Source organism: Notolabrus celidotus, chromosome 24 (assembly GCF_009762535.1).
Source record: "Notolabrus celidotus isolate fNotCel1 chromosome 24, fNotCel1.pri, whole genome shotgun sequence".
In the NCBI taxonomy this organism is placed as follows: domain Eukaryota; kingdom Metazoa; phylum Chordata; class Actinopteri; order Labriformes; family Labridae; genus Notolabrus; species Notolabrus celidotus.
Window position 1 is genome coordinate 4,895,539 of NC_048295.1, and position 72,089 is coordinate 4,967,627.

Below are 72,089 nucleotides of genomic sequence, written 5' to 3' on the forward strand. Positions count from 1 at the left end.
GACAGGCTGTAATGCATACTGTGTGACTGAGTCTGGAGATGTTTGCACAGCTGTAACCACCTTCAGTAAAGGAGGAATCTATGGTGCCTGTATAATGCATAATAACTCAGTACAATCAGATAAAAACACCACAAAGTCACTAATGCATGAAGTTTAAATGAATTCTTCTAGTCATATGTTTAAGTCTTCTTATAGTCCCTGATAAAGCAGAAGTTTCTGTAGTGTTGCACAAGTATTGCAGTAAAAGTACAAAAGAGTCACCAGATACACTCAGAGTGTTTCCAGGAGTTTCATAAACACTCACACAGACTGTATAAGATCTTACAGTGGGATACAAACACTAACTTTATGTTTCTTTATGGATCAACTCAGATCATTTCTGGTGTTTAAAAACATTTCAACTTGTTGACTTACATTTTCTGAACCGGCTTCTTCCGTTCTTCGCCGCATACAGTGCCGTGTTGGCCAGCATGCTGAATTCAAGGCACACAAAGTTTACAAAGTGGCTTTATCCCGGGTTTTATATTCACTGATCGGGTCCAAGTGGATTAAAAAACTCACATCCCTTGAAAAAGGTTTAAAAAAGAACTAAGAAAGACAGTAAAATCCCCCTGTCGTCCTGACGCGTCGTGCGCCTCTGAGCTACAGAAAACGTACTTTGTGTCCTTTATCTACTCCAAACATCCAGCAGACCTCAGAGAACTATCACAACTTATCATAATCCCCTTGGTGAAGTGTTCCCACACCACACTGGAGCAAATAAAGTCACTTTTAGAAGTTTGAATTAATCCTTGGAGGAGTTTCGTTGGAGTTGGAGTCTTCTGCCCGTGCGTCACCCCCGGTGTGATCTGACAGAGCTGCTGCTGCTGCTGCTGCTGCGCGCTCCCGACGCACCTCCCCTCTGTGTGTGTGAGTGTGAGTGTGTGTGTGTGTGTGTGTGTGTGTGTGTGTGTGAGAGGAGAGAGAGGTAATGTGTGCCGGTCTGAATCTACAACAAAACAATTCAAAAGAATCTAATTTGGATCTTTGGGCTGCCGCGTTTTTTCATATCCAGCCCAAAGGGAGCGGCCTGCTTCTTTATTTCTGCGGCTGTAAAACCAAAAGCAGGGTGTTTTCAAATGTAACCTGACAGAGGAGGAAATAAAGACAGGAGAGAGGAATAAGGCAGAGGGTGAGGTAAACAAACAGAGAGCCCAGAGAGATAGTGACAGGGAGACAAGAAAGGGAGGCAGAAACCTCGAAATCGGGGAGACACAGAGAAGAGGAAGGCAAACAAAACTCTCTTCTTTCCTGTAATCAATCTCTCTTTGGAGGGTCAGTGACAGGGTCCTGGTCCAACGTGGCCAGAATACAGAGAGCAGGGGAGGGGAGCACGTAGCGAGGAAAGAGCTGCCACAGGGGTCTCGGTGTGTGTTTAAGTGTGTGTGTGGATGGGATTGGAAACAGATGAAAAATGGCCTTTTCAAACTTTTTTCATCTTGAAAAGCAATAATGTTTAGGACATCTTTAAAACCTGGGCTTCATTTTTTTAAAATAATGTTGCATTTCAAACAGTTTCCATCCATATTAACAACCTGAAGCAATACTTATGTTGGATTTGAACCATTTTCATTATTTGAAATATGATGTAGATGACTGGATCCGCTCTGTTGCATTCTAGCTGCGTCTCTGATCCGGCAAGTCGGAGCTGAATTGGAGGAAAATACATTGCAATGCATTGATGGATCGATCCTTTACTCAGCCATAGTTATTAGACAGGTGGAGACAGTTTGTGCGCGTCATTGGCAGAAAGAAAAGCACACTAAGTCGTCTATGTTGGCGCATTTACCCAAAAAGATTTTGTTTTAGCCTCTGCTGCGATTGTGAAGCTTTTGAAACCTGTCTGTCAACCCCGTGTTGTACTGAAACACCAGGTTTAAAAATACCAGACTCACCTTTGAGACGACAGTAATGACTCGGGGAATTAAACAGCACTGAAAGCACCAAAGTTTCAAAACGTTGTTTCGTTTAATTAGGACGCCAGACTTCTTCTGGTTCTTCTAACTTTCAGTTTTTGATATTTGTCTTTACGGGGACAATCAACAGTACGTGAGGTCTTATCTAATTTTAAAAAAGCAGCACTCAAGTCAAAGTGTGAGACAGAAACTACAGCGTGTGACTCGCGGTAATGACATGTGCTTTGATTTAACATAGGAACATCTTCGGGGGAAAAAAAGGAAGCTTCTGAGCGCTGGCATCAAAAGGCGTCAGATGAAAACATCACACGGCACTCACAGGTATCAATGGCTTCATCTGATTATCTATTTATCTCATCTGCATCTAAATAGGTCAACACTGCATATGCTTCAGAGCATCTCTGTTAAGGTGTGTTCAGACTGAGGGGAGTCAAAAAGTCGAGGGTGCAAGCGGTCGGGTCAGAGATTATTTTAAAGTTAAGCACGAGAAACAAATTCATGCTCATGCCGAGGACAAAAGTGAGTTTATGCTCATCTGTGAGATCGAAACACACACTCCGCCCACACAGGGTCAGCGTGTGAGCCGCTCTGGAGCTCGCAGCTACAGTCGATAGAGATGGTTTGCATCCTGTCTGGGGCGAAAAATCATGAGATGCTGCAGGATTTTTACAAGAACAAGACAAGGCTTTGCTACAATCAGCCTGAGGACAGTTTGAAATCTGCAATGATAATTCAGCACGATGTTTAGTCAAGAAACTTAAACATCTGCAGGGTATAAATCAATGGAGCATACTTATAGGATGTGTTTTTTGTAAAACACGACTAAAACTTTTAGAAAATTGCTGCGAGACTGTTTCACCTTCGAATAATCTTTAAAATATCCAACACCTACTCTGGATTAGGCCACACGACCCTGCAGAACTTAGTCCTCGTGTTGTGGCATGCATCTTTGGACTGAGATGTCACCACGTGGGACAAGAGTCTGGAGCTGGAGGGGAACTAAACGCCAAGTTATTGGCCGATGCCTCCTCTAGCTTAGTTTGCAAGGTGCATTAAGATGTCAGTCCCGAGTCCAGGATTTTAAGGACTCATGACTTGACTTGGACCCAAGCTTTGACTGCAGATGAACTCATAAGATGGAGAGAAGGACTCAGACTTCATATGGCCGGGATGCATGTGCGTTCACCTACAGCGTGTTCTCGTGCAGGATGCAGAACGAGGCGCCACAAAGTCTGTGTTCTGACTGTAGAGATTCAGAGACAAACTCAGGCTTCAAGAGACGTTAGACCAAGATGCACTCACAGTAGTGGGTGAAAGTTACTTGGACTTGGTTGCAGGCCTTCAGCGATCCCAACGCTCCAGAAACACAATCTGATCAAACTTAGAAATCAAAACATCTACTTCTTCTGACTTTAACACCTACACATGCAAATGTTTCAAAGTTTGCAGGTCCATGTACAGAAAGCAGTGTAACTCATAAATTGCTTTCCATTCTCACACATACAATATGTGGAGCGAATGCAGTTAGAAACACATGATGCACTTCTTGACCCTTGTTTTCTTATAAGCCAGGTCTGTGCAGGTATTACTAACAAAGTCCCAGCCACATGGGGGAATCTGACACGGTGATGAACTGCACAACATTAAATATAACTGCAAGGACAATAGCAGCATTAAGCAGCTGCACAAGCACAAGGCTACCTGGGCTGAAAAACACACCTGATCAGAGGCCTTCCAGCAGAGTTAGAGGATCGGTGATGAAGTGTGAGGACAACACATTTCCAGAATACATCAGCGGAAGTTATGACGCCACACACACTTCACCTCTGTGTCAATGATGCCACTTTGTAAAGTGACCAAGGCCGCTCCACGGCCACAGTCAGACTCCATTACCCGGCGGTCAGCCCCATAAATCCTCCTCCATGTATCCATCCGGTCAAATCCGCCTCCATCAATCCTCCCACCGCTCCCAGCCCCGACGGCGCAGCCCGGCCGTGTGAAGGAACCTCAGGGTCACTAGCTTTGGCCTTTGAACTAGGTTGACCTGTGAGGGGTCAAGAGGCGTCAGAGAGGGTCGGAGGTATTGATGAAATCGACAGTTTTGACTCTCTCAGGTCAGCCAATGTTTGGACGGTCATAAACAAGACTGTCTCAGAGCCATTACTAATCAAAGGTGACTGAGTGAGCGGACAAGGGCTTTAGCATGGATCAATATTTGTATAGAGGCATGCAGATAAAGGGGCAGTTCAGCTATTTTGCATAGTAATCCACAGAAGAGCTTCAAACTATATTTTGCAAAGATACAGTTTCTGTTTTTGCAGATGGAGTCCAGTAACTTCGAGGAAAGCGATGTCAACAACTGCTTCTGGTTCTAAATTAGGGTCTGCTAAGAGCAACAAAAAGGGATGGTGATCTTTTTGTTGTCTGAGAGCTTTTATATCTTGGTTCAGGACGAGAGAAGAACATCCTGCATCACCTCAGCAATCCGAGCCGTATTTTTATTCCCCTATTGTCTCTGATTTCTTAATGCGACCAAAAGGGCGGACAGAAAGGAGGAAGTACTTTAGGTTTAAGCCACAACCACAAGGTACCCTGCGACTTTAAATCACCCTCGCCCACCACACTCATCCCGACAACCGCTTTAAGGCCGGAGAAACAAAAAGGCACCGCGCTGAAACACACCCAAGTTCTGTTCCTCCCTTATCTTTCCTCTGAGATTTGTGTAATTGGAGAGACCTGAAGAGGCTTTGTGGACTCTGCCAGCTCTGTGTTTATCTGCCTCAGACTCTCCATCTGAGGCTCTCTGTGTCTAACTAGGCTGCTTATGCAATTCAGGTTTATTTTAAGAAGTTGCTCTTGTTTGCAGCCGTGTACGCTGTAGTGTAAGTTCAGCGGCAGGGCAGGATCAAAACACGGATGCGTCATGTTGCTGTCTGACTGCAAATGTATGTGTGTCAGGCTGCAGTGAGAGTGTTTGCTTTCAGTGTGTGTGTCTGTGTGTGTGTGTGTGTGTGTTCGTGTGTGTGTGTGTGTGTGTGTGTGTGTGTGTGGAGTGTACATATTTATCATGAGCAGTGACCGGGCGTCTGTTTGTGTTTATATTTCTGTGTTTTCCTGCCACAGGCCAGGGTGGTCTTGTTTCTCTCCAAATCGATAGCTCAGGCTGCTCATGGGATGATGCGATAAGGACTCTCTTCCTCGGAGTGTGTGTGGGTGCGTGTGCGTTATGTGTGTGTGTGTGTGTGTGTGCAGCAGCAGATCAATGCAGGTCTAATCATCCCACTGGGGCAGTGTGAAGTCCAATCACCCTGTTCAAACAAGCAGCCAAACCTGACACACAAACACTTTGACGCCTGACTGATTACTGAATCACTTCCTGTTCGTCCAGCAGCACTCACTGCGATTACACGCTCACCGTAACCAGATTATTGAGAATAACCAGGTTAAATTAAGAGATTAATCTGAGCATTTCATGTGGTTTTAAGTCAGATAATTCCTCCCTTAAAAAATAGGATTTTTCTAATGTTCTGAGGAGTAAATCTATGTCTGTACGGCCTTTAATTGTTGTTAATACGGCGTGATCTGAAGTTGCACGACACGTTCACAAAGTTTCAGTTGTGCTGCACTCAGACAAGTGTGTTTAAAATCTGTGTTTGTGCTTTGATGGCGTAGGAAAAGGGTTAATCCAGTTAGGAGGGTAAAATCATGAGCATGCGTGAATTTTAATCAGTTGAACATAAAGAGAATATTTATATTTGCACATATTTAAATCTGGTCTCGTCCGGCTGTCTCCCTCCCTTCGTCACACTCCCTTGAAATGATGTTATTACAATCAGCCTGATGTAACAGCTGATCTTGTTACACACACATACACACACACACACTCGCGCTGGTTAACTGTCTTCTTTTGTAGGATTCTGTGTGTGTGTGCATGTCCGACTGACAAAAGCGTCCTCTTTGCATCAGTCTGGCTCTATAAGAGGGGCGTCACAGGGTCACATCGTAACTGAGTTAGTCAGGGTTCAACAGGGCTGGGGTGCAGGATGTATGGGAGGAAGGGGGCAGGAGGAGGTCCCACTTGGGTAAAGACAAGGCGGGTGGGACGGGGACGGGGGGTTGGAATTAGTGCGTTCACGCTTGGTTGGAAACAGGGCATGCTAACAGGCTACTGTGCTAATCTAGTTAGAGCTGGAAGCCATGTGGAGACGAGAGAGGGAGGTGGTTTCTGGAGGGGTCAGGGTTCTAGAGGGCCGGGTGGGGAGCTGGACGGCAGGTGGTTGAAGCTGAATAGTAGAGTAGCATAGGGCAGAGTGGGCAAAGGGCAGGTGTGTGTATGTGTGTGTGAAGAGGAGGGGTGTGCCAGCAGATGGAGGGAGGGGTTGAGTGACCGGCGGAGGAAAGAACGACATGCACAGATGAAAAGGAAGTTGTAGATTATTTACAGAAAGTATTTATAGCTGGAACACAAACAGAGCAAGTAGCTCCCAGGACGAAACTCCCCTCAGGCTCAGGGCTGACTCGTCTCGTGATGTTTCTCAAAACTCATCTGAGCATGGAGTTTTGTGTCCCGACTATTTAACCTCACTTTAACAGCTGATTTAAATAATAACCTTGAGAGCAGCATCCAGAAATGACACTAAAGGAGTAAGTACAGCATCGTATTTTGAAGAGTTGGACCACAGGCAGAGCTGATCTTCGAGGGTAAGGGAGTATGAACGGTTTTGTCTCACATTAAAAATCATCCTCATGCATGTGACCTTAATCAAGCCCCCGAACCCCTTAAGCCTTTCTCAGCAGGTGTGAAGCAGAAAAAGAGGATAAAACACCATTTTTCACTGCAACACTCTGTAAAACAGGACCGTTTTTAGGACAGGGGCTCATTTATTAAATCTATTCAGCAGTAATGGTATGACTCCACACTCCTAACACTGCCTCACATTCCACTTCTTTTTTTTCTGCTGTTGCATTCATGGATAAAAAAGGAAGATAAGAGCAACAGCTAGATACCGAGGGGAGCGGAGGAATCAGAGAGGAGCGAAAAATAGACTGGTGGAGAAAAAACTATAAGAGCACAGACAAAAGAGAGAGAGAGAGGGAGGAGGGCTCTTCACTTGCTTTTCCTGCTATCTCATCACGTTTTAAGGTTGATAATTATTTGAGCTATCCAAAACGATCAATTAATCCACCGAGAGACAAAAAGTGACGTAACTCTGGTGATGTTTTGAACCTGAACTAAATCGAGGAAGCTGTCATCTATAATGAGATCAAACTTCTCTCCGTTTTCACACGCACATCTGTCCTCCCTCTCTTTCTGAACCTGTCTCACCTGAGCCGTCTCCGTCTCCTACACGCTGTGTTCGACTACAGTATAAGTTTAATTTTCATATATGTGATGCAAAATGCTCAATCAAAGGGACAAATTTAGCTTGAGTGTGAGCTAACGTGATGAAAAATGACGACACCGTGATTGAAGCGTCAGTTTATCAGAGTATATCCATCACCCTAATGAAGCAGAGGGAAGCTTTCGTCAGTGTGCGAAGAACAAAGACATGACGAAGACAGAATGAGGAAGCAGCACTACTCTTATTAATCTCATGTTCATCATGATGTTAAATCAAACTGCTTAATAGACCTCCTCTTGGTAATGTGTGAAAGAGGGACGAGTCTCTACTTGTCCCTGTGTTTCCTTCCTATCTTTAAAAGTTTGTGGGTCTAAATTTGGAGTTGGATTAAAAAGTTTTGGGACTGCAGTGAAGATTATGAGAGGCTGTAGCTTCTGAAACATACTCTTTAAGGGCAGTTGCACAAGGGATTTTCCTGGGGTTGAATTGCCTGGGAGTGAGTCATCTTGCATCCTTACTATCTTTGCGGAGAGTGATGCATATAGACTTTAACAAACAAGGACGTAGCCTCAGATGTGTCACCCGTTATTTTCTGAAGAAGAGCTGCAAGTTGAAGCTTTCAGTCGACCTTGCAATAGGCAAAGATAGTCTACTAGGGAAGGGCATTTAGAAGCCTTAATACTATTGGATGGTCACTAGAGTCTGGTCTTAAATTGCAAGGATTACGTTGCATTCACTGTCACCCATCTGGAGCCGTTCACTTGAGCAAATAGACGACAGAATCTGTAAAAGTTGAGCCCCAGAACACACTCATACATTAGAAATCCTGCGTCTTGCTTGTGTGTCTCAGTCAGAGCGACGTGTGAAAATTATCATAAACTAAGTGAAGAACATCCAGAACGCTGCGTCAACACTGCATCTGTTTTCACACGCCATCACGTTACAGGCAACAATCTCTCTCTTTACACAGCCAGTTCAGCTTACAGCTGTTCCACCAATGCACTTTGTGATTTTTCTCACACACCTCCACACGCACACACTTCCTGCTGTTGCACCACAAAGCATTTTCTCACATGCACCGAGATTGAGAAAGTGTTGATTGGGCGATGCTTTATGGTGTGTGAGATTTTTGCAGATAGATGATTTAAAACCTCCATCTTTCTTATCAACGAGAGGAGCTATACTCAAGACTAGTTGTGTAAGCTGGTTTAAAAGGGATGGGATTTTGTTGGATGAGGCTTTGGACTGCGTTTGGGAAGTGGATCTGAAACTTTCTTGATTTAGGAAGTGAAAACAACACACAAAAACTCACCTGTGTTCTTTCTAACGTCCAACCGAGGGTGAATCTACACACTTGGATAAACCAAACGTTTTATATCAGTTGTAAAAAGTCTGCAGACGATGTGACGTACTTGCTTTGAGACTGGCCTCGTTGACTTCGATCTCCCCTCTGTCCGGCTCCAGGTACTCCAGGTGTGGATAGTAGGTGATGGGCTCGGGGCTGGCGGTGGCGCTGGAGAAGCCGTTGGACATGCTCTCTCTGGGACTGTCCATCCTGCTGCGCTGGACTTCATCGAACATCGCCACCAACTAGAAGAAGAGACACACAGGATGTTAAACTTCACACTCCAAACATGGCCATGAAGTCAAGCTCGGCCTACAGAACATCAGCTGCTCGATCAGCTGACGGGTCAATCCTCCTCCACCCCAGCTCCTCCTTTATGCTCAGATGTATGTCAAGGAAAAATGTGCCTCATGTTCAGGTCAATACGGTAAATGATGTGCACCCGATCTGAAGCTTTTCTGAGGATTCATACGACAATCCAAACACGGTGATGTCTTAGAACAAGCAACCAGGTTAAATGGCGTCTCCACTGTGCCACCATCACAGAGAGGCTTTTATGTGATTTATCTTGCAGGCAGTGGGGGTTTAACCTGCTTCATTCTGCCAAGTGTGCACACGTGTGCGTAAGACATGAGCAAACAGAGCTGGATTCACACCTCATCTACTCTCAAACCTCTTACAGTGCAGAAAGAAAAAAACAGCAGATGCCACAAAAATTCGCCTTTTGTAACCAAAAGTCTAAACCGAAGCTTCTGCAGACGAGGGTTCAGAGGAGTTAGAGGGCAAGGCGAGGTGTGCATGTATGAAATTAGGAGTCAAATGAGATCTGACAGGAGAATGAGAAGCTGTCAAACACAATGACACGGCTGCCACAATGAGACAGGGGCGACCAAATGAAGAGGGGATGGAGGGCAGAGGGACGACAAACAATCCTAATTGAGACAGGGACATGATGGCAGATAGAGCGAAGGGGAATGTGTGTGTGTTGGCGAAGACGTCGCAGCTACGTGGTTTGATAAATGGGCGCGTGGCGGCGTGACGCTCTCATTAGACGAAGGAAATGACCACTTAATGAAAAGCAATAACCGCAGTGGAACAAGGGATGGGAATAAAACAACAGACGAGTGGAGAACGTCAATTAACAAAAGGAGTGCGGAGTCTTTGAGTGTGTGTGTGTAAACAATAAGCAAAGAGGAGGCGGTGAGATATGTATCATCCATCACGCCGCAACGCCGCCTCTCACCTCAACCTCCCATGATTCAATATCCTCGTGACACCTGGACGGCGCCATGCAAAGACGACTTGACTGTTTCTGTGCGAGCATTAGAGAGAGAGAGAGAAAGGAAAGATGAGGAATTGAGGGAGAGAAGAAGAAAAGAAATGACAGTACGCCAAGAAAACAATCAGATTGCGCCGCTTGATGGATGCTTCTCGAGCTCTTTCTCTCTTCTTTATCTGCCTTCCTCTTCCTCTCCTTATCTTCCTCCGACTTTCTTTCTCCAAACTCGCTGACAGCATCAATCAAAGCGGAAGTCTGGGAGCGTGGCGTGACGTGCGCGTGCGAAGGCACAGTCGTGAGCCGCCATCAAAAGCGATTTATTCGTTTTGAACAACAACAACTTCTTTAATGTGTTGGAGGGGGGTGGGTGATGATGATTTGCTTTTCTGCAGTTTATTTTTTTACGGCTGACACAGGCAGGGGAGTGATGCGGATGAAGGCCGCCCTGCTGCTTCCTCTCATCACTCAATCAAACACAAGTATCAACAGAATGAATCATGTGTCGCTTCATTTGGAGCACGCTGAAGGAAAGAGAGATGGCCCCTTTGAGTAAATGTATTTCAGTCCTGATGTTTTGACTCCTTTAAATTGCATATTTTATAACTCATAACCTTTACATGAACTTTATCCGATAATGTGATGACTAATCAGAGGACCCTGAACTGTAATCCAGTCCAAAATCTCCCGACTAACAACAACAAAAAGAAAAGCCTACAGGTGGTAAAACAGAAGTGCAGAAATATTTAGTCTTCCTAATGCATCTTATTGCAACGTAACGTCTTATTGTGTTGTATCCTATCCTACACATATTGTATTTTATCACATCTTATACTCTGAAATTGCGACACATCTTATCGTAAAGTAACATCTAATGTATCCTATCGTATTGTATCATGTCACATCTTATGGTAAAGTTATTGAATGTAACTTAGCGCAATGCAATGTAGCATAACTTAACGTAATGCAATGCAATGTGGCAAAACGTAACAGAGCAATGTAAAGTAGCACAAGATAATGTAGCACAACGTAATGTAGGGCACATAGCAAGTAGCCAAAATTTCAAGTAATGTAACTTAAAGTAATGTAACTTAATGTAATGTAACTTAACGTAGCAGAACTTAAAGTAGCATATCATATGGTATTTCATCTAATGGCATCCTATCCTATCATAATGTACTGTATCTGTCTCGCATTGTATCATATCATAATACAACTTATCGTAACGTATCCTATCCTATTGGAACATATTATATCATGTTATGTCGCAACTTACTGTTTTGTATCGTATTGTATTGCAACATATCGTATGGTGTCATTAAGCATCTTATTGTATTGTATTCTGAGGCTTCCTATTCTTTCATTTCATATTGTATCCTCTTCTAACTTATCATATCGTAATGTAAAGTAAAGTATCTTATTGGATCGCATTGTATCATAACGCGCTGCATCTGATGGTATTTTAATTCTGGACCCTACATCCAATATAAAATGAGAATAATACCAGTTTCACAGAGAAACTGTTACCACTTTGTTATTATTAAGAAATACAGATGAATTTTAAATTCCTACATTCATTTTCGGCTGTGGCCTTTAAGGGTTTCATTGAGTCCCTGTGAAAAAAAACTTTCTCCAAACTCTTCCGATCTGCATATCTCTTTGGGTGATCATTAAAAAGAATTTGTATTTCTGTTTTGTTTTTCCGTAATTTAACTCAGCCTTTAATATTCTAACTTTCGTCCCCTGTTGAAACAGAATAATTTTGCTTAATGCAGGACCAGAAATGTTGCTTATTTACTTCTCATTACAGATAATATTCCCTCCATCAATCAGCCAATCTTCACAGAATGGATCCCAATCATTAAAGCTGCAAATACCATAAGGAGACTTGGGGAAAGCTTATCTTTTTTTAAAACAAACAGAGGGTTTAAATTCAAACGCAGCTCCTCTGTGGTGTTATAGAGGACCCAGTAACCCCAGCACCTTGATGGTTCACAGTGTGTTTATTTAACACAAAGGTTTTTGTTTCCTCCCTGCTGACTGCGATTAGTATTCCAGGTAACAAATCGCCTTATTTTTCCTGCTGCGTCTGTGGGGGGATATTGATATGGACCTGGGGAGGCTGCATGTCAACTACTGTTGAATAATGTGACCCCTATGTCTCATTTCCATAACACACACACACACTCACAAACACACACTGATACCTGTGCCAAATACAAATGACTGAAGCCTTTTTATTGTCATGTTATGATCGTCGGTAAATCAGGACATGGCGCGGATATCCAACGTGACCAGACTGGCAGTGTGTGTCTGTGTGTGTGTGTTGCAGAGCTAAAGCGATAATCATGATATACATGAAAGGCGTATACAAAACCATGCGTGAAGCAGAGAGAGAGATAAACACTGTGTCTGTGAGGATTCCCATACACGCCGCCTCGGGCTCGGAGGTAGGAAATATTGCACTCTGTGCTGTGCAGCAAAATAAACACACTTATTTTTACAGAGAGGAGAAAATACAGCCACCCACACGTATCCTGTAAGACTATAACACATTAGTATTTTGCTTAATTTCGATTAACCAATGCTTATTATGAAGCCTTGTGATTCTGTTTTGGTTTAACCTACATTACATCAAATGGCTTTTCTCTCTGCCAGAGTACATTTAGACTTTGCTTACATTAAGTTAAAACACATTTCCTGTGATGCATGTCAACAAGCCCGAACAACTGAAAGAGACGTGTGCATGAAGACAGATTAAGAGAACAAAGAGGGGTAAGAGAGGAAGATAGAAGAAGCATGCTGCGTTATGTTCACAGCTATTAAAGCGAAGGTCAGTTTAATATCTGGAGGTCTTCCTCTTCAAGCATCAGCGCAAAAGGTGCAAAGAAAGTGTTGCAGTTAGCAGCGTGTCTCTGATTTTGCAGCCAGTTGCTCCTGCAGAATATTGTTTCGGCCGTTGCATGTCATGCCCTTACTTTCTTCTCTTCTCTTCAAGCTCAAAATGCAACTGATCAGAGGGTTACATGCCAATGCAAAGTCATGCAACACAACTAAGGGACCAATTCTACCAGATTGGTCTACAAACCGTCACAGCACCAGATCTGATTCTATTCTAGTCAATGTGTTAACTTCCACTGGATCCACTCCGTTAGCAGTTCGTTGGAAGTCCGATGTGAGTCATACTGTCACCAAAACTGCTTTTCAGGGCGCTACAGTGTTTCATGACTTCTCCATGATTACACTCCTGCAGCCATGCATGACTGACCTCTAAAAAACTGCAGCTTTTGCAAGTGTCATCATATTAAAAGCATGTATGGTGGTGAAAACTCATGCACATCACTTTAAACGTACGGTGCAGGATTCTGACCCCTTCAGAGGCTGCTGTGCTGTAGTCAAACCTCACCTTTGACCCCCCCTCTCTCCACAAAGACAGCACTTCAATACTGCGATCAATAAACAAACACATTATTATTATGCCTGCGTTCAGACAGCCAGATGCAGAGTTTGCATGCATTCTGGTTTTTAATTTCACACAGCCAGGATATGAAATTATCCCAGCTGCTGTAAACAGTGCATTAGTTTACATGTTGCAGCCCCCAGATGGAACAGTTGAGTATTTTTAATAATTGATGCACTTGTGAGGAATTAATTAGCTAACTGCAGCACACACAATCATCGTATGTGAGCAATAAAGGACGAGCGAGCACTGTAAACATCATTGTTTGAACACAGAAACACAAACGGTTGAGACAGAGTGTGGACACACACACGTCTCGCTCAGAGAGGATGAACAGTGCCCCCTTGCTTTAGTCGAACGCAACTGCATGCTGGTGCTTCTGAAGCCTCCAGCCTTTACATAAGCATCCCCACACACACACACACACACATACACAAACAAACATACACACTTCCCTATTTCATTCTCTGGTACTAATCAACCCATTTTTCTTCCCCTCTCTCATCGCTGTCTAGCACTGCTGCGTGGGTGTGTGTGTGTGTGTGTGTGTGTGTGTGTGTGTGTGTGTGTGTGTGTGTGTGTGTGTGTGTGTGTGTGTGTGTGGTACCAGTCTATTGAGATGCTCTGCTTGGTGCTGTTGTCATTTATCTTACGACTGCTTCCCTCTTCTGCGTTTTCTCCCTCTCACACTATTCTTCATTCTCTCTTTGAACGAGAGATGCATAATTCAGAAGCATCGCGGCGCGGCATCCTGACAGTGGTGTGGTGGTAACCCAATCATCTCACATACATACACACACGGAGGCAATCATATATACAGTACACACACACACACACACACAGATTCTGACTCACATACTCCTCTTTTTTTTGTTTGCAGAGACTATTTTGGACAGATGAGGTACCTTTTTTTTGACAGACTTCCCTGCCTCCTAATTCTATATATTGCATATTTTAACACTGCTTTATGGTACCCTCAAGCAAATATGTCAAGGTTTGTTTTTGTGTCTTTTTCAAGGTATCCCTTTATGTCTCTTTTCCTTGTTCTGACACCTGGTTTTGTTTGGGGGCCTTCAGCACCCATTCATAAGCCTAGTAAGGTCTGTTTTAAGGTACCCTTTAGCATCTATTTTTCCTCTCTAATGCTTAACACTCTTTAAATGGTCAGCATTGTTAGGTTCAGGCACAAAGCTACATGGTTACGTGAACTCAGCACATCATACTGACAGTAAATAACTCAACTTTAGATTATTTTTTCCATTAATGACCCCCAAATCGGACCCCAGAAGACTTTAAACCTCCCTCCACCTGTGTTCTCTCACTGTAGGTGTAAGCAAGAGAGTCCCCTCCCCTTATACACTCCTCATGCTCTATAAATCAGTGCTTTCATGGATCTAATGTTTTACCTTCTCTGAATTTCAAGCGCCTGAGGTGGCTTGGAAAAGTGGAGTTTTCAGATTTCCTCCGTATGAATGAATTAGACGGCGCTCTACAAAGAGCAGACGTAATGTGCAGAGAATGGGTTTCTCCACGGCTGTGAAGCGTGATGAATATTGACAGTGCTCAGGTTTAAGGGGTTGAAATGTGTCGCCACAGCTGAGCGGGAATTTAGCTCCTGATACCCGTGACATCATCAATTTAAGACGTGGCTGAGGGGAGTTATTTGCTTTTATAATAGAGCTGCAGGTAATTCTAATTAGTGACACATTTCTGTAGCAAGAGCTGCTGGAAGGGAAGGATGATATATTTACTGCACACTACAGTATAATAAATGTGAAATCAACTCATCTCAGAGCAATTACTGTGAGCAACTCTTTAAAAGTGGACATTATTTGAGATTCTGCACTTTTACTTTAAAGGACAATGAGCTCAAAGACGAAGATCGCTAATGCCAGAGCAAGCAGATCTTGCAAAAGAGGGTGTTTTTACAGCGATACAGAATTTTATGTAACATCAGGTTTGCAGGTAAATACTGACAAAAATATAAATTTGAAGAGAAGACACTTTCTCTTTTAAAACCTGACAACATCAAGAGTTGAGAGAAGTGTAAAAATGAAGGTACAAACACGTACAATAAAGACATATACCTCTGTTCTCTCTGTTTGAGGGATTTGAGGAATGCTGCGTCTTTAGAGAGATGTTTGCACACAGAAAACCGCATGCAAACATCCCTCTAAAGATGTATTTACATGAACTCAAACCTATACTGTTAACTAATCCACGTTCAAGGGCACAGACTGTACTCTCAGCCAGTGCAAACACACATGTGCACACAGACGCTCGTGTTTCCAGGGCACCGCGGGGGGCCACGAGAGGAATGTTTGACCTGTGTTTTTAAAACAAGTAGAAAATTGGTTGTATTACCGGTGAGAGCGAGGCTAATCCCGCTTCAACTTCAGCCTGAATCTATACAACGCACTACCAGATGTGAGGGATTACCTCTCAGGAGCACACACACCTGGCTGCGAGCCCACACACACACGCAAGTCAAATGAGGCAGAGAGTAAGATTAAAAAAGAAAACAAAGAGACATGCTGACTGCCACTCACGAACTGAAGCATATAAAACAAATGCATAATGCAGCTTGTGGAGGCTGCAGAGAGGGACTCTTTCAGAATAATGACTCATATTCAGAGACGTCACCGTGTGAACCTTTAAATGTCTCTTTCTCTCCGTTTGAAGAGAAGCCAGCAGATCCAAACAGCAGCCGGAGCTTCATCATTGAACATAACGTGTCTTTGATGCTGCAGACAGACTGATCTAAACACTGACAAACCAAACAAAATACCGCCTGTTTTCAGTCATGCTTTAAGCATTTGCATTCATGCTAATTTAGAAAATGATGACCCAGATACGATGCGTTACTTCAACAGAAATACCACAGGAGAGAAGACTTTACTCTTTACGTAGGTGACATGACACCTGAAGCATTAACACAGCTAAACACGGGAGTCTGCAGGTGAACGATGTCAGACTGGTTTGTTGAGTGCATCTAAAGATAGCAGAGCTTGCACCACCTTGCAGGTTAACGTCCTCAAACCTGTGCTGGTTCCTCTCTGCTCTGGTGGAGTGGTTATATGTCAGTTTAACAAGATACAGTATGCATACAACTTTATCTCCATTTATAGATCAACATACGGGCAAATCACGTGGATGGTGCTGGCTCTGCTATCTGTAGCTACACTCTGCAAACCAGTCTGACGACGCTTACCTGCAGACTCTGTGATGCTGAGGTCAATATATGTTTAAATAACTGGGAAATTAGTCAAATCAGGACATCCTGAGGAACAAGTTTTGACTGCTTAGTCAACTACATGTGCATGACATTATTTGAAACCAATATCGCAGCAGGGTGATCAATATTTTGTTCGCTTTTTGCATCATTTGTGCAAACATTTTGATAAACTGCTGGTACTTTCAGGTGAATATAGGTATTAAAATGTGTAAAATTAAGCTTTTACTGCAAAAAAAGATTACACTACATTGTACATATCTTAAAATTTGTAACATGAGCCTTCAAATTTAGCAAAAGGTGGGTGCATTTTTGGACATTTTGCAATTTCAGTTTGTTGATATACCACACTGGAATTTCTCATTGTAAGAAGTTTCTTCCAGCTACTAATTTACTACTGCAAGTAAATGCCAACTGTGTGCAAAAATCATGCAGACCATTTTTTAAAGTGTGTGAATGTTCAACAGGTGATGAAGGAAAAGACGAATGCATGCAGAGAAAAATGTGAGATTCCCAGCTACACAAACAGATGACCACACGCAGACCGCCTCGCAAAGTTACAACACGGGCGCAGGTTTCCACATCATTTACACTTCATTTTTCAGACTAACTCCAAACGAGGTACCAAGAAAAGGTTGACTTATCGTTCTTTCTTTCCCTCTCTCACTGCACGTCCACACACACTCACGTCTGTCCTGTTGGCTGCAGTGATTGAGCATGTGAGAGTGCACACACACTCACAGAGCGAGCCACCAGCTGAGGTACTGCAGTGCCGGCTCTGCACCATGACAAGTCACATTATTATTTATGCACACTCATAAAGGGAGAGGGTAAACTCTTCATAAATCACACATGCCCGAGAGGCCGAGGGGGAGGAGGACGGTGGGTGATGGGGGAGCTCCAGGCCTCATATTTCTCCGACCGGCTACACACAAATATCAAACCGGATCGTTCATCATTCCTGCAGAGCAAACACATCAGCGGCGGTTACACTGGTTTCACATCTGTGGACATGACACACAAACACGCACAGGAACGAGCTCCCTCTGCACACACAAACTCATAACCCTCTCTTCCTCATAAATGTGCATGAAAACACACACACACACACACAGGAGGAAATCACACTCATGTTCCAGCTCTCTTCCCCAAAAGTCAAGAGCCGGAGACTAATAATCAGCTTTCTTTTCCCTGTGGCCGCCGCAAGGCCAGCTGCTCCCTCCAACCACCCGCCTCCTCCTCCACCTCCTCCTCCTTCCTTCCTCCCGGGATCTGACAGAGAAATAGAAGGAGTGATTAACTCAGAGCTGGGAGGCTGGCGCCCTCTCACCTGTGGCTCTCTCTCTCCTCCACAGGCTGCCTCCTCCTCCCTCCATCTGCCCTCCCTTGACATTTCAAACCATACGTCACCTTTTTCTTTCTGTCTGCCACCTTCCTTTTTTCTGCAGCTGGAGCTTTTTGGAGTGATATTAATGGTGGTGTAAAGGTATTATCTGTTCTTTTTATTATTACTATTCATAAAAATATTAATAATTCATTCGTTTCTCTCTGTGGCGGTGATCTAAATTCAGCCATTTCTGGGTCAAAGGGCTGCCATGACCCAAAAAATGTCTCCCAGATGCCGTTTTTCAGCTCGGGTTTCATCTCCAGGCGTAAACACACGGGTTCAGACCACAGCTGAGCATGCTGGTATATAAATGATCTTTACATTCCTGGCATTCAGTGTCTTGGTGTTGCCATGGAAAGCCAACTTCCCGCAAAGCCTGAAGGCGTTATGTGAGGGAGAAAAAGCTGCCTCACCTGCAAGGTTTTCTCACACCCATCAACATATGTGTTACTGCCAACCCAAGTTATTAGATAGTTATTGACTCGATATCTAAGACAGCAGGGGATCTGTGCTGCATTATATGTCTGCAAGACTCACAGGGACCAAACACCACCTGACAGCATCATCCATCTGTATATATAGAGGTGAAGTGTTAGCATGTCCACGTTGTTGAGAGTACGATGGAACAACTCCAATATCTCTGCTCCTTAAATTGTGAGTTTCTGCAGAAGAGTCTGTGCTTTAAAGACTCAATCATGAGATTATTACCCCAGAAAACTAACAACAAATGTCTTTCCTTCCTAGGCTCAGTCCCAACCCAATCAAGTAGAGGTGGGGTTCCAGGATCTATCGTTTTATCTCATGCAGGGTGACATAGTTAATGACAATCAAGGCTAACACAGTCACTATTTCAACTGGAACACCGGTCAACGAACGTATCAAATTTCCATCCCTAATAGTTGAAGCTCTGCATTTGAATTTGAGTTAAACTTGGAGTTAAATGGAACACAGGTTGGAATCTTTTCTGGAGACATAAACTTCAAGAATGCAGATCTGTTATTACATTCTTCAAATCATAAATCTCCTCCTATGGGTAAAGCCACACCTCCTCCTTTCCATACGTCGCTCCTATATGAGGAGTAGGCTGGCTAATGAGTGGAGTGGCCTATTCAGACACATTACCGCTCGCAGTGCTCTATTCATTAGACCAATCAGTCCAGAGTCGAGAGCGAGACGCCGCAAAAATGAATGATAACAATAATAGTGTGTGTGCTCGTGTGCAAAACAAAGGACACAGATGTGGTTTGAGCTGCACCAGAAATCATTAAATACTCCAACCTAAATGAGAGAGATTCAGTGCTACACACATTTATCCTGCAGACTCTGTGGAAGCACACACTGCTGCACACAAACACACACACAAACACACACACACACGTCCGGGAGTGTGACTTTCTGCTGATTTGAGTTATTAGCAGTTGGAGTGAGCTGAGGGAAAACAGTACGCTTTCACACACCACACACACACGTCTGGGGCAATGTCATGTAGGAAAACAGATGGTGTGAGGCTGCTAAGGTCAGAGAGTAGATTTGCTGTAAACAAGTTGATCTATAAGAGATCATTAGCTGGTGTGATTAGCTCCTCTGCAGGCTTCTGTGCCAAAATCACAGCTAACGGAGGGAGCTGGTACCGAGAACAGACACGGAGCAAAACAGGCTGCAGCGTAACAACGATGAGGACGGAGACTCTGGGTTTTTATCAAATGGAGGAAGCTGACAGGCTTTGTTTTATGCCAGAAGAACAGGCTGCATGGAGATAAAGTAAAGATGATGCTCTCTCAAAACTAACAACATGAATAAATGTCTCCTTCACCAAGAAAAATGGACGTCTTCTATCAGAAACATGGGGTGCATCCCTCAACTCCTGCCAGCAGATGGCGCTTATGTTGCACTTAAAATGCCGATCTTAGTTGGTAAGGGGAGTCCCTACTTAAAGCACCAAATCCACTTCAAGATCCTGCTCCTGCCCCCTCATACCTGAGCTCCCTTGTCTCATAGGTTCCTCTGGATCATTGCAACAGATGGCCTGCTGCTACAATTCCTACCATCCGTCTCACCACTATCATCTGGTCACTCTCCATCCCGCCACCTCCTACATTGGACGCCAAACTCCTGACCCCAATCACCAAGACCAAGCACGGCACCTCTTGGGGAGATAGGGCCATTGCCATTGACACCCAAACTCTCTCTCCAAACATCTGCAACTCTGTGACTTCACACGTTTAAAAATCAATCAAAAACCTACCTCTATATTAAACATTTGTATGTTGCGTCTTTATATTCAAGACACCAGAACCTCCAAATGTTTGACATTCCGTTATAATATAGTTCAAAATAATCATCTGGCATTAAATCTGGTTGTTTTTAGCTTCTGTTGATGGATTCATTCATTGATCCTTGCAGCTCTGCCCTCGTTTTTCACTCTAATGACTCAGACACACGACCCATACCTGTCAACATAACTGCAAATATGTTTGTTGTTGGGTCCTATAGCTGCAGCTCGGGATTACACACATAATTTGAAACACAGACCATGACACAGCCAGCCTCCTCCACATCTTCATGCCTCATCCCCTCCTGTCACACTGATTACGAACACGTGTCATTAGAAAACGAGTCCACCGAGCGCCGTGCACCTCTGGCCCCGACACAGCCGCCCTCCTCCTGCCCGACCACAGCAGGCGCAGGCAGGTCGGGTTACAGCCTGACCGTCTCACTCCATTAGGAGCTAATGGGTGGTGTGATGGTGACACAGAGGGCAACATGGAGTCTGTGTAATTAACAGGAGGAGAGGCACCAGAGGACAAGATCTGAAGCCGTGATGACCGAGCGTAGCCGCCATAAGTCACACACGCAGACGCAGAGAAAACTGAGACGGGCCTTATCCTAACTGAAACCCAGCCTGGTGCTTCAGTGAGCTGATAAATCACTTTGGAGAGGTGCCATTATTCAAAGTCAAAAGGTAGAGCAATGGATCATCTGAAGGAATTAAAATTCCAAAGTGCAACTTTATGAGAGAACTCAACACGCGTGCAGTTAAATGAAAAGCAGACAAGCACGGCAAGAACTCTCCTCCATCCTCAAGTTCTCTCATCATAATTACAATCAAACCGAGTTTCAGCGAATGTGTGTGTGAGTGTGTGTGTGCAGGGGGTATTGTTAATTGAATATAATCAGATGAAGAGCTGTCGTGGAGCTCAGACGAGGGGGGGTTGAATCAAGGTCGAGGCTGATGAGATCAAATCAGCTCAAGTGACCGAATCCCGCCGGGCGAAACATCCAGCCGCTTGAGTCTGATCTGATCTGATCTGCAGGCAGCCGACTGACACAGAGATAATCTCGCTTTATTCAATAAACTGTATGTTTACTGGAGATTTAAGTGTAAGAATCTATCACTGTCCACGCCTTGTGTTTATAATGCAGTCCCTTTAACTTCTGAGCAACTTCCTCGTCTTGCTTCCATTAATCTCTGCGGCAAATCGGAAGCTCATATGCACGACAAATACGACCTTCAACAAGTTCGAAATAAAGTCCAAAGTAGTCCGGCTCGTGAGACTACAATACACACAGTTTGTTGAATAAGAAAAAAGGAGGCAAAGTTTGTGGTGACTCAGCTTGCAGCCCCCAGAGTTCAGTTCAGAAGACAAGATATCTTTAGTTTGGAGAGAGAGACATCTAAAGAAATTTAGCTCCACTTAAAAATCTTGTTAATGATCAACACTGTGCTCTCCAGGTAAAAGAAGACAAACTGTGCCTGGACAGTGAATATTCTAATCATCTGTTGCTGTTATATTTGCATTTTTATCACTTTTGTGCTCTTTCCCTCTCTCCTCCGTGCCTTACATAAAGCACTGTCTGTGAAATGTGCTAAAAATAAACCCCTGCCTCGCTTTGCCATGCCATTTTTCTAATCAGCGCACTTGAACCTCATGCTCCCGCTCATCACTGCCCATTCAGACAGCGTGCGGAGTTATGTGACTATTCAGATGCCAATCAAACACGGCTCGCGCTGCACTGAATGTCGGGAGTGGAGGTGAGGCAGCGCGATGTCACCGAGCATCAAAGGCTAATCAGGACGTCTCGCGCTTTCGCAATCATGTCCCATTCACTAAACTTTTTCTCCAGTGGGTTAGCACGTTTTAAGTAATGCCTTATTGTCACCTGTCTGAGGCGCCGACACCTGACATGGTACGAATTAAATCAGACATGATTCACACAAAGGCTTCTCCTGTAACAGGTGGGAATAAAACGCAAAGAGGTGATATTAAATTTGAAGAGCTTTGAGATCTGAACTTTATTTGGTCTGTTATGCAATCTGTTCCTCTGATTTTAATTGGTTTCAACCTACTGATATGTATTCATTATTTAACATAACATTTAGCAACACATTGCATCTGTATATCTTGTCAAAGTTCAGTCGCTACCTCAAAAGACTGCTGCTACTGGTGTCCTGAAGGGGATGGGAAAATTGTGGCAGGGATGACTGCAGCCTGAGGAGGATTGTCATGAAAGGTTGAGACCTTTGGAGAGCTTCACAAGAAGTGGACTGAGGCTGGTGTCAGAGCATCAAGAGCCACCACAGAAAGAAACTACGCCTCTCATTCTTCATATCAACTTACCTGTAATCTGAAGCTTGTAACAAATCTTTGAGATATTTGTCAAGAGGATGATGGTTTGATTCAGATTGCCCTCCTACATATGAGTGATTCACTGAAAAGCAATGCATCCAACAGTTAAATGATCTCAGCACCTTTTCTGATTTATGTTGCACAGGAAGTAGAAACTATACAACTTCACTTCTGAGCTCTCTACTTGGTGGATGTTATAACTTTGTTAATTAATAAACACATAAGGAAGAGACACAGCCCTCTGATGCACATCTTTTCAATTTGCAAAGTGAAGTGTGCAAAAGTTCCCTTATGAGGTCGTTACTCAAAAAGGTGTCATTTCCTCTTTAAAGGATACGGAAGATGCTCGTGACCACAGACCTACTTTAAATGCCATCAACACATTTCCATGTGGCTGCTCCATATTTCTCGCACTGTGACATGCAAGCAGAGGAGAGATGGATGATGGGAGACGGCCTCGTAATCAAGCTCTGACATTTCAGAGGGAGATCAGCTGGGATCTGCAGCCGTACCATTTACATTCCGGCAAACCAGAGGCTGCACAGGAGGCTCGTGGACGCCTTGTAAGCGCGGTGATTAAAAAGAGCTAATTAAAGAGAGATGAAGGGAATCATTCCAGTTTTTTTTTTCTATTAAATTTCCCATGAAATTAGATTTCTCATTTGGTTGCATGGGATGGAAGGTTGAGCTTTTTATGTGTTTTTTCCCTTTCGACTACAAGGTCTGTGTGTGTGTGTGTGTGTGTGTGTGTGTGTGTCTCTGTGCACATGCAATGAGGAGTGACAGTCCACTTATGAGGAGACGTTATGCACCCTGAGTTTAATTCCCATTCTGGAGGAGACCTACGTGACAAGAGAGGACACTCACACAGATAGAACATTTAGATATCAACTGCAATTTCAGTTTGAGAGCAAGACGATGAGAAGGCCTTTAAATAAAGCTCCTCTCTCTGTTTCCATCTTTGCATAATCTGCAAAAGTCGCCTGGAAACAGCGACAGTCATGTATGTTATATATACCTGAGGGCTCAGACATTCAAACCTGGTGTTCTGGAAAGCCTGCCTGACAGCTCCTGTGTCATATAGAGACATACGGGTCGCAGCTAATGCAGGACCTTAAAGCAGCGTGAATAGGAGAGAGTGACAGCTCTGGTGGAGGTAAAGGTGGCTGAGTGTGTCGAGTTAAAGCACGACATCTGTTATTAGCTGCTTTAGAAAAAGGGGGAGGAAACGGAGGAGTGAGGGTGAAAGCAACAGATGTGATACCTGACAAATCAAGATCTTGTAGCTCTGCAGAAATCTGTAGCATACTAAGAATATCCCTGTATTTCTCTCCCTAACATCCACATATAAGACCATAATGTGCTGCAGAAGGTATGCAGGGAAAAGCAGCTACAGTATAATTTTAACATCTTTAATTTTCACTCTTTCAATCAGGGATTTCTGCACCCACAGGTGTGAGACTTTCATGCAAACTACCCTCATGTGTCTGCTGTGATAAACCACCAAACATTTTTAAATTAACAAAACAAGTCATTTTCTATTTATAATTTTTTTGTATTTATCTATTATTTCTGTCTCTCTCTATTTCAAACTATGAAATTTATTTTCAATTTTTTTAATATTTGTTCTCTGACTGAGTCTAACAAAATAGTCCCCCCCAAAAAACCTGCTAAATCATAAATAACAGTCACATGCATGCAACAATGTGTGTGTCACTCCAAAACATGCATGCATGTGGAAGTAAAGGCAGGTTAAGTGATGTCTTATCTGCAGCTGGTGAAGCTGAAACTTGCGGCCTCATATGAAGATCAGCTCATGGAGGAGTATCTGAAAGGCCAGTGACTCTAACCACCATGTGTGCGACTGTCATCTCCGAGTTGCGAGGCACTCACACACACACACACACACACACACACACACACACACACACACACACAGACAGAAAGTACAGCAGGAGTAAAAGGTCAAAAAGCTCCTGGAGAGTAATCGGCTGAACGCTGACCTGCAGGTTTCTCTTTATTCTCTGCTCCTTTGTGTCTGCGAGCGTCTGTTGTGTAAATGCAGTCACACCTTTAGCCCACACCCCGCGGCCTCCTCCACATTCATCAGATTGGTATTAATATTCATGAGGAGGGCTGGTGGCCGGCGTCTCGAGATGGGGGGCGCTAATGAACGGAGTGTGTATGCGTGTTGCACAGATGCAGGGGGCAGAGCTGTAATCAAATCACAGCCGCCCCCTCATCTCCGCCCTCATCAACCACCAGTGGCGCTCCTTCCGTGCAGGATATCGTAACATGCTACTCGACAAGCCTGGCACAGCAGAGAGCGTGTGCGTGTTGAATAATGGTCGTAGGCTGGCCCAGATAAAGAGGTCTGGACTCGCGGCTAGGCTAACCACTAGGCGTACAAATAGTCGACCATTATCTCTCATTAGCATCCACGGGTAACACAGGGCCCATGCTGTGCGGCGGCGGGCCTTCACAATGGGGCCACTCCAGTATGATTGATGGTGAAACAGCATCAGCCGTAATAACAGAACAAAAAGAAAGAAAAGCACTAAAGATAGAATCTGTCAGCTGCGGCGGGGAAATAAAAACGTAGACAAACAAAAGGAAGTCAGACTAATCAAGAACGCCAGGCGCTGCTCGTTAATCTGCGTGTTGGAGGCCCGGAGATAAGTCGGATGAGTGGCACGTTTTGAGGATCACGTGCGCTCTTCCCTTTTTCCGTCTGCTATCTTTTCATCAGCGGCAAAAACTAAAGGATGAAATGAGGAGGGTGATGAAAGTGAGAGGAAGGGGCGTTGGGAGAAACGGGTGAAAGCTGAAAGAGAGACACAAAAAAAGGTAAATAGGACGCTTCCTTTTGGCGTGCGCCGCAGGTTGGAGTGAAGCTCAGCAGAGTCCCCTAATCACCAAACAGAAGCTGAGAGAAAGCCGACGTCAGGGTGACTTGTTAGCGGAGGAATCTGATCAAACGCCGCGTTTGGATTTGATCTGTGACACTCAGGTGGGGAAAATGAGTCATTAAAATCTGCGACTCGCTCAATTGTGCACAAATAGGACGCAGATCTTGTGATTATAACTCCATCATCCCAGAAAATGAAGCTCTCTGCTGGAGTTTACACATCTATTATTTAGCAGCGTCCTCTTTTTTCCACAAAGAGGATTTTGCCAAACTTGCACTCTATTGTTCCCGGAGTTTAAAACAAGCATTGTTACAGCGCCGGGAAGAATCAGCTGATTATTCCTTTTTGGCTTTTCTCTGACTAAGTGTTGATAATTCAGCGTTCCACTGAGCTCGCAGCTTATGAATATGGATTTCAGGCGGTTTATTAGCACATCTTAAGAATGCATTATGGGGGAAATTAGCAAGAGGAATGAAATCTGCTCCGTGTGTAGAAATTGGGCCACCGCCTGCTCCAGACTGTGACGGTACATCACTTCTGTTTCGGAGAACTTCCCTCCCTGCACACGGCTGATTTGATTTCAATCTTAAAACTGTGTCCTTTCATGTTTGGGAGGAGAGAATGAACATGACAGCTAAATCACACAGCACACTCACCCTCTCTGTCTGAGGAGCAGGAGGGAGAATACATTCCTCAGCGAGCACATATGGAGCGAATGACGATGCAATTGGATCCAATCAGGGTTTATTTGGCGAGCGGAGGAAAACTCTTTTTGTCACATTTTGTTTGTTTAGACGTCGAACACCAAATGACAAGCTAACCAAAGCTTTACAAAGTCTCTCTTTATTAGATGTCCTGTCTCTCTGCCAAGCTGTAGGGGAAATAAATCCACAACCAGACTCTAAATGCTGCTAAAGATGGAGGATTAATCCACTCTGCTTTTACTTTACTACAGACCAGGTGAGAAGAAGTAAAGGAACAGAGTGAGATCTGGCTTTATTCACACTTCAGCAGCAATCTAGATTTTAAAAAAGGCCCGGACGACTGGGAAGTTACTTTTTAAAAGATCTAGGCATTCAGCTTTTAGTAAAAACCTTGTGAACAATGAACACTGATGTAATCAGCTGGTTTAAGTCTCTGGGCTGTGCAGATCATTTGGCAAAGTAAAGTTAGATTAACCGGTCATTTAAGGATGGATTTAGAGAGAGCACAGAGCTCACTGTGTGCATTGACTAGTACTCACCCTGTCTCTGTCCTCCACCAGATCACTCAGCATGTCGTCCATGTCTAGAATCCCTCCGTCCATGTACTCCAAGTGGTGGGTCTTCACTGCAGTCCCCCCATCCTGCAGAAAAGACACCAAAAATATTAATTGCAATGCAGGAGTTATTATATTAATTTAACAGACTGAGCAATGTGGAAATATACCAATATAAATTTGCAAAAAATCCCTAAAATTAATTGAAATTAATTTCATCAGATAAGCTAAATATAAATGTTTTCCTTGAGAAGTTTGACACTGTTTATGTGGCTTATAAGACTGAAAATTGAAGATGTCATCAGGCCACAAGACAATTCAGGGACAAGAGAGGTTTATTATGTACACCTGTGATGATGGAGATTGATGTGTTAAGATCAGGCGTGCAGCAGGTTTCTCAGTCTGCAGATAAAGCAAGAACCATGACCTACATCCCCCTGCACATGCACGACACCAGGTTGACCTCGAGTACAGTTTGTACACAAGAATGTCAGAATGTGGCGGGAGAGTCGAGGAGAGGAACTCTTTCCAGTTCTGCTGGTCTGTGGGAAACAGCGGCGGCGGCTGCGGGCACATTCCTGACTGGTTTCAGTGTCGGAGCGAACACGCCCCTCAGGGCACCAAGAACTGAAAGTGGACTATTTACACAAGAACTGAGAACTGCATGAACAATGGCATCTTCCTCTTTTTGTGCTCCGGATTCTTCCTCCATGCAACAACGTTATCTGTAAGAGAAGTGCTGCTGTGAAGTTTAAAGATAAGGATGAGGATAAACTGAGAGTTAGAAATAAAGAACTGGAGAAATATTTACTTCTTTTTCACCATGATTTCTATTAAAAGTAATTTAAAGACCAAAGAAAGACGTCTCCGACATGCCTTATCATTTCTAACAATGTGTGCAGCAGAAAAAGTCCCATTAGGAGCAGGACGACCCAATAAACAATATGTCAGAGGCTAGAAGAGGTCTCATGGTCGTGAATGGGCTTGCTCTTTCTCCGGTGTGAAAACAAAAAGGGCGTCCGCCTCAGCCGAGTCCATTCTCTCAGGACAGAATGCTCACTCTCAATCACAGGATGAAAGCCTGACAATTCAACCTCTCCTTCTTCAGAAGTTCCCATGATGACCAGAGAGGAGAGGAATCTGCAGAAGAGATTCAAAACATAGCGCTCGTTGCAGAATTGCAAATAGGCGTGCAATCCAACGCTGCAGAGGCCGATGAAAGACTTTAGAGCTGCCGGATTTTGTTGCATATCGATGAAGCGTAAATATCAGCATTTCCTGGAGAGTCTTTTTGTTTTGAAGTGATGCTTTGACACAAGAAGAAGTCTGAAGGTGTCTGTTTTGGGGGCAGGAAAATTAATTTGAATGACTCGTCAAATTGCTTTGTATCACGTTGTACCGCACGTACTGTCTGATCATTTCCCAGCATACACCTGGGGGGAAAGCACAAAAAGAATGAAGGGCAGTGTGACAGCATCCCTCCTGGAGTCCTCTGTGTTTACAGGAGAGAGTGCTGCTTCTAGAAGACTTTATGATACAAGCAGTTCGATGTTACTGGATTGTTTTAAAGACTTTCTCTTTAATTATCTTTTAGTTTCTATTTTATTTCTAAAGCACTTTGTAACCCTGTCTTGAAAAGTTCTATATAAATAAAGATTATTATTATTATTATTCTAAATAATGTTTATGAACAAGGCGGCATGTGCAGGAGGGAGATGTTGAAACAAGCAGCTGGAGCCAAGACGTCCAGGCAAAGCATTTAGAGCGCCAGAAAAACCGGTCCAACCTGAGCTGCAGCCGGCATTCTTCTCACCAACACTGTTTACTCATCTGTGTGTGTGTGTGTGTGTGTGTGTGTGTGTGTGTGTGTGTGTGTGTGTGTGTGTGTGTGTGTGTGTGTGTGTGTGTGTGTGTGTGTGTGTGTGTGTGTGAGAGAGAGAGAGAGAGAGAGAGAGACGGGGGAAGGGCGCTAATTGGCTCTCTTTCGATTACATCACATCATAAGCACATTAAGACACACACACCTTTAGGAAATAAGGAGCATTAGTGCGATTTTTCCAGGGGAGAGGATTAATTCACATGCCTGGATTAGAGAAAAACAATGGCTAAGTGTTAATTAAGATCACCTCTGCAGGCCTCAGCACACCTGGCACACTTGAGCTTCAGTTTCCTCCGCCAAGACTCGGGGAAACACACTTTCTACTCGCCATGAAAAGGGATGAATGTATGATTCTACAGAGGGGGAATAATCTATAACACTCCTCTGAAGTCCCCTTGTTGTCAATCCCCGCTAATTCCCCTTTGAGTTCCCGGACTCCTCTGGTGAAATGAAGAAACAAAAGGACTCAGGAGTCAGTCAGTCATGAGAGGAGAAGAATTACCGTGACAGTTAGAAGAGTAAATTCCCTGCAAATTACACCATTAAGTCCCGCACCGTTTATCTCTCCTTCCTCTCCCTCTCTGGTGAGCAAACATGACACCACTCCAGAATGGCGGAGCGATTAGTGAAGCTGAACTCGGCGCTGGTGGCGGTGGTGGAGGTGGTGGTGGTGATGGGGGTGCTATTTCACACTTTGATCCTCAGAAGAATGTGTAATTACACAGCTGAAGGAGGACGGCGTGGATTAAGCCGTGACGAAAAACAAAATGTCTTTAATGAACGTGTCGATGAGGCGCTGTCTTCATGTCAGGGGGGAGGAAGGCTGTGAAGGGCTTTTATTGTGAAGGGGGGGAGACGACTTGACCTCTGCAGACGCTGACATTCAACTGTGACGAGTCCTCAACCATATCTCCCTCTTCAGCTTTCACAAGGAGGACACTTTCAGGCAGTTATCACTCAAATGTGGTTGCAAAGATTTGAAATATGCAAAGCATGCAGGGATGGCAGACAGAGTGCAAAAACTTACACAACAAAGCTAAGGCGTGATACAACCAGAAAAAGTGTAAGAACATGAGAAGTACTGAATCCAGAGTGTGATAAACCTTCACGTGCACAGGTGAAAACTGAAACTATCTGATGATAGATCACTTGCTTGTTCGCATCACTTCCTGTTTGAAATCTAAGTCCCGAATTTGATCTCTCTTTTCGTTAGTTGAAAGTTGAGGCTCTGTAAACGAAAACGATACAGAACCTTGTCTCCCTCTTACGTCACGATGTCTCCTTACGTTTCAGTCACATGCCGACAGGAATCCGCTGCAACCATGCCCTTCAGTGAAACAGTGAACACCCAGCATCAGTATGCTGCACTGTAGCTCCACTGGTTTCTGAACTGGGAAGGTATTTCCCCTCAGGGACTTAAATGTGTAACATAGTACACAATTAGGTTACACACAATTACAGATGTGTCATGAAGGGGAGAGTTTGAAAGTCTGAAACCTCTCAGAGAAGAAAGACGGCGTGTTTGAGACATGACATCAAACTTTAAAATGTCTTTTGCATAGCTGAGTTCTGACGCACTTACCAACCCACACTGGACGACTCCTCTCTCTCCCACACGCATCAGAAGAAGGAGGAGGAGGAGGGCAGAGAGCTCTCAGTGGTGTTAGTGCACTGTCAGGTGTCAGCAGAGAGTCGGTATGGGGGCTGTAATCTGAGCCGACGCACAGTGAGACGGAGAGTTGAGACAGCCACAGACAGATTCTCCTGAGAACGGAGAGCAGTCACAGGCTCCATGCTGGTCCCTCAGGCTAAAGTCCTGCACTAACACAGGGAGGGCAGTCAGCGGTTATTCTACCTGATCACAGGTGAGAAGAAGAGGGCTGGGATGAATGGATGATCAATTACAACGCAAGAAATCCAAAGAACGTCTCTTAAATGTGAGAATTAGTCGGTTAAGGTCATCATCAATTATCCAACCTTTGACTTTTTACCGTTACGTAGACAAATGAGCAACATCAGAATGACAGCAACCAGCAGGATGGCCAACTTATGTCTGCAAACTTGTTACAGCTACAGTCGAACTCACCGCAATGTCTGAAACTACAGCCGATCTTTCTAACAAGCCTGTTTTCGAATATTTGGCGTCAGTGTATCGATAAATAAATCCCAAAAACCAAGATGACTACACATTGCATTGGTTCAATGTGCAGAAACTCTGCAGGAGAAGCGTTTCCCACCGTGATGAGAGCACATGCACTCACTTCTATAAATCAGGCTTGAGTGTAATCAACAGTAATGTTCTGCACGCAGAGCGTCAGAGCCAACAGAGGCGTTGTTGATATTGTTTTCTCACCAGAGGAGATGGAAACAGCTGAACACATACAAAGTCACAGCTGAGATCACATTAAAATAAACTGCTAATTAAGAAAGTCTACATGCCATTACTGCAAAGCACAGTGCAGAAGCCTGCTCAGCACGGTTATAAAACAACACACACACCCTACGTGATTAAACCCAGGTTTTTGACACTGTCCTTGCTGTCAGCGGAGAGGAGAAATGTGCGGTTAATGTGGGCACTAAGTGGATTCTGCTGGCAGGAGCTGGTCAGATCCATTCAGCCCTCTGACAGATACAGAGCCGGACTGTCCTCATCAGGATCCGCCTTTATTACAAGGAGAGGCGAGAGAATGCTGAGTCAATGTCTGAGGAGGAACGGCGCCTAATTATCATGCGTTGTGAAAAGCAATCAGAGGCCGGGGTTTATTCTGATCACACGGCAGCGTTTAGCCAACTTCAGCTTGTGCACCGCAGCATGTCTCGATGAGGATCAACAGGGACCGCCGGGCGAAGGCTGTGGATGTCAGAGGGGCAGAGACAAGACAGCTCAGGGGAGCAAGATGAACTCCTCTGCATGTGTGTGTGTGTGTGTGTGTAGCCACCGAAATCAGCTCCACCACTGCTTCCGCCACGTGCCAGCCTCCTGCCACCTGGACGAGTAGCTCTGAGAGGGGGGACCAGCCAACCGATAAGACCCAGGCCTGTCACCAATCCTAATCCCCAATCACTCACAGGACAAAGCCTCCTGTCCACGCTGCACCTCCCCGACTGTGGCCACATTGAGGAGATCAAACAGTAAACTTCCACCTGCCCGCTGAGATACCGGCGCTTAAACAGGGAGCCATTGTAGAGGTAGACAAGCGCTGCTGCAGCTGGAACACACCGCAGCACACTATCACACTGGGACAGCACACACACACAAAGCTACTGATTAATAAAAAGGTCACTTCGGCAGAATGATTTATGTTCAAGTGATTGCAACATCAGGGTGCAGAACACCGGGGTTTTTATATCTTTCTCTTTGTGGGAAATTCAAAACAAAGCAACAAAAGAGTCGCATGAAAACAACAAACTACAGCAGCGGTTCTCTGCGCCTGTAAATAAAACAGCTCGCTTTAATTTGCTCATTGTGCACAAGGGGATATTTTCCTGACAGCGCATTGTTTGTTGATGTCTATGCTTCCTCTTCAATCGTCTACTTCTTCATTTCTCAGAGTTCATCTGGCCGCAGATAAGAGCGGGTATGAACATCCGATCAAATGCACCAAAGAAAAGTTTGATGCATATGACAGACACACACCCTTCTGCTCATTTTTCCTGCACGTATTTTGCAGCCAGTGGCACAAAGATTAAATAAAGTTAGAGATGGCGAAGGAGAGGCACAGTTTGTTTCGCGGCAAAAATCGATCAAATCACACGCAATTACAGGGAAGGAGAGAGAGATCCATGACTGTGCATGGTTTTTGCATACTAGTTAGTTAGATACATGTATGGATATGATTCTTAGACCTTAATCCTAACACAGTGGTACCCAAAGTGTGAGGGGGGAATCGCAAGATGTCTCCCAGAGAGGTTTGTGTATCTTAAGTAATCTAAAATTGCATATTTGACCCACTATTGGACAAATATTGACAGCAAAAGTAGTTGAAATTGAAATAAAACCTTGCAAATACAAATGTTTAGAAGGTTTTCTGGCTTTCTTTGATGCCAGATGATTCCTAAGTGAACAAAATCATCAGTAACAGGAGGTTAATTCACAGCAGCACGGCAAACACAGTCATGTGCAATCAAGGAGGTTCTTTTTCTGCAGACCAGCTAAAAGAAATATGAATATGAATCAACAATCAATTAATTCATGCGACAGTCTTTTGCACCTTTATTTTGGGGGTCACTGGCTTAAAAGTTTGGGAGCCCCTGCCCTAACCCTTACTGTCCTAGCTCCTAGAGATGCGGTCCTTAACCTGCAGCCTGCAGCTCTGCAGACTCATAATATTGGACACATTGAGCATTTTAAATGCCTTCTTCTTTTAAATAACAACTATGACATTCAACTTAACAGTCCAAAGTTGTTATGTTACCTTTTCTGTCCCTCACCTTCAAACCTGTCCTCCAGAGCACTTCATCTCTTCCTGTCCTCAGCTCTTTTTCTCCCTCTCCTCCTACCTCCTACCAGCAAAAGGATGAACAGATGAAGCAAGATATACTGAAAGTTTTCGAATAATGTGACATATCAAACAAGTCTGAACCTTAGCTAATGCTCTAAAATTCACTAAGTTAACATTTATGACAGATAAAATGTCGTACCTGGAAAGTCAAAATAAAGTAAAACCAAAATTTAAAGGCACCAAAGCAGGTGTTTCTAATTGTCTTTTGTCATTATGTAACAGTAAAGGTTGATAAATCCCTTTCTATAAGGAGTTATGAGCCAAGAAAGCTTAACAAATTGAGAGAAAGCAACTGCAAGTGGAGTAATATTAATGTTTTATGATAATTAGCTTCACCTGCTAGCATTACAAAGCTAGCAATGGAAAAATAATAATAAAAAACACTCAATATTAGTAGAAATAACATTAATTATCAAGCCTTTTTGGTAAATACAACGTAAATAAGCCAGCATAACTAAGTATTATGCTAATTAGCTTCACCTGCTGGCTAAACTTTTACATGTAAAGCTAGCATTACAAAGCTAAATTAAAAATTAAATTAAATGAACAAACACTCTTTTTTTTTAACAGAAATAACACTTATTATTGAGCCTTGGTTGTACATACCACGTAAATAAGCCAATACAGCTCACTAAATACGTACTTTTGAATGTGAATACTATGACATATTGTTTTATTTAAGCTAACAGCTGAGCTGACAGCTGAGCTAACGCTACACGTCATACAACAAACCTGTCACGTGACCCGGACATCAGCCAGGTTGTGGACGCTGCTTCGTACAAAATGTGAAGATTAACTGAGTTAGAACACCTTTAAATGAACTTTAAGTGAACACAGTGTTAAAGTGAAGTCCCCTGAAGGTTAAGAAGTTTAAGTTTTCATTAAAGAGGGTTACCTTCTCCACGATCCTGCGGTATCTCCTTGTCGCCTGATCGATTAAATCCCGGACTGTCCATCCAGCTTTACAGGGAACCACCACGGCAGTATCCCCGAAAGTTACCGTCACTTTCATGTTAACTGTAATCTACAATAGCTTCAGAGACAGTTCAGATATTAACTCAAGTGTACTGTGTTCCCCGACCCGGAGCTGCTCCCTTTGTGGCACCTGTGTGTCGAAACTGGAGCAACAGGTGTCTCAGGTCAGGATGAAATCACGGAGAACTCACTAGTCCGTCTTCACCGAGTCAGGCTGTGGGGTGAAAACTTCAGCAGACGACATATTCTCAGGTAACAAGGTGTTTAAAAGTGGAGGAAAAAGGTGACTACAGCTGCAGAGTGAGAGTTTCTGTCATGCTGAGCTGTGCGCTGATCCACCCAAACAAAACAAAGTGCTGCAGGAACCAGGAAGAAATCACAGCGACTCCTGTCCTCCAGGAAACCACTCACACTGCTGCACTCTAGTAATACTTTATGCAAAATAAATGCATTACAAATACCTTTAAATAATTAAATGATATAATAATTATGTTTTATAAAGATTCAGTACTGTTTCAGAGGTTTTATGTGTACCTATAATGTAATAAATAAAATAAAAGACCAAAGGATATCAAATTTGTCTGTAAATTAAACTTAATATACTTTGAATAAAATAGATTAAAATATATATATACTTTTTACTTTATTAAATAGTTTTCTCTATTTATCCTGTATTTTTTGTTCTACTCTTGCTATGTCTGTGTTGCAACAACTGAATTTCCCCTGGGATCAATAACTCTTATCTTATCTTAATAACACACCTTTTTCACATATTCTGTTGTGGCAATAAAGAACAGAAAATCAGTGCAACATATCGCCCCTTTTTTCCCCAGTTGCATCTGCATAATAACAATTTTATTCAGCTTTATTTGGCTTTATTATCACACTACAAATTGTGCAGATATGCATATCAAAACAAGGAATCCAGATGAGCTTTGGCAATATGACACAGATAATAATGGTACAAGGAAAGCCATGCAATAAGGAAATAAATCAAAGAGGGGTAAATATTAAAGTGTGAGACATACAGGTGCATATCTAAAAGGACCAGCCCAAAATCTTGCACTGTGATTGGTTGTTTTCTCTCAGAGGCGGGACATGTGTTTAAATCTTCATCCAGGCTGTGTAGCAACACGCTGCAAGTCACCTTCTTTGCATGTAGCTGCACACAGCATGTCTTCTTTTAGTATCTTATTTAGTAGATGTGTTGTCTGCAGGTTTATTTCAACTCACAGGTCCTTAGGAGTGTCTCATTTAAGTATATTTAATGGTAATATTTTAGGAATGCAACAGTTGTCGTCTCTTTCCTTGGGGGCATTTGGACCGTGTAAAATGTGTTGAAAAAGAGGTTCTGTGAGGTAAACTGTCTGAATGCATTTGCAGAGAAATATATTAGCCTGCGTTCCTCTATTCCCCCTGCACACATTCACACCACACACCTCTCCTCACACACATCGCACGTACTAATCACCTCCCTGTTATTGTCTGTCATTTTATGTCATTAGGTGTGTTGTGAAATTGCCTTTATGGATATTAATGGCCCCTGACACGCTCCTGCGCCTCATTCCTGCACATTGTTTGCCATTGCTCTCGGGAATTTCCTCCCCATCACATCAGAAAGCCGCCACGGCAGATGGATTCATAATTGGGACAAGCAATTATTTCCGCTTTCACTGTAATTCCCCCTAAAAATGTGCAAAACGGGATAATAAAGGGTATGACAGCCTCTTTGGCTCTTGTTTCATCTCACTCCCCTCATAAACAAGGTGAGTGAGGAGGTATACGAGGACAGGAACAAACAGGGGGATGAAGAGAGAGAAAGAAAGAGATGATCCCTAATTAGTAAATCCTACAGTGGCTGCATCCTCTGTCTATAATCCCCCAGCTCTGGTTTTTAAGAGGGAGCATCATTTCATACCTGGTTTAACACGCTGTTTGAGGATCCAGAGAGAGTCTACGTTCCCACAGTGTGATCATGGCAGCTGCTGACTCATCGGTTAGTACAACTTTGTTAGTAAAACACTTTAAGGGGGGCGGAGAGAGAGGGTTTTTGCCTTCTTTGGCACACCTTTCCGAAGATGCAGAATCTTTGGTGATGTTTTGGAGGATGCTTCGCCAACAAAACATTCATACGGCCGGCAAACAGGAAGTGCAAGGCAAATATACAAAGGATGAAACACTTTTTCAAAGTTGGAGACAAATTTACAAAATCAGAAACACATTTAAAGAGATGGAACATTTTTACCAGTCCTGGATGTCCCAGAGCACATATTTTGTATTTTTGTTGCTACATCAAGTTTTAATTAAAGTCAAAGTCTGTTAAACACACTCACACTCACACACCCAGTCCTCACATTACCTCATGTGTTTTTACTGCAGCTCTCTTGGGCTTTCCAACGGTACCACCCATGACTCTCTGCGACCTTCCCTAACCATAACCCATGACTCTCTACGACCTTCCCTAAGCCTAACCCTAAGCCTAAGCCTAACCCTAATTCAGATCAGTTTTTTACCTATAACTCCTCAACAGAAGGTCCTAGAGACTCCAAACCAAGATCCGTCCCACATAATATGCCCATGGGCTTTCCAACGGTACCATCCACGACTCTCTACGACCCACCGTTCAGGAGATACGGCAATTTTGAAAACAAAAACATGACGTATCTCCGGAACCGGAAGTCGCAAAGATTTGGGACCAGGTCTAACCCCAATTGTCAGCCATGGGCTTTCCAACGGTACCACCCACGACTCTCTACGACCTTCCCTAAGCCTAACCCTAACCCTAATCCTAGCCTTAATTCAGATCCGTTTTTTACCTATAACTCCTCAACAGAAGGTCCTAGAGACTCCAAACCAAGATCCGTCATCATAATATGGCCACGGGCTTTCCAACAGTACCACCCATGACTCTCTGCGACCTTCCCTAACCCTAACCCTAACCCTAACCCATGACTCTCTACGACCTTCCTTAAGCCTAACCCTAAGCCTAATTCAGATCATTTTTTTACCTATGACTCCTCAACAGAAGGTCCTAGAGACTCCAAACCAAGATTCTTCACACATAATATGGCCACGGCTTTCCAACGGTACCACCAATGACTCTCTGCGACCTTCCCTAAGCCAAACCCTAAGCCTAAGCCTAACCCTAATTCAGATCAGTTTTTTACCTATGACTCCTCAACAGAAGGTCCTAGAGACTCCAAACCAAGATTCTTCACACATAATATGGCCACGGCTTTCCAACGGTACCACCAATGACTCTCTGCGACCTTCCCTAACCATAACCCATGACTCTCTACGACCTTCCCTAAGCCTAACCCTAAGCCTAAGCCTAACCCTAATTCAGATCAGTTTTTTACCTATAACTCCTCAACAGAAGGTCCTAGAGACTCCAAACCAAGATCCGTCCCACATAATATGGCCATGGGCTTTCCAACGGTACCATCCACGACTCTCTACGACCCACCGTTCAGGAGATACGGCAATTTTGAAAACAAAAACATGACGTATCTCCGGAACCGGAAGTCGCAAAGATTTGTGACCAGGTCTAACCCCAATTGTCAGCCATGGGCTTTCCAACGGTACCACCCACGACTCTCTACGACCTTCCCTAAGCCTAACCCTAACCCTAATCCTAGCCTTAATTCAGATCCGTTTTTTACCTATAACTCCTCAACAGAAGGTCCTAGAGACTCCAAACCAAGATCCGTCATCATAATATGGCCAGGGGCTTTCCAACGGTACCACCCATGACTCTCTGTGACCTTCCCTAACCCTAACCCTAACCCTAACCCATGACTCTCTACGACCTTCCTTAAGCCTAACCCTAAGCCTAATTCAGATCAGTTTTTTACCTATGACTCCTCAACAGAAGGTCCTAGAGACTCCAAACCAAGATTCTTCACACATAATATGGCCACGGGCTTTCCAACGGTACGACCCATGACTCTCTGCGACCTTCCCTAACCCTAACCCATGACTCTCTACGACCTTCCCTAAGCCTAACCCTAAGCCTAAGCCTAACCCTAATTCAGATCAGTTTTTTACCTATGACTCCTCAACAGAAGGTCCTAGAGACTCCAAACCAAGATTCTTCACACATAATATGGCCACGGCTTTCCAACGGTACCACCCATGACTCTCTGCGACCTTCCCTAACCCTAACCCATGACTCTCTACGACCTTCCTTAAGCCTAACCCTAAGCCTAATTCAGATCATTTTTTTACCTATGACTCCTCAACAGAAGGTCCTAGAGACTCCAAACTAAGATTCTTCACACATAATATGGCCACGGGCTTTCCAACGGTACGACCCATGACTCTCTGTGACCTTCCCTAACCCTAACCCATGACTCTCTACGACCTTCCCTAAGCCTAACCCTAAGCCTAAGCCTAACCCTAATTCAGATCAGTTTTTTACCTATGACTCCTCAACAGAAGGTCCTAGAGACTCCAAACCAAGATTCTTCACACATAATATGGCCACGGCTTTCCAACGGTACCACCCATGACTCTCTGCGACCTTCCCTAACCATAACCCATGACTCTCTACGACCTTCCCTAAGCCTAACCCTAAGCCTAAGCCTAACCCTAATTCAGATCAGTTTTTTACCTATAACTCCTCAACAGAAGGTCCTAGAGACTCCAAACCAAGATCCGTCCCACATAATATGGCCACGGGCTTTCCAACGGTACCATCCACGACTCTCTACGACCCACCGTTCAGGAGATACGGCAATTTTGAAAACAAAAACATGACGTATCTCCGGAACCGGAAGTCGCAAAGATTTGGGACCAGGTCTAACCCCAATTGTCAGCCATGGGCTTTCCAACGGTACCACCCACGACTCTCTACGACCTTCCCTAAGCCTAACCCTAACCCTAATCCTAGCCTTAATTCAGATCAGTTTTTTACCTATAACTCCTCAACAGAAGGTCCTAGAGACTCCAAACCAAGATCCGTCATCATAATATGGCCAGGGGCTTTCCAACGGTACCACCCATGACTCTCTGCGACCTTCCCTAACCCTAACCCTAACCCTAACCCATGACTCTCTACGACCTTCCTTAAGCCTAACCCTAAGCCTAATTCAGATCATTTTTTTACCTATGACTCCTCAACAGAAGGTCCTAGAGACTCCAAACCAAGATTCTTCACACATAATATGGCCACGGGCTTTCCAACGGTACGACCCATGACTCTCTGCGACCTTCCCTAACCCTAACCCATGACTCTCTACGACCTTCCCTAAGCCTAACCCTAAGCCTAACCCTAAGCCTAATTCAGATCAGTTTTTTACCTATGACTCCTCAACAGAAGGTCCTAGAGACTCCAAACCAAGATTCTTCACACATAATATGGCCACGGGCTTTCCAACGGTACGACCCATGACTCTCTGCGACCTTCCCTAACCCTAACCCATGACTCTCTACGACCTTCCCTAAGCCTAACCCTAAGCCTAAGCCTAACCCTAATTCAGATCAGTTTTTTACCTATGACTCCTCAACAGAAGGTCCTAGAGACTCCAAACCAAGATTCTTCACACATAATATGGCCACGGCTTTCCAACGGTACCACCCATGACTCTCTGCGACCTTCCCTAACCATAACCCATGACTCTCTACGACCTTCCCTAAGCCTAACCCTAAGCCTAAGCCTAACCCTAATTCAGATCAGTTTTTTACCTATAACTCCTCAACAGAAGGTCCTAGAGACTCCAAACCAAGATCCGTCCCACATAATATGGCCATGGGCTTTCCAACGGTACCATCCACGACTCTCTACGACCCACCGTTCAGGAGATACGGCAATTTTGAAAACAAAAACATGACGTATCTCCGGAACCGGAAGTCGCAAAGATTTGGGACCAGGTCTAACCCCAATTGTCAGCCATGGGCTTTCCAACGGTACCACCCACGACTCTCTACGACCTTCCCTAAGCCTAACCCTAACCCTAATCCTAGCCTTAATTCAGATCCGTTTTTTACCTATAACTCCTCAACAGAAGGTCCTAGAGACTCCAAACCAAGATCCGTCATCATAATATGGCCACGGCTTTCCAACAGTACCACCCATGACTCTCTGCGACCTTCCCTAACCCTAACCCTAACCCTAACCCATGACTCTCTACGACCTTCCTTAAGCCTAACCCTAAGCCTAATTCAGATCAGTTTTTTACCTATGACTCCTCAACAGAAGGTCCTAGAGACTCCAAACCAAGATTCTTCACACATAATATGGCCACGGGCTTTCCAACGGTACGACCCATGACTCTCTGCGACCTTCCCTAACCCTAACCCATGACTCTCTACGACCTTCCCTAAGCCTAACCCTAAGCCTAAGCCTAACCCTAATTCAGATCAGTTTTTTACCTATGACTCCTCAACAGAAGGTCCTAGAGACTCCAAACCAAGATTCTTCACACATAATATGGCCACGGCTTTCCAACGGTACCACCCATGACTCTCTGCGACCTTCCCTAACCCTAACCCATGACTCTCTACGACCTTCCTTAAGCCTAACCCTAAGCCTAATTCAGATCAGTTTTTTACCTATGACTCCTCAACAGAAGGTCCTAGAGACTCCAAACCAAGATTCTTCACACATAATATGGCCACGGGCTTTCCAACGGTACGACCCATGACTCTCTGCGACCTTCCCTAACCCTAACCCATGACTCTCTACGACCTTCCCTAAGCCTAACCCTAAGCCTAAGCCTAACCCTAATTCAGATCAGTTTTTTACCTATGACTCCTCAACAGAAGGTCCTAGAGACTCCAAACCAAGATTCTTCACACATAATATGGCCACGGCTTTCCAACGGTACCACCCATGACTCTCTGCGACCTTCCCTAACCATAACCCATGACTCTCTACGACCTTCCCTAAGCCTAACCCTAAGCCTAAGCCTAACCCTAATTCAGATCAGTTTTTTACCTATAACTCCTCAACAGAAGGTCCTAGAGACTCCAAACCAAGATCCGTCCCACATAATATGGCCATGGGCTTTCCAACGGTACCATCCACGACTCTCTACTGACCCACCGTTCAGGAGATACGGCAATTTTGAAAACAAAAACATGACGTATCTCCGGAACCGGAAGTCGCAAAGATTTGGGACCAGGTCTAACCCCAATTGTCAGCCATGGGCTTTCCAACGGTACCACCCACGACTCTCTACGACCTTCCCTAAGCCTAACCCTAACCCTAATCCTAGCCTTAATTCAGATCAGTTTTTTACCTATAACTCCTCAACAGAAGGTCCTAGAGACTCCAAACCAAGATCCGTCATCATAATATGGCCACGGGCTTTCCAACAGTACCACCCATGACTCTCTGCGACCTTCCCTAACCCTAACCCTAACCCTAACCCATGACTCTCTACGACCTTCCTTAAGCCTAACCCTAAGCCTAATTCAGATCAGTTTTTTACCTATGACTCCTCAACAGAAGGTCCTAGAGACTCCAAACCAAGATTCTTCACACATAATATGGCCACGGGCTTTCCAACGGTACCACCCATGACTCTCTGCGACCTTCCCTAACCCTAACCCATGACTCTCTACGACCTTCCCTAAGCCTAACCCTAAGCCTAAGCCTAACCCTAATTCAGATCATTTTTTTACCTATGACTCCTCAACAGAAGGTCCTAGAGACTCCAAACCAAGATTCTTCACACATAATATGGCCACGGCTTTCCAACGGTACCACCCATGACTCTCTGCGACCTTCCCTAACCCTAACCCATGACTCTCTACGACCTTCCTTAAGCCTAACCCTAAGCCTAATTCAGATCATTTTTTTACCTATGACTCCTCAACAGAAGGTCCTAGAGACTCCAAACCAAGATTCTTCACACATAATATGGCCACGGGCTTTCCAACGGTACGACCCATGACTCTCTGCGACCTTCCCTAACCCTAACCCATGACTCTCTACGACCTTCCCTAAGCCTAACCCTAAGCCTAAGCCTAACCCTAATTCAGATCAGTTTTTTACCTATGACTCCTCAACAGAAGGTCCTAGAGACTCCAAACCAAGATTCTTCACACATAATATGGCCACGGCTTTCCAACGGTACCACCCATGACTCTCTGCGACCTTCCCTAACCATAACCCATGACTCTCTACGACCTTCCCTAAGCCTAACCCTAAGCCTAAGCCTAACCCTAATTCAGATCAGTTTTTTACCTATAACTCCTCAACAGAAGGTCCTAGAGACTCCAAACCAAGATCCGTCCCACATAATATGGCCATGGGCTTTCCAATGGTACCATCCACGACTCTCTACGACCCACCGTTCAGGATATACGGCAATTTTGAAAACAAAAACATGACGTATCTCCGGAACCGGAAGTCGCAAAGATTTGGGACCAGGTCTAACCCCAATTGTCAGCCATGGGCTTTCCAACGGTACCACCCACGACTCTCTACGACCTTCCCTAAGCCTAACCCTAACCCTAATCCTAGCCTTAATTCAGATCCGTTTTTTACCTATAACTCCTCAACAGAAGGTCCTAGAGACTCCAAACCAAGATCCGTCATCATAATATGGCCACGGGCTTTCCAACAGTACCACCCATGACTCTCTGCGACCTTCCCTAACCCTAACCCTAACCCTAACCCATGACTCTCTACGACCTTCCTTAAGCCTAACCCTAAGCCTAATTCAGATCAGTTTTTTACCTATGACTCCTCAACAGAAGGTCCTAGAGACTCCAAACCAAGATTCTTCACACATAATATGGCCACGGGCTTTCCAACAGTACGACCCATGACTCTCTGCGACCTTCCCTAACCCTAACCCATGACTCTCTACGACCTTCCCTAAGCCTAACCCTAAGCCTAAGCCTAACCCTAATTCAGATCAGTTTTTTACCTATGACTCCTCAACAGAAGGTCCTAGAGACTCCAAACCAAGATTCTTCACACATAATATGGCCAAGGCTTTCCAACGGTACCACCCATGACTCTCTGCGACCTTCCCTAACCCTAACCCATGACTCTCTACGACCTTCCTTAAGCCTAACCCTAAGCCTAATTCAGATCATTTTTTTACCTATGACTCCTCAACAGAAGGTCCTAGAGACTCCAAACCAAGATTCTTCACACATAATATGGCCACGGGCTTTCCAACGGTACGACCCATGACTCTCTGCGACCTTCCCTAACCCTAACCCATGACTCTCTACGACCTTCCCTAAGCCTAACCCTAAGCCTAAGCCTAACCCTAATTCAGATCAGTTTTTTACCTATGACTCCTCAACAGAAGGTCCTAGAGACTCCAAACCAAGATTCTTCACACATAATATGGCCACGGCTTTCCAACGGTACCACCCATGACTCTCTGCGACCTTCCCTAACCATAACCCATGACTCTCTACGACCTTCCCTAAGCCTAACCCTAAGCCTAAGCCTAACCCTAATTCAGATCAGTTTTTTACCTATAACTCCTCAAGAGAAGGTCCTAGAGACTCCAAACCAAGATCCGTCCCACATAATATGCCAAGGGCTTTCCAACGGTACCATCCACGACTCTCTATGACCCACCGTTCAGGAGATACGGCAATTTTGAAAACAAAAACATGACGTATCTCCGGAACCGGAAGTCGCAAAGATTTGGGACCAGGTCTAACCCCAATTGTCAGCCATGGGCTTTCCAACGGTACCACCCACGACTCTCTACGACCTTCCCTAAGCCTAACCCTAACCCTAATCCTAGCCTTAATTCAGATCCGTTTTTTACCTATAACTCCTCAACAGAAGGTCCTAGAGACTCCAAACCAAGATCCGTCATCATAATATGGCCAGGGGCTTTCCAACAGTACCACCCATGACTCTCTGCGACCTTCCCTAACCCTAACCCTAACCCTAACCCATGACTCTCTACGACCTTCCTTAAGCCTAACCCTAAGCCTAATTCAGATCAGTTTTTTACCTATGACTCCTCAACAGAAGGTCCTAGAGACTCCAAACCAAGATTCTTCACACATAATATGGCCACGGGCTTTCCAACGGTACGACCCATGACTCTCTGCGACCTTCCCTAACCCTAACCCATGACTCTCTACGACCTTCCCTAAGCCTAACCCTAAGCCTAAGCCTAACCCTAATTCAGATCAGTTTTTTACCTATGACTCCTCAACAGAAGGTCCTAGAGACTCCAAACCAAGATTCTTCACACATAATATGGCCACGGCTTTCCAACGGTACCACCCATGACTCTCTGCGACCTTCCCTAACCCTAACCCATGACTCTCTACGACCTTCCTTAAGCCTAACCCTAAGCCTAATTCAGATCATTTTTTTACCTATGACTCCTCAACAGAAGGTCCTAGAGACTCCAAACCAAGATTCTTCACACATAATATGGCCACGGGCTTTCCAACGGTACGACCCATGACTCTCTGCGACCTTCCCTAACCATAACCCATGACTCTCTACGACCTTCCCTAAGCCTAACCCTAAGCCTAAGCCTAACCCTAATTCAGATCAGTTTTTTACCTATGACTCCTCAACAGAAGGTCCTAGAGACTCCAAACCAAGATTCTTCACACATAATATGGCCACGGCTTTCCAACGGTACCACCCATGACTCTCTGCGACCTTCCCTAACCATAACCCATGACTCTCTACGACCTTCCCTAAGCCTAACCCTAAGCCTAAGCCTAACCCTAATTCAGATCAGTTTTTTACCTATAACTCCTCAACAGAAGGTCCTAGAGACTCCAAACCAAGATCCGTCCCACATAATATGGCCATGGGCTTTCCAACGGTACCATCCACGACTCTCTACGACCCACCGTTCAGGAGATACGGCAATTTTGAAAACAAAAACATGACGTATCTCCGGAACCGGAAGTCGCAAAGATTTGGGACCAGGTCTAACCCCAATTGTCAGCCATGGGCTTTCCAACGGTACCACCCACGACTCTCTACGACCTTCCCTAAGCCTAACCCTAACCCTAATCCTAGCCTTAATTCAGATCCGTTTTTTACCTATAACTCCTCAACAGAAGGTCCTAGAGACTCCAAACCAAGATCCGTCATCATAATATGGCCAGGGGCTTTCCAACAGGTACCACCCATGACTCTCTGCGACCTTCCCTAACCCTAACCCTAACCCTAACCCATGACTCTCTACGACCTTCCTTAAGCCTAACCCTAAGCCTAATTCAGATCAGTTTTTTACCTATGACTCCTCAACAGAAGGTCCTAGAGACTCCAAACCAAGATTCTTCACACATAATATGGCCACGGGCTTTCCAACAGTACGACCCATGACTCTCTGCGACCTTCCCTAACCCTAACCCATGACTCTCTACGACCTTCCCTAAGCCTAACCCTAAGCCTAAGCCTAACCCTAATTCAGATCATTTTTTTACCTATGACTCCTCAACAGAAGGTCCTAGAGACTCCAAACCAAGATTCTTCACACATAATATGGCCACGGCTTTCCAACGGTACCACCCATGACTCTCTGCGACCTTCCCTAACCATAACCCATGACTCTCTACGACCTTCCCTAAGCCTAACCCTAAGCCTAAGCCTAACCCTAATTCAGATCAGTTTTTTACCTATAACTCCGCAACAGAAGGTCCTAGAGACTCCAAACCAAGATCCGTCCCACATAATATGGCCATGGGCTTTCCAATGGTACCATCCACGACTCTCTACGACCCACCGTTTAGGAGATACGGCAATTTTGAAAACAAAAACATGACGTATCTCCGGAACCGGAAGTCGCAAAGATTTGGGACCAGGTCTAACCCCAATTGTCAGCCATGGGCTTTCCAACGGTACCACCCACGACTCTCTACGACCTTCCCTAAGCCTAACCCTAACCCTAATCCTAGCCTTAATTCAGATCCGTTTTTTACCTATAACTCCTCAACAGAAGGTCCTAGAGACTCCAAACCAAGATCCGTCATCATAATATGGCCACGGGCTTTCCAACGGTACCACCCATGACTCTCTGCGACCTTCCCTAACCCTAACCCTAACCCTAACCCATGACTCTCTACGACCATCCTTAAGCCTAACCCTAAGCCTAATTCAGATCAGTTTTTTACCTATGACTCCTCAACAGAAGGTCCTAGAGACTCCAAACCAAGATTCTTCACACATAATATGGCCACGGGCTTTCCAACAGTACGACCCATGACTCTCTGCGACCTTCCCTAACCCTAACCCATGACTCTCTACGACCTTCCCTAAGCCTAACCCTAAGCCTAAGCCTAACCCTAATTCAGATCAGTTTTTTACCTATGACTCCTCAACAGAAGGTCCTAGAGACTCCAAACCAAGATTCTTCACACATAATATGGCCACGGCTTTCCAACGGTACCACCCATGACTCTCTGCGACCTTCCCTAACCCTAACCCATGACTCTCTACGACCTTCCTTAAGCCTAACCCTAAGCCTAATTCAGATCATTTTTTTACCTATGACTTCTCAACAGAAGGTCCTAGAGACTCCAAACCAAGATTCTTCACACATAATATGGCCACGGGCTTTCCAACGGTACGACCCATGACTCTCTGCGACCTTCCCTAACCCTAACCCATGACTCTCTACGACCTTCCCTAAGCCTAACCCTAAGCCTCAGCCTAACCCTAATTCAGATCATTTTTTTACCTATGACTCCTCAACAGAAGGTCCTAGAGACTCCAAACCAAGATTCTTCACACATAATATGGCCACGGCTTTCCAACGGTACCACCCATGACTCTCTGCGACCTTCCCTAACCATAACCCATGACTCTCTACGACCTTCCCTAAGCCTAACCCTAAGCCTAAGCCTAACCCTAATTCAGATCAGTTTTTTACCTATAACTCCTCAAGAGAAGGTCCTAGAGACTCCAAACCAAGATCCGTCCCACATAATATGCCCATGGGCTTTCCAACGGTACCATCCACGACTCTCTATGACCCACCGTTCAGGAGATACGGCAATTTTGAAAACAAAAACATGACGTATCTCCGGAACCGGAAGTCGCAAAGATTTGGGACCAGGTCTAACCCCAATTGTCAGCCATGGGCTTTCCAACGGTACCACCCACGACTCTCTACGACCTTCCCTAAGCCTAACCCTAACCCTAATCCTAGCCTTAATTCAGATCCGTTTTTTACCTATAACTCCTCAACAGAAGGTCCTAGAGACTCCAAACCAAGATCCGTCATCATAATATGGCCAGGGGCTTTCCAACAGTACCACCCATGACTCTCTGCGACCTTCCCTAACCCTAACCCTAACCCTAACCCATGACTCTCTACGACCTTCCTTAAGCCTAACCCTAAGCCTAATTCAGATCAGTTTTTTACCTATGACTCCTCAACAGAAGGTCCTAGAGACTCCAAACCAAGATTCTTCACACATAATATGGCCACGGGCTTTCCAACGGTACGACCCATGACTCTCTGCGACCTTCCCTAACCCTAACCCATGACTCTCTACGACCTTCCCTAAGCCTAACCCTAAGCCTAAGCCTAACCCTAATTCAGATCAGTTTTTTACCTATGACTCCTCAACAGAAGGTCCTAGAGACTCCAAACCAAGATTCTTCACACATAATATGGCCACGGCTTTCCAACGGTACCACCCATGACTCTCTGCGACCTTCCCTAACCATAACCCATGACTCTCTACGACCTTCCCTAAGCCTAACCCTAAGCCTAAGCCTAACCCTAATTCAGATCAGTTTTTTACCTATAACTCCTCAACAGAAGGTCCTAGAGACTCCAAACCAAGATCCGTCCCACATAATATGGCCACGGGCTTTCCAACGGTACCATCCACGACTCTCTACGACCCACCGTTCAGGAGATACGGCAATTTTGAAAACAAAAACATGACGTATCTCCGGAACCGGAAGTCGCAAAGATTTGGGACCAGGTCTAACCCCAATTGTCAGCCATGGGCTTTCCAACGGTACCACCCACGACTCTCTACGACCTTCCCTAAGCCTAACCCTAACCCTAATCCTAGCCTTAATTCAGATCCGTTTTTTACCTATAACTCCTCAACAGAAGGTCCTAGAGACTCCAAACCAAGATCCGTCATCATAATATGGCCAGGGGCTTTCCAACGGTACCACCCATGACTCTCTGCGACCTTCCCTAACCCTAACCCTAACCCTAACCCATGACTCTCTACGACCTTCCTTAAGCCTAACCCTAAGCCTAATTCAGATCATTTTTTTACCTATAACTCCTCAACAGAAGGTCCTAGAGACTCCAAACCAAGATTCTTCACACATAATATGGCCACGGGCTTTCCAACGGTACGACCCATGACTCTCTGCGACCTTCCCTAACCCTAACCCATGACTCTCTACGACCTTCCCTAAGCCTAACCCTAAGCCTAACCCTAAGCCTAATTCAGATCATTTTTTTACCTATGACTCCTCAACAGAAGGTCCTAGAGACTCCAAACCAAGATTCTTCACACATAATATGGCCACGGGCTTTCCAACGGTACCACCCATGACTCTCTGCGACCTTCCCTAACCCTAACCCATGACTCTCTACGACCTTCCCTAAGCCTAACCCTAAGCCTAACCCTAAGCCTAATTCAGATCAGTTTTTTACCTATGACTCCTCAACAGAAGGTCCTAGAGACTCCAAACCAAGATTCTTCACACATAATATGGCCACGGGCTTTCCAACGGTACGACCCATGACTCTCTGCGACCTTCCCTAACCATAACCCATGACTCTCTACGACCTTCCCTAAGCCTAACCCTAAGCCTAAGCCTAACCCTGATTCAGATCAGTTTTTTACCTATAACTCCTCAACAGAAGGTCCTAGAGACTCCAAACCAAGATCCGTCCCACATAATATGGCCATGGGCTTTCCAACGGTACCATCCACGACTCTCTACGACCCACCGTTCAGGAGATACGGCAATTTTGAAAACAAAAACATGACGTATCTCCGGAACCGGAAGTCGCAAAGATTTGGGACCAGGTCTAACCCCAATAGTCAGCCATGGGCTTTCCAACGGTACCACCAACGACTCTCTACGACCTTCCCTAAGCCTAACCCTAACCCTAATCCTAGCCTTAATTCAGATCCGTTTTTTACCTATAACTCCTCAACAGAAGGTCCTAGAGACTCCAAACCAAGATCCGTCATCATAATATGGCCAGGGGCTTTCCAACAGTACCACCCATGACTCTCTGCGACCTTCCCTAACCCTAACCCTAACCCTAACCCATGACTCTCTACGACCTTCCTTAAGCCTAACCCTAAGCCTAATTCAGATCATTTTTTTACCTATGACTCCTCAACAGAAGGTCCTAGAGACTCCAAACCAAGATTCTTCACACATAATATGGCCACGGGCTTTCCAACGGTACGACCCATGACTCTCTGCGACCTTCCCTAACCCTAACCCATGACTCTCTACGACCTTCCCTAAGCCTAACCCTAAGCCTAACCCTAAGCCTAATTCAGATCATTTTTTTACCTATGACTCCTCAACAGAAGGTCCTAGAGACTCCAAACCAAGATTCTTCACACATAATATGGCCACGGGCTTTCCAACGGTACGACCCATGACTCTCTGCGACCTTCCCTAACCCTAACCCATGACTCTCTACGACCTTCCCTAAGCCTAACCCTAAGCCTAACCCTAAGCCTAATTCAGATCAGTTTTTTACCTATGACTCCTCAACAGAAGGTCCTAGAGACTCCAAACCAAGATTCTTCACACATAATATGGCCACGGGCTTTCCAACGGTACGACCCATGACTCTCTGCGACCTTCCCTAACCATAACCCATGACTCTCTACGACCTTCCCTAAGCCTAACCCTAAGCCTAAGCCTAACCCTGATTCAGATCAGTTTTTTACCTATAACTCCTCAACAGAAGGTCCTAGAGACTCCAAACCAAGATCCGTCCCACATAATATGGCCACGGGCTTTCCAACGGTACCATCCACGACTCTCTACGACCCACCGTTCAGGAGATACGGCAATTTTGAAAACAAAAACATGACGTATCTCCGGAACCGGAAGTCGCAAAGATTTGGGACCAGGTCTAACCCCAATTGTCAGCCATGGGCTTTCCAACGGTACCACCCACGACTCTCTACGACCTTCCCTAAGCCTAACCCTAACCCTAATCCTAGCCTTAATTCAGATCCGTTTTTTACCTATAACTCCTCAACAGAAGGTCCTAGAGACTCCAAACCAAGATCCGTCATCATAATATGGCCAGGGGCTTTCCAACAGGTACCACCCATGACTCTCTGCGACCTTCCCTAACCCTAACCCTAACCCTAACCCATGACTCTCTACGACCTTCCTTAAGCCTAACCCTAAGCCTAATTCAGATCAGTTTTTTACCTATGACTCCTCAACAGAAGGTCCTAGAGACTCCAAACCAAGATTCTTCACACATAATATGGCCACGGGCTTTCCAACGGTACGACCCATGACTCTCTGCGACCTTCCCTAACCCTAACCCATGACTCTCTACGACCTTCCCTAAGCCTAACCCTAAGCCTAAGCCTAACCCTAATTCAGATCAGTTTTTTACCTATGACTCCTCAACAGAAGGTCCTAGAGACTCCAAACCAAGATTCTTCACACATAATATGGCCACGGCTTTCCAACGGTACCACCCATGACTCTCTGCGACCTTCCCTAACCCTAACCCATGACTCTCTACGACCTTCCTTAAGCCTAACCCTAAGCCTAATTCAGATCATTTTTTTACCTATGACTCCTCAACAGAAGGTCCTAGAGACTCCAAACCAAGATTCTTCACACATAATATGGCCACGGGCTTTCCAACGGTACGACCCATGACTCTCTGCGACCTTCCCTAACCCTAACCCATGACTCTCTACGACCTTCCCTAAGCCTAACCCTAAGCCTAAGCCTAACCCTAATTCAGATCAGTTTTTTACCTATGACTCCTCAACAGAAGGTCCTAGAGACTCCAAACCAAGATTCTTCACACATAATATGGCCACGGCTTTCCAACGGTACCACCCATGACTCTCTGCGACCTTCCCTAACCATAACCCATGACTCTCTACGACCTTCCCTAAGCCTAACCCTAAGCCTAAGCCTAACCCTAATTCAGATCAGTTTTTTACCTATAACTCCTCAACAGAAGGTCCTAGAGACTCCAAACCAAGATCCGTCCCACATAATATGGCCATGGGCTTTCCAACGGTACCATCCACGACTCTCTACGACCCACCGTTCAGGAGATACGGCAATTTTGAAAACAAAAACATGACGTATCTCCGGAACCGGAAGTCGCAAAGATTTGGGACCAGGTCTAAGCCCAATTGTCAGCCATGGGCTTTCCAACGGTACCACCCACGACTCTCTACGACCTTCCCTAAGCCAAACCCTAACCCTAATCCTAGCCTTAATTCAGATCCGTTTTTTACCTATAACTCCTCAACAGAAGGTCCTAGAGACTCCAAACCAAGATCCGTCATCATAATATGGCCAGGGGCTTTCCAACGGTACCACCCATGACTCTCTGCGACCTTCCCTAACCCTAACCCTAACCCTAACCCATGACTCTCTACGACCTTCCTTAAGCCTAACCCTAAGCCTAATTCAGATCATTTTTTTACCTATGACTCCTCAACAGCAGGTCCTAGAGACTCCAAACCAAGATTCTTCACACATAATATGGCCACGGGCTTTCCAACGGTACGACCCATGACTCTCTGCGACCTTCCCTAACCCTAACCCATGACTCTCTACGACCTTCCCTAAGCCTAACCCTAAGCCTAACCCTAAGCCTAATTCAGATCATTTTTTTACCTATGACTCCTCAACAGAAGGTCCTAGAGACTCCAAACCAAGATTCTTCACACATAATATGGCCACGGGCTTTCCAACGGTACGACCCATGACTCTCTGCGACCTTCCCTAACCCTAACCCATGACTCTCTACGACCTTCCCTAAGCCTAACCCTAAGCCTAACCCTAAGCCTAATTCAGATCATTTTTTTACCTATGACTCCTCAACAGAAGGTCCTAGAGACTCCAAACCAAGATTCTTCACACATAATATGGCCACGGGCTTTCCAACGGTACGACCCATGACTCTCTGCGACCTTCCCTAACCCTAACCCATGACTCTCTACGACCTTCCCTAAGCCTAACCCTAAGCCTAACCCTAAGCCTAATTCAGATCAGTTTTTTACCTATGACTCCTCAACAGAAGGTCCTAGAGACTCCAAACCAAGATTCTTCACACATAATATGGCCACGGGCTTTCCAACGGTACGACCCATGACTCTCTGCGACCTTCCCTAACCATAACCCATGACTCTCTACGACCTTCCCTAAGCCTAACCCTAAGCCTAAGCCTAACCCTAATTCAGATCCGTTTTTTACCTATAACTCCTCAACAGAAGGTCCTAGAGACTCCAAACCAAGATCCGTCCCACATAATATGCCCATGGGCTTTCCAACGGTACCATCCACGACTCTCTACGACCCATCGTTCAGGAGATACGGCAATTTTGAAAACAAAAACATGACGTATCTCCGGAACCGGAAGTCGCAAAGATTTGGGACCAGGTCTAACCCCAATTGTCAGCCATGGGCTTTCCAACGGTACCACCCACGACTCTCTACGACCTTCCCTAAGCCTAACCCTAACCCTAATCCTAGCCTTAATTCAGATCCGTTTTTTACCTATAACTCCTCAACAGAAGGTCCTAGAGACTCCAAACCAACATCCGTCATCATAATATGGCCAGGGGCTTTCCAACGGTACCACCCATGACTCTCTGCAACCTTCCCTAACCCTAACCCTAACCCTAACCCATGACTCTCTACGACCTTCCTTAAGCCTAACCCTAAGCCTAATTCAGATCATTTTTTTACCTATGACTCCTCAACAGAAGGTCCTAGAGACTCCAAACCAAGGCGTCCCCGTCCTATCTGCACACTTCTCATTTCTCCACCAGCAAAACAATAGAGTGCATTCTGTTCTGCATGCATTCTGACGGAGGCCTCGACATGTCTCCACATTGTAACATGTGAAGCGGCCGCAGTGATAAGGATGTCAGAGTCAGAAATGTGGAGTGTTGTAACGACACAAACACACACACATGGTGAGAACATGATGTTATCTGCTGCTGCGCGGGGAAGAAAGGAGCTTCTGTCTGACCGGAGAGTGGACCCGTTTGACAGCAAAGCCTCGCTGCACAGTTTGCACAACATGTTGACTCTGTGATGTCATTTCCTGTTTTTAGATCAATGTGCTTTTGAACCTCACCTACACATCTGTGAGCAGTTCTGTTTTCACTGATCAGATCATTTTGCTCTGCTAGGACTCTGGTATTCCCCATGAAAATGGACAACATGATCGCTCCCCAAAAGTGAAGCTTTGGATCGAACCAGCTGTAAATACTCAAGATGTAAGCACCTGTTGCAGTGGATATTTTGGCTTCACTGTTGTACAAGAGAAGGAATGTCATCCAGCTTTATCTTCAGTCAGTTGTACCCCTACACATACTGTAAAACTTCCAATAAAACCCTATATCAATTTAAGGCAGGGTCTCTTTTGGTAGCAGGGTGTTGCTGCCCATTTTAACAAATAAAGGCCTGCCTCAAATAGAAGTCCATATACAAGGACTCAGGGACGCCAGAAAGGTCTATGGTTTGTACAAGGTGGCTGCTCCATGCCATCTTTTCTTGGCTAGGCCCCATGGATGCAAGCCCGGCCACCAGACACTTGCCACTGTGCATCCCCCTAGATCTTGTCCAGTGGTTTTCTTGATTTCCTGACTCTGAGCGAGGTAGCTCCACATCAAATACCCTTAATTGCTCTTGGCCTGACCCCTTTGCCTTGGGGGACTTTGCTTCCAGCTTCACAGGGTGCACAAACCCCTCACCCTTGATACATGGTAATTTCCTAGGATGAGCTGGGAAGAGGGATGTTTGGCGCAATTTGCTTAGGCTGCAGATGATGTGATGAGCGGAAGCAAATAGATGGATCTAGTTTATAGATCAAAACAAATAAAAGACAAGTCTCCTCGTTTAAGTTTTAGAGACCCAATGAATCGTAGTAAATAAGTACTCCGCAGGATCACCCGCTTCTTGAAGAAACAGATCACCCGTGGTTCAAGAAGATGCAAAAGCAGGATGAGGATTTTTGTCTCTTCTTTGTTGTTGTTGTTGTTGTTGTTGTCTAGAATTGAAAAAGCTCAGGTTTACAGTCATCTCAGAGTTTAAGTGTCATTCCAGAGTACACATTGTCTGTTCCAGCGCTCTATCAAGTCTTTCTTTTCACTCTTTCCAATCTTATCCTCCTCTGGAAGTAAAGCGCACCAGCCAAAGTGTTGCTTGTCAATAAAAACCCAGTGATGGTTTTTGTTGTTTTGTGCGTCTCTCCGAGTGCAATTTACAGGGTTGGCTTGTCTGGGTCGATAGCTGCGTTGATTTGCTTTCAGTCTTCAAGCAGTGCCCCTTTTCTAAAGAGCAAAATTGACATGTTCTCAGCGGCAGTGCCACCACCCCTGTGTTTTAGCTCAGTGTGAGTCTGAGGCCGCTCAATAGCTGAGACTTGCTTCACTTCCTGCTGCGCTGCTTACAATTACAGGCCCCGAATCAGCACCAAGGATTACTCATAAAAACCTGCTCCCTCTCCTTGTGTGTGTGTGTGTGTGTGTGTGTGTGTGTGTGTGTGTGTGACGGTGTAAGCAAAGCAGGAGAGATACTGTTTGCAATCACAAAATGTGACTTTCCTTCATTTCAGACCTCAGGTATAATATTCATGCAGCAAATTGCATTTCTTTTGTGCACGGCTGCTGAAAAGCTCCAATCGAACAGCTCAAGGCGCTCGCCCGTGAATTACAAGTGTTCCCGAAGTTGCCCGAATTGTTGTTTGGAATAATCACAGTTATTCAAAGCAAAAACAGGTATCATCAGGCGCCATGATCCAGGGACACACACAGGTTGCAGCTTGGAGAATATCACAAGTCTAATACTCAGGAGGAGTGTTGTGAAGCAGTGCCGGCAGTCCACTTCCTGTTGGAATTTTTTTTTTTTAACTTGAAGGAGAGGGTGAGGAAAAGGGGACAGAAAAGTGTTTTATGCATCCATTCTGCTGCAGTCGAATACAACTGCAAACTAGCTGCTGGTCCAAGTAACTTCAGCATCGTCTGACTTCTTTGGATGCATCCTTGACAGATGTCTTAAAGTTCGTGCGTGACTCCGTCCTCTCCACGATGGTTCTTTTACTTTTGGAACATGTTGCATCGCTCTTGCATGCATGCTGTCGAATGTTTGCAAGCTAAATTCATGAGCTCTTCTTTGTGCATCCTTGCAGGAACTGTTGCAAAAACAATGAAACATGCATGCAGTCTGAGCTTGAGTCACAATCTCTGAAAATCAGTGCTCGAGTTTGACAGATTGCAACTGCTTTACTCTGAATGCAGACAGATGTGCAGACTTCAGCAGAATCAACTCCATCCTCGTGGGATTTTTCCGGAGCCGTCTGGAAGTGATCTCTCTAACCTTCTTCATATTGGACAAGTGACCCAGGAAGCACTCGGCGCTCTGTGTTAACCCGGCTGAGGGCTCAGAGCTGGGTCAGCAGAGAGTTCAACCCTTCTGCTGTGCAACATGAAAACACAAAGTGCCACGGATTGTTGTGCGCTTATTTTTTACAGCGCTTCATCTTAATCCCAGAGGAATACACAGATGTGTCAAAGCAGGAGTTATATTTCCTCTTTTATGTCTTTTATACGACATGTTCTCTTTATTCAAATCATCATCTGGCATTTACATAACTTACATAACTTTCATCAAAAATAATAGCCGTGCAAAACTGCTGTGGAGGACTACAGGTTGCCGGATCTGACACGGAGCAGGCACATGACAGAGTGGAGCCAGGCCTGGAGTGAACAGGTCAGAGGTTTTCAGAGGACGATAAAGACAACATGGATGAGGAGAGGAGGAGGAGAATCCTTGATTCAGTAATGGAAAAGGACTGGACACGGATCTGGTTGAAGTCTGATGTCAGTTTACAACCAACATCTGTTTTCTGACTTCTGTGCAGGTGACATCTTTGGAGTGAAACATCCTTTTCTTTGATCAGCTGCTGTGCCAGATTCTGCATCCTGTTACACATGTGGATGAGTTTTCTGTTAATCATCTACTTTTGGACAAGCTCCGCTGGACAGAAACCAGTTGGAGTTATTATATCATCATCAGCAGCAGCAGAGATCAGAGAGCAGGTTAGGAAGGAAGAAATCAGGCGATCACAGTCAGACACCGGATGTGAGTTTGTCGTCTGCATCGACGCGTCTGCACATATTTTCACACCCTCTCCAAGCAGAAACATATTTTCTCACTTTCCTCTGGAAGCAAGCCACAGAGGAGAAGTCGTTCCATCTTTGACTGTTGCACACGTCTAATTAGACTAATTAGATTTTTCTCAGCTGAAGCCTGAGTTTAACAAGACGCGACTCTCGCCCCTTGATCCCTGCGCCTCGATGGGTGAGAATGAGACTTTATATTCACCAGGCAGGTAGCACATCACACACTCCCTCATACACACACTCTTCCCCTAATGGATCAAATTAGCGCTCTGGCACATAAACCCTGTTTTTTTCTCACTTGTTCTCTCTGCTTCTCTCCGTCAGAGACAATCGCCAAGGTAATTAAAAACCTACATTGAGACAAAAGGTGCTTTAATTTAAGTTCATTACACCGTTAGAAATCCACAGCCTTGAAACCATGGAAACTGCCGCATAACCTCCGCCTAATCGCAGCGAGAGAGACTGCTAAACATTGATTTGAACAATTACGGGGGTATATTTGCAACAAAAGCAAACATGGCAGAGTTAGTGGCTGGAAAGGTGAAGAGGGGAGGGGGCAGAGTGAGGCTTAAGTGCTTACAGGAAAACAAACGAAGGGATGGACGGTGAAACGGCTCCAAGATGGCGGCTTTTTTCTTCTTCTGCTGCTCATAAACATGCGGATGATGTCGGAGTTTAAATACATACCAAACTTCCTTTAACAGGCAGAAACCTCAAGCAGGACCAGATTCATGTTAGACACACATCTTGCAGCTTACTACTTTACTAATTGTTGTATCGGTGTAGGAATACTTCTGTACTGTTTAAAGATGCTTTAAATAACAATCTGGGCCTGTCAGTGGCATGAATAAGAGATACTATGCTCACCTGCAGTGCCACAAACGATTGTAGTTAAGAAGTTGAAGCCATGCTGCTGCAAGTTAACGCATCAACTAGACATTTAAAGTCATTTAAACACCAAATCCTGTAAAAATAGAGCTAAAAAGATAAATGCAGGAGTCCTCTTTTACTTCAGCTAAGCTCCCGCACAGCTCGTCCCTGCATGTGCATGTGAAGAAGGGAGAACTAATCACAATCCACGGACCAAACACTCTCAATTAAGTTATGCAAATGCACTAATTGCAAATGCGAAGCTGTCCTGCCTCATCACTTAACCCCTGTAACCTGTTTAAAGGTTTCCAAACCAGCTTATAGTTCGTCTGGCAGCACGGATCTGCAGGATTCAGAGGCAGATGAATGGAGAGGTGGGGTAGATGGGAGGAGAGAGGGAGGGGTGGAGTGTGTGGATGTATACGGAGAGGGGTAAAGAAGAAAAGAGAGATCAAAATTGCCCCCTCTGCCAATCAAAAAACCCAATTATCATCCTCAATCAGCGCTGGAGAGACACAAAGACGTCTCTCCTTCAATGGATCAGTGGTCTAGACCAGAACAATTACGGCATAATTAGTTCATCAGACACTCCCAGATTGATCCAACTTTGATTTGCATGCAGAAGTGGGTCAAAGAAAAGCCTAGATTTGAGCATCGGTGAGATGTTCCCATCAGGCTGTACATCGGGCAAGTTTTAAATACAGCAGCTTGATCGGAGACTCTGATGCTTAAAGTTTTCCTGCGTCACCATCTCGCTCTGCTTCCTGTCCTTTTGGATCCAGACAAACATCGCTGTCGTCTTCTGCAGTTCCTCAAATGTCCACTAGAGGCTGCGTCCGAAAACAACGATGAAGAATTTTGCTCTTTAATGCAAATTTTTCTATCTGTATAAGTACTAGTGTGTTTGCATCCCTTCTTGCACATGCAAAACTAGCACTCCAGTGGCGCCCGGATTGTCACATTCTGCAGCTTCAGGCCACAGAGCGAGCTCCCGTATTTGAATTGGGAGTGAGGTTGTGAAAATTGGTTTAAGTGTCTCAGATTGAAGCAGTCGAAAAAAGCAAAAAATGACACAGCAGGGAAAAAATTGAGCCTCATCGCCCTTTATCCCCCATTACTGGAGCTTCTGCAGCACTTTTTAGGGAAGATGGAAAATCAAGGAGTGAAGAAATTACTTTAGTGTCTCTTCAGTGAACACAGAGCGGAGTGATGAAGCTCTTTTTAACCTAAACGGCCTTAATTTGAATCTTTCTCCATAAGTGAAGACTCGGGTGATGAGGCTGTCTCTGCAGAGCATGATTGCGAGACGGAGGGTGTTATTCACTTGACCGGCTCGGACTTGATTCCAAAGCGAGGGAGGCGCTCGGCGCGGTGAAAGGAGCCCCCCGATCGATGACAAGGCGGAGGTGGAAGGAGGAGAAAGTGGTCTGAACTTGTCACGGGGAAAAAGCTTCACGCTGCGTTTCTTTCAGGAACCCGGGCTCGATGGCTTTCAGAGAGGAAAAGGCGCCCTGCTTTCTGCGGACTGTGAATAGGCCGTGATTGCCCGTGATACAAAGGGACGGGGTTACAGGTAATGACTGTGTGCCTTTGACAGACACCACCCAGCAGCGGCTACATCGCTAGCTGTTTGATTTAGGAGAGCTGTTTCTATGGAGACTGCATAAGTTGATTGGCGCCCTGCTTTTTTGGGGTGAGGAGACATTTACATACAGCAAAGTGTTTTATTTTATACATCCTGCTTTGTGTTTCACGACTTGTTTTTCATCTGTTCTTATCCATGTACTTATTTGGCCTCCAGGAATTATTTCCTGTTATGTCGTCATATTTTACTCCGTGTGTGGGAACTGTTTCCTGTTTTATTTTGTAGCCGTTGCTCCTAGTGTGTCTGGATTCGTTTTACCTGCTCCTCGGTGATTGAGTGCCCCATCTCACAATCAGGATGGACTGTACCCCATGTCTCCCCCAAATGAGATCAGAGAGAGACTCCAGCCCCTCCTCTGCAACCTTGAGTGGGATAGGCGGCGTAGGCAATGGATGGATTGCACTTTTTGAAACACCCATTATTGGTATTTACCATTTTTGCACCCTCAATCCTGCAGAGGAAGGGGACACAGATAACTTCTTTGTCGTGTCTTACCTTCAAATATATTCCACAAATATGAACTCCACATTGTTTGGATGCTTTGGTCTTTCCTGGACCTTAATGAAGTGCTGTGAGCCTCTTGACATCACCGTACTGTAGAGGAGAATAAGAAACACATGATTGTTTAAAGTTTGGCGGATATGTCCGGCCAGAAAACATCTTTTCTTTGAGCTTTAAAGATAAACCTTACTTCCAAGAGGTGGTTTGGTTTACATGCTGCCATTTCAAAGCGGGACATTAACGCTCCTGTTGCGTCTCGTCTGCAGGGAGAATAAATTTGACCCTTGACCTTAGCTTAGCAAGTTTAGGAGAGGTAATGACACCTCCATGTTGGAATATAAGATTCAAATCCAGAGAAAGCTTACAAGAGACGCTCACAAACCCGGGGAAAGTAGGGAGTGCATGTCTGCCTCTTCTTCAAAAAGTCAAGGCTACATGTGATCACGTGCTCACGGTTTCCTCTAATCCAAGGCCCGTGTATCCCCATTAATTTCACCAATTCACCGCCTCACGTCTTCTTTCCCATCCCTCTAAATCCAAACCGCACTTTCCCAAGGAGTCGTATAAATATGGATCGGGAAAAAAGCAGCTGGAGCCTGGAAACAAACTCTCTGCTCCCTCCCTCTCTCGCTCAGCTCTCAGGTCGATCATGAGGTTAAGTCCCGGCTTACAACTGCTTCATCTAGACTACACCAAGGCTGAGGATGAAAGGAAGCGCTATTTCTGTCCAGCTCTCCTTTGTAATTAGGGAGAAATCCATACGGCGAAGTTTCTCAACCAAGTCTACAATTCTGCCGAACCATAATTCACTTAATTACCCGGAGACGCCTCTTTGATTCAGTCAATATCAAAAGGAGCTTTTCTGGAGGAGAGGTAGGGAATGATAGTAATTTTGAGGCTCCTGTTTCGCTACTGCAAGGAGCAATAAACTGATTATAGTTGAGAGGTTGTCAGATATGTCTGTGGAGCCTTTTTCACTCGGTGACAGGGTGATTTAAAAGTGAGGACTTAAGTGAAAGAACACTCTGAGTCCCACAAAAGCTTGTATTGATCCCATCTTTCTGCCTGCTTGATATCCGTCAGGCATTGTGTAGACTTAAGGCGACTGCAATTAGCTTTAAATTGATTCAGAAAGTAAATTGAAAACACAAATTCAGACCGGAGAGAGAGAGGGCGAGAGAGAGAGGTGATAAGACTTTACAAAAAATGAATCAAATTCCTGGAATCTAAAGCTGGGAGTTGAAGTGAATTCAACCAGAGTGTGTGAATAATCAATGTCACACACTCTGGTATGTAGTGAGACTTTGGAAGTCGCCATGTTGGTATTTTGGGACCAGAAGTGACCATATTTGGATCGAGCAAGCCGCTGTTGAACAGCATGATGAAATACAGGGTTTATTTTAAGGTTAAAGTGCGTGTACAAAATGTCCAATTAGTGTCCACTAGCGGACACTCAAGGAACTGCACTTCTTTCCATTTCTCTTCTATTTACAGCCCTGGTTGCCACTTGATTCCACCCCCACAGTGCTTCATGCACACAAAAATACCTCCATCCATACATCCACCAGAGTCACATGAACCTTGAAGATGTGTCCGACCTCTCTACAGGATCCTTGCAGGGACAAAAAGCGGGGAGCCACTTACCTCCTGGAAACCCTGAAAGCATTTTCCCCTCTAACCACGGAGGGAAAACGCCAGGTCTTACTTGAAAGCCTCGCTCTGCAGGGCTGAGATTAGAGGACATTCTTCTCTGTGTAGAGAGCACGCCAGTGGTCACCGCAGCCCTGATGTAACACGCCGTCTCCGGTGTCTTTGAAGTGTCTGGATAAGCTGGCCTTGGACGGCAGCGAGTTCAAAAGGGTCCAGGGAGGGATTTCTGAGACAGAGGAAGGGATCCAGCTCGTCCTCAGATCATTTCCCGCCTCATTTCCCACCGTGTCAGCTGCCGAAGAGTCAGGGCGGAGGAAGCAGAGAAAATCCTGGAAGGTTTGAAGGCGACTGAGTGGCTGATACGTGGCAGGTGATTCATTCTGGGGAGGACGCAGAAAAAGGAAATCCCGAAGGAGCTTCTTTGCAGCGTCTGAGGATGCCTTTGCAAAAACATCTTCTTCCTTATCAAGTTGGTAGCTATACATGGACCTACAGTGACCTTGAGAGTATGAATATGGAACTAAAAAAGGCTGCAACCATATAAGCAGCTCTACGAGTCGGTATGTTTATCTCACTTCTAACTGGAAGACAAAACTTCATGTGCATGCACAGTCCAAAGTGTAGGACTGACCCCACCACGGCTTAAAAAACAGATATTTTCCATTATGTTTTCCTTCTTTCCCCCCATCCCATCATGCACCTCTGCCTCCTGTAAGCCGATTCATGCTGCTGTCATCATTTAGCTCGCTCAATCATTGCAGAAAGTGCTGACAGTCAAAGAACAGCAGGACTGAGCTGACCGGGCCCACAGAGGAGGAATCTGAGTCTGACCTTGACGTCAGGCAGGCGAGCTGCATCCAGCGCCAAACTGTCCGGCCAGAGTCCAGACGGGCTCCACAGGCTTTTCGACTTCGACTGAAAATAGTCTGGAAGCTATAAAAACATACTCTGTGCATGCTTTAGATTACAGAAAAAGGTGAGTGAATTATAAAAACCCAGGAGACTGACGTGCATTTGGCTGCTAAAACGGAAAAACTCTACAAGTCTTGTGCATCACTGTGCGAACGTCTCACTATAATTTGGTTTGACATGTTTGATATCTTTGGAAACTTCAGGATGTTGACTGGAATTCAAAATGAAGTGCAGTGGGTTTGATCAAAGCCTGGCTGTGCACCAAGAGCTCAGTGTGTGTGGGATGGAGAGGTGAAACCTAAACCAAGCTGGCAAATCTTTTCAATTGGAAACAAAACTGTTCAATGATCATACGAGTGTTGTTGTTGTTGGACAGGTTCGGGTGCATGAGTAATGTGTAACCTCTGGCCAGAGCTCCAGTTCAGACAGGGCAGTGATTGTATCTGTGATGAAGAATGGCCTTATGCGGAACTGTTTCTGGATTATCAGCGCTAAAATAAAGACTTTTATTTAAAAAAGGCACGAAAGATAAAAACCACAGCTAATATATAACAACAGTTTTTACCTCTAGTGATGTTGCAGCTCCAGAAGAATTTCTCTCTGACTGTGCAATCCAAATTTCCAAGCTGCAACCTCAAGTCTTTAAAGATGAAGCCTACAGAAAAACTGCAGTTCCTTAAGTGTCCACAAGAGGCTGTCTCAAAGCCAGCTGTCTCCCCATTAGGCCCCATTTTAAAAGGTATATTTTTAAAGCTAAATTAAACACGTTCACAGCCTGATAAAAAAGCGATATTGAGTCTGTAGCTCGCCTATGTTGTTGTGCACACTCTGCAGGGTGATTCTTTTTATAGAACACCCTTTAAGCATGTCTTTCCACAACCGCAAACCAATAAGCAAGGACAATTTTGTCATGAAAAGCCCAAAGTTTGTAGCATCTGGCACATTTTATTGCAGCTATTCTACTCCCCTCTTAGACAGGTAGCCTGGAGGTTATAGAGTTGGACTCTTGTGTCACAGTTTAGGGTTCATTCATACAAATCCCTCTCCAAGATGGCGGCCCGTGGGGATGGAGGGACGTATCTCACAAGTCTGGAGGAGTCTTTAATGTGTATATGCATGATGTAGCACACATTTCAACATCCCCGATCTTTGATATTCATGTGCTCACTGCTGACATTGCTCCGTGCAGAAGTGGAGTGCTTACAACAGGAAGAATCTCTGCCTCGAGGGGAAGCAGAAGTGACTGACGTTAACTCCCGGGTGCTGCACTGCAGAGGCCGTCGAGTCGCCCTGAGCTTGCTGCCCTTAAGCAATAACTCTGCTCCAGGTGGGGTCTGATCCCTCAGCTGCACACAGTGACCGCCCGCACCACTGGAGCTTGTACTCTGCTTTTATGCATCTGCAGCATACATTTCCTCCTCTCCACTGGCCTGTCAAATTGCCTGCTGGAGGAAAAAAAATGGTGGAGCCTGATGTTTTTTTTTATAACGCACGGACAAAAAAAGGACCCACAGGTTGTCTGTCCGTGTCTAACTGACAGGTGTCCAAGCCGGAGTGTGCGTGAGAGTGTGAGCGTGCGTGTGTGTGTGGTCATACAGCAGATCCTGCTAATCCTGTCCGTCCCAGAGGACAGGCAGTGTGACTGGGTAATTGGCCACTGACTGAGCAAGACCACTCTGGAGGCACTGCTTATTGAACCACTGTCAGAGAGGGAGGAAGAGGAGAGGTGGTGGAGGTATAACGAGACTGGAGAGGGATGGAGGACGAGATGGAAAGAGGAAAAAGAGGACAAAATCAAGAGTGAAAGGAGCTGCAAATAAATAAAGAAAGAGCAAGAGGAGAGTGGAGGGGTGGAAATAAAAAGATAAAGAGAGCATGGTTGGGAGGAAGAGGTGGCAAGAGAAAGAAAAATAATAAAAAGTAAGAGCAGAGAATTTTCGAGCGACCCTGAAGGCACCATTCGCTCCTCTCTCAGCTGAAATGTGACACTTTCATGATTACACCGGACCCGTTTTTTTTAGGGAGGGCGGATTAATCTTAAAAGGATGAGCGGGTGAGGGGAAAAGGGGGAGAGTGGGAGGAGGAGAGGGGGGGCATGGTAATGGAAGTCTAGGTTAATACTTCCCTCCGCCTCCTCCTCCGGCCGGGTGCCTAACAAATTGCCTTGTAAAAGCAGAAGCGATGGATAAATAAAGAAGGGAATAAAAAAAGTAGATCCCTCCAGCAAATTGGCTGTCATTGGATTATCCCCTATAAAGCGGGATTTGTGTGTATGTGTGTGTGTGTGTGTTTGTGTTTGTGACCACCTTCTTGCATCATATGGATGCTGGCTGAGTGTGTGTGTGAGTGTGTGTGTATCAGTGTGTGTGTTTGGGGATGGTTGGTGGTATCAGGCCTGGGCAGAAAGGGCAGAAGGCGAGGAGGGATTGGATGAGCGATCATTGCTTCATCGGCTCCATTAAACACACCAATGGACTGTAAATCAGGCTGTCACACACACACACACACACACACACACACACACACACACACACACACACACACACACACACATACACATACACACAAAGTGACAGGTAATGTCATGATACAGGTGAGCTGACTGAGTTATATGAAGTTTAGCTACTTTTAGATGAATGCATCTCACAAACCGCCAGACAGCTGGAGTCATGTGACCAAGGTTTCTCCTCCTCCTCCTCTTCTCATCCATGTTGTCTTTCTGGTCCTCTGAAAACCTCTGACCTGTTGACCAGAGTGAGAGTTTGCCTTGTTTTATAAGTTCTGCTGTAAACCAGCTGCCCTCCAGGTGATCCTGAAGTGAAGACTGAATCAGCACATTCTTGTTATCTGATATCATCTACAACAAAGTGAGAGAGCAGTTCTCCAGAAATCAAAGGCTCGTCACAGATTTAAAAAAAAGGAAAAAGATGGAAGGGCACGGAGTGGTCAGAGGGAAAGATCGTCTGAGCAGAGGAATCAATAAACGCTTGAGAGTCAACAAATGTGGGTGGTCAGTGTCATGATTCGAGCTCATTAGCGCCGTCTTTGACTCGAGTGTTTGACCTTCTGTAGACGCCGTCCAGCTCTCAAGGTTTTTCGCCTGAACGCTGAAATCTTTGAGGGATAATGAGCTTTGCAGAAATTGTTCAAATTGTTAACGAAGACAACTCCGTCCACGGTGAATCAGATCAAACCCGACAGGAAAACAGGAAACACAAACACGACGCTCGATGCATCACAGAGGAAAAAACAACAGTGAAGTCTGCAGCCTGGCTTCAGGGAGGATTCTTTGTTTTCTGCTGTGTTTAATATCCTGCAGAAGAAAAGCAATATATACTGTGAGAGAAATAAAGAAAGTCCCCGTCAGATTTCCATCCTTCCTCACAGTCATTTTAAATGAAATTAAAATGACTGATGGCGCCCAATCAATGGCGGTAATTTCAGCAAATGATGCAGCGCTGTTTCAAACTGTAGTAAAAGTATTGATTCAGCTGCAGCCTGCAGTCAGACATTTATCTTCCATTAAAAACAATCTCTTGTAATTACCTTAAACCGCTTCTTAGTATCATGGAAGGAGGAATTAGCTGCAGAAATCACATGTCATTAAAGTAAAACATATTAATGTATGCGCTCATCTCCTGCTCCCGGAGGTTTCGAGGGAAATCTGGTAATGTATGCGCTCATTTTGAATTCCCCACGGTTCTTATAAACTACAGCGATCTTAAAGATGAGTTCTCACAGAGCGGCTGCAGAGTGTCTGTTTAAACGTGCATGAATCTGCAACACTGAAGTGCCCTTGAGCAAGACGGTTACACCTCTGCATGTTATTTACATTACTCAGATTGTGCTTTCACTTTTAGACCTGCAACATCTGAGGGGAAGGTTAAATATCCAGGTTTATGCAAGTGAGCGTTAAAGACGAGGACAAATGACTCCAATCTGGAGTTGTTTCTGCATGGATACCATTAAATATGATTAAATCTGTATTGGATATACTATGGTTCTGATTAGGGTTAGGGTTAAGGTTATGATTAAGGTTACGATTAGGGTTGGGATTAGGTTTAAGGTTACGATTAGTGTTAAGATTAGGGTAAGGGTTAGGATTAGGGTTATGGGTTAGGATTAGGATTAGGGTTAGGGTTAGGATTAGGGTTAGGTTTAAGGTTAGGATTAGGGTTAGGGTTAGGATTAGAGTTAGGATTAGGGTTAGGGTTAGGGTTGGGATTAGGATTTCTGATTAGTCTTTGCTGAAGTTAGAGCGTGCTTTTAAAATGCAAACAGAGAAACATCACTTGTGTTTGGCAGTTATGAGTCCGTTGTTTGAAGTCTGACCTGAGCACCTGTGCAGACGATTGAGCCGTCAGGGTTTCAGCATCGTTCCTCTCGCTCTGCAGCATCATCGCCGCTGCTCGTTTTCTTCACCCGAGTATCGATTCAACTGTCTGACATCTCCTGACTAACGTGAATCACGCTTTAGGCTGGATTTTTTCCCTTTGATAAGGAAATCACAGCCCTCTCTGATGACCGCCCAGGATGCCCCCGGCCAGTTTGAGGTAGCGGGCGAGATCTTTTGACAAGGTTAACAGACGATCAGTAAAGAGTGGCTCCCCGTGGCCCGCTGCTCCTTCCTTCCTTCCCCTTCAGTATCAATCAATACCTGTTAACAAAAGCTCTGTGGGGCTCCTCTCCACTCTCTGCGCTCTTATTCATATTTCAGGATGTTATTAGAGCGCACAGTGAAATGTCAAGATCTTTACAAGGTAAATACCTCGGCGAATGTCACAGGGAGAGTCAAGAGGGGGTGAAACTACTTTTCCTCCCTGCTCTGTTTTTCACTGTCAGAGCTGCGAGCCGCAGACATTAAGAGCCAGAGTGATTTCTCTGCCAGCGGCTATTTCACAGAGTCGTTTGTTTCTGCCGTGTTTTCAACGATCATATTGGCGTGGGTGTTTTTGCATTTTAATGGCTGGCTGCAGAGGAGGAGGAGGAGGAGGAGGAGGAGGAGGAGGAGGCGGCGGGGGACGCTGGGTTTTAATGCCAAAGGAACCTTTAGCGTGAATATGAGGAATATGAGCAGAGAGCTGGTCAGACTACAGGGGGGGAGAGGAGGGGAATGAAAATGAAGAGGTGGCAAACAGACTCAACTGGAGCTGGAGATATTGAATGCACAAATTTCATTGAAGTTCATTTAAAGACAAACATCTGGGAGAGTAATCATCGTATCAGAGTGGAAATCAGCACTCTGAAGGAAGTGTCCACTGGCTTATTCTCTGCAAAGATAACTTCCTGTCGTGTAGCTTTTTGGAGAAGATAGCAGGAAGTTTCCCCAGAGATGAAAGAGTTTTAGAGGCACACTGCCTGGAACAAGGTCTGAATAAAGTCCCATGAACTTCAGTTTAGTCCCTAAAGGTCACCTGATGCATTTCTGAGTCCACGTTAGCTTGATTGCATCATTTAGACTGAGTTGGAAGGCAAAGCTTTTGATCTATTGGTAGGGACCATAAGAATGATATCCTGGACACAAGAAGGCTATATGGGTTCCTCCACGCCTTCCCTTGGAGGTGCTACATCCACCTGGGAGGAGGCCTTGAGGTAGACCAAGAGTTCACTGGAGGGATTATTTATCCCATCTTGCCTAGAAACGCCTCCCAATCCCCAAGGAGGAGCTGGAAAACGGTGCTGAGGAGAGAGATGTCTTGGTCCTGGACTTGCTAAGCTGCCAACGTGATACGATCCTGGATAAGTGTTTGAAGATGGATGGGTGGATGGTTGATGGATGGATGGATGGATGGATGGATGGATGGATGGATGGATGGATGGAAGCTTGATTGGGCTTGTTTTTATGCAAATTCTTAATTCATAAAGAAAAGTATGCACGGACAAACATGTATGTGTTCAGGTGTCGTTTTTTCCCCTTGTCTCATATGAGACATATCGCCTCCAGAAATCTTCAGATGACCAATTTGGGTAGATGGTTTCAAGACATCCGGATAAAAGCTTCCTCTTGCATGTGCTAATCAGACTGGCAACTTTAAATGAGCGATTGTTATCTTCACCTTTCTGCTGATTGCATTTTGGCCAACATGGATCTCTTCTGTTGCTGTTTCTCGTGAAGTGTGTGCATTTATCCAAAAGACTGCAGCTGAAACAAAAAAAGGCAGGACCACTTGGACTACAAATGGAAACTAGAGTGCTTTGGACACCAAAAGTCTCCCCCCTCGCCTTCACATCCTGCTTTTCTTTTTGCAGATTTGTGTCCATAGAGATTCTAGAGGTATGTACAGTAGATTCAAATAAGCACTGAAACCCTGAGGCCGCATGCAGGGATGCAAAGGCCACACTTTGTCATCTCTGCTTTCAAAAACTGCTAAACAGATTCAGTTGTTATAACCTGGACGATGCTTTTTGCACACGTTCACATAAGTAGCCTGAGGACAAGTCCTCGCTTTGCACAGCCTGTGGCGAGCTCAGCTGCAAGAATCAGACGAGGCAATGAGGTCGCCTTCACTCCATCTACACTCTGCCTTTCTTTGTAAATCAAGTTGATGACAGTCGTGTCTGGAAATATATAAATCTGATCACAGCGCTGGCATGAAGACTCTTCCGTCCTGCAGGTAGAGAGCAGTCAGACTGGAGCTCATTTCCAGTCGTGTGAGGCGGACTCAGCTGCACAAGGGGGCCTGTTGATCGGATCAGAATAAGACACTGACGAGCCCGACATGCCTCCATCTCTTCTTCTGCTCTGTTTTACACATCAGCAGTGACAACAACAACACCCAAAGACATGAAGTGTGTTTTCTCTACCAGGGGATCATGTCTATTTTTGAGCTGTTTGTGTTTCTGTTCCTCGCTGAACATCTGTGTGATCCTCCCGAGCGACAGCTTGATCAGCCGAGCAGAACCGCGAAGAGGAGGAGGAGGAGGAAGGAGAGGGAAAGGGAGGAAGTGTGGTGTTTTAGGTGATGACAACATTGCGAGTCAACCTCTGGGATTGTGGGTAATGAGGCTCTCACGGGGGAAGCTGGGCGCTTGTTGCCAGCTTGGTGATGTCACAAGATGAGCGAGCACAATCTGAGATTTGTCTGACAGAGTGTGGGGGTGTCGCTTTCTCACCAAATGTCTTCTTCTTCTTCTTCTTTGTTAGTGACAATTTGAGCGGTGAAAACCTCTCCTTACTGGCCTCGTTTGTTGCAAGATGTCGGTTTTGTGCTGTAGGGGACAAGGTGTGTGTCAGACACTCTCCTGTATCAATGAGCAACATACAAGTTGCCCAGTTCTGGCAATCATTGCTTATTGACGATGATATCAGCTTCTTGTAACGATGGTCAACGTCTCAGTAAGTCATGTTTCTCCGGCAATCAGAGATACATGACTTACTTCTCAGTGTGCTGCATGCTTTACAGTTCAGTCTGCAACTTTATAGTCATATCTTGGTTCAGTACATCCCCCATCTGTCTCTGGTCAGTCTCAGTTTCACTGTAAATAGTAAGTTACACAAAGGCTTCACTCTGGCTTGTGTCGAGAGGTATGAACCTGAGAAAGGCTTTCAAATTAGGGGTTTTAAGTTTGCTGAAATAACATCATAAAACAGAATTTTGAAGAGTCTCAGATTCATTGTAAATAAAATATACACTGACTACCTGAAACTTGTCTGAATGTAAAAGCAAAAGAATATAAAGACAGATAAAGAGTAGAGGACACAGCTGGTGTGTTCACCACATAAACAGCCATTTTGGTAATATGCGTTACTTTAATCTCGCTCAGCTTCAGCATGATCACTCTCCTTTGCTCTCCCAGAAGAGTACTTTCCATTCAGAATCACAGTTCTGTGTTGAGACAAAGGTTTGAATTGCGCACAATAATTGCAAAAACCTTTCAGGAGCAAAATCACCAAATTACTGTCTCCATTTAACGTCTTAACTCAGATCCAAAACCAGCCCTTCTGGCTTCCTGGAGGCCTTCATTTGCTGTGTTGTGGTTGGAATAAAACACGTCATGCTGTGTCTTCTTCTGGTTTTGCAGCCAAAAAGCTCTGAGCATGGGGATAATAAGGGAAGAGGAAGAGCTGGACTCAAGAAACCAGAACTACACACCTCATTTTACCTTACAGCCCTGCACTTATGAGGTTTACATGTGGTTTGTTCTTCTCTAAACTCCTGGAAGCATGTGCTGAGCTGGGAACTTCTTGTACCACAGTGTCACCTACTGACAACTTTGGGAAGTGAGGGTGTAACTCAGGAGTGTCTTTTTCATGATTTTGAAAGCCAAATAAGACTTGATAATGTTATATTTGGAGTAAAATAAAGTGTATTCCTTCATTGTTGACTCTTTAAAGGTTAGAAAGCTGATTAAAACATAAAATAAAGATTAAAAAATCTGATTTCCTTAAAAATGCTGACTGAATCGCAGGAAAATGGCAGATTTATCAAGTTATTCTGCCCATTTTACCCAGAAAATAACCTGATTTGTCTGAAATAAATGCTCCAATGTTGCTGAGGTCACCAAAGAGGGACTTCTAGAGAGGAAAGCGGAACAAAACTATTAAATCTTCCATCATTTCCCCCTCTCCTGTAACCTTGTTGCACCGCTGGAGCTGAGGTCTAGACATTGTGCAGAAGCAATCGCCATCCATCATGTCCGATTATGCCGTTTAGATGTAATTGCAAACCCTTAAGGATTGCTCCTCCATCTTTATTCCTGAACACATAGACACACACATGCACATAGGACGAAAACACACACCTGCAAGAAGAAGGGAGGGGATGAGGCACAGAGAGAAAGAGGAGGAGGAGGAGGCAGCCATCTTTATACACATTTCACACACAATCAAATTAGAGCTGGCGTTCGATACATCACTGACAAATTGTTTATTAAACAAAAGGCTTGAATTGCAGCATAACTGAGAAGGATTTAAGCGGTTAGAGAGAGAGGGAGCGTGTGTCTCCATGAACACATTACACGCCCATATAAGGACGGCAGCTTCCAACACATTTAGACACAATTCATGTCGTGCAGATGTTTCAAAATGCACCGAGGATGTTAAGATTAGAATGAAATAAAGTCTGTTTGGTCTACATGTGACCACAGAACATTTATCTATACCTCTGTTTCATTCCTAATGGGGTTATTTGTGCTCAAACATGCACTTTGGTTGAAAGTGTCCTCGACTAAATACAGGTTTTATTTATTTAGTCCAGTCTCAGGACTTTCTTTGCCAATTCATCCGTTTCTGGTGAGTCTCAGTTTCACTGTAAATACAGACTACAGGCTCTTTTTCCTGCAAAGTAAGCTCCAATAAAAAAAGGTAGATGTCAACTTAAATACACTTCATGCAAACATTTCATTGACTCCCCTCTGAGTGAGCTTAACAAAAGAAAGACTGTCACATGAGGAAATACTCTGATCTGAAAAGTAACAGCTTGTTCCATCATGAGGTAAAGTCGTCCTCACAGGAGCAGCAATCTGTCAGAACAACTTGAAACATCTATCCAAACTTCTAAAACTCCTCCTGTAACGTGAGAAAGTGCTATTTTTAACAGGTTTGAAGCTTAGAGGAGGCAGAGTTTCTGGACTGTGCAGGAAAATAATACTTTACTAATAACTGCACCCGAGGTAGTGTGTGATTTATGGCTCCCTCATCTTTGTGTGGGCAGCGGGGGGACTTTAAAGTAGATTATTTAAGAGGATGGGAGATGGCAAAAACAGGATTTAGGATTATTCGATCAGTTCAGACACATTAAATGATGCTGATTGATTAGATAAGGTCACTTCTGCTTGTTCTTTTCCCTTGTATGTTAAGTTTTTTAGGCGAGAACAGCTTTCTTTTTGACGTTCTGTTAAGAGTATGTTTAAAGACGTACAACTTTGTTCCTCTTTTGATAAATAATTTGATAATAAAAAGGTTCATACTTTGCTAAATTTCTTATATATTCCTCTTTATTTTTCAGGTCACAAGATGTCTCCAGCTTCACTGAAACCGTCCTCGTCTCTGCACTGCTTTTTTGGCAGGGTGGAGGGGGGCTCAAATAAGGGTTTGACATAACAAA

General features: G+C 44.8%; 1 protein-coding gene across 1 annotated transcript; it reads right to left on the reverse strand.

The window, feature by feature from the left end:
- Nucleotides 1–3,844: 3,844 nt before the first annotated feature.
- LOC117808475 (partitioning defective 3 homolog B-like) lies at nt 3,845–34,564 on the reverse strand. The gene is made up of 5 exons (XM_034678231.1): nt 34,069–34,564; nt 33,103–33,174; nt 26,778–26,879; nt 8,710–8,887; nt 3,845–3,999 (listed from the first exon to the last, which is right to left on the reverse strand). Exons 1-5 carry the CDS (start codon nt 34,183–34,185, stop codon nt 3,845–3,847), a joined length of 624 nt encoding a protein of 207 aa, XP_034534122.1. The 5' UTR covers nt 34,186–34,564.
- Between the last annotated feature and the right edge of the window lie 37,525 nt (nt 34,565–72,089).

Bases quoted from the DNA above. Each gene is read 5' to 3' on its own strand.
- LOC117808475 (XM_034678231.1), bottom strand. From the start codon at position 34,185: ATGAAAGTGACGGTAACTTTCGGGGATACTGCCGTGGTGGTTCCCTGT. The intron at 33,175-34,068 runs GTAACCCTCTTT...TTTTGCTGGTAG, and splicing joins ACCGCAGGATCGTGGAGAAG to GAGGTAGGAGGAGAGGGAGA. The intron at 26,880-33,102 runs GTGAGGGACAGA...TCTTTTCTGCAG, and splicing joins TCTGGAGGACAGGTTTGAAG to GATGGGGGGACTGCAGTGAA.